The following is a 72,089-nucleotide window of genomic DNA, read 5'->3' as shown; positions in this document are numbered from 1 at the left end:
CCCCCCCCCACCCCAATGTATGATTTGGTACTTTATATTTAGTGTGATTACAATGGGACACTTGCCAATTTAGGGCATAAGAGGCATTTTGATTTTGATGGATACAACAACAAATATGAAGCTATATCAAACTCAGCAAGATAAGACACAAGACCTCTCAAGGATCTAATTACAAGTGCCAATAGGCCAAAATGAGAAAAAAATTTGAAAGTACTATGTTTACTTAGAATTACTCCAAACTGATACTAGATCTAGAAAGTAGACAAAAAATCATGCACTCTCAAAAAAAATAGCACCTAAATATGTGTCCAGATGAGCCTGAACTAAGCCTTTGAAGTTGCAAAAATTAGGATTTGTGATTTACAAAAAATTCAGGAATAGAGATCACAAACATCCTACACCAATGTGTAGATCATGAAATTCTACTCCAAAACAAAACAAAAAAAAAATCTTCAAAAAAGGAGTTTGTATGAAGGAGATATCGTTGTTTGAAAATCACCTCTATAATTATTTTTCCTGAATCATCGTTGTCGCACCTCCAAAAATCAAATGACTCTAGATTTCACCTCAGATGTCCAATTTTGATGAAACAAAAGTCATTTTTTTGACCTTCTGAATATGATGCCAATATCTTATTTGCACCAAAAAGCTCCAATCTTGACCTGCATAAAAAAAAAATCTCTAATGGCTATGCAATGAAACTCTTGTGGCTCTGATACCATGTAAGAATTTGGTATAGCTCTCATACCATGTAATAATTTGCCTTAGGGCAAAATGATGCCTAGATCAAGAAGCTCAAGAATAAAGCACAATATGGACCAAATGATGTATGATCATAATAACAATATGAAAATGAATTGATGTATATGTACACTAGAAGTGCTTGTATATAAAGGCCTCTAGAATGACTAGGAGTTAGAAAAATAATAAGCCTCACAACTAAGTACATGTCCACCAAGGGTGGATGATCCTCCATTGAGCACAGAAGTTTGTGCGATGATGAGAGGATAAGCTTACATAGGTGTTTCATGTAAAAAGATGTTGTAGACACCATGTGCTTAATTAGAGTGCAAACAACTATGTTGTCTACATGAAAACTCATGTATTGTAGACACCATGTGCTAGAATGAGTTGCTAACTCTTGTGTTGTCAACAAGACAACTCATATGAGTACGCATACTCCTAGGTGTCTAACTAATAAATAATAACATGATGCATTTAACCTAAGTATAATTAAGTAAAGTGTAAATAATAATCAATTATTTACACTAACAAACAGTTCCACATTAAAAATTGGATGTATTCCCAAAAACTGTGGCAGATCAAGCTCAAAAGCATTCTCACCAACTTGTTTCTTAATGGTATATTTCCCATACCAAATAGGAAAAATCTTTCGATAAGGTCCTTGGAGGCACTCCTTTTGAAGATGTAGCCATACCTTGTCACCAACCTGGAAATGATGGGGAGTTCTATGTTGATCATGTCTTTCCTTATACTTCTTATTACTCTATTCTAAAATATCATGAACTTCTTGTTGTAACTGTTTGATCTTCTCAATAATTTTGTCTACTTTATCTACCTCCTTTTCAGTATTGAGTAGCTGACTAGATTGCAAGATGGGTGCCAATGGTTGATACCCAAGATAAACCTCAAATGGACTATGTCCTATAGTAGTGTGGAGTGCACATTTGTGGCTATGTTGGACATAAGGCAAGCTCTCATCCCATGTACATGGGTGTTTGGAGTATTACATTCAAAGGATATGGATAATCATTATGTTGACTACCTCTATTTGGCCATCTGTTTGAGGGTGGAATGTTGTAGACTTTGTCAACTTGGTGTCCATTCTAGCCCATAATGAAGACCAAAAATTTCTTAGGAACCTACTATCCCTATTTGAAATATTGCTTTTTGGCAACCCAAAGTGAACCTAAACATGTTCAAAAAATAGCTTAGTGGTCCCCTCTACTGAAATCATTTTTTTACAAGCCACCATAAAAGCCATCTTAGAAAATCTATCTACTACCACATATATACAGTCATTTCCCCTTCTGCTACTTGGGAGCCTAGATATAAAGTCCATTGAAATAGAATGCCATGGTTTCTCAAGAATAGGTAATGGTAAATATAGGCCCAATTTACGATTTTCAAACTTTGAAATTGCACAAGAAACACAAGATTTTATATATGAAATGATATCATGTTTCATTTTTGGCCAATAGAAATACTTTTGAAGAATTGCAATAGTCTTATCAATACCAAAATGTCCTGCCACTCGGCTATAGTGTGATTCCTATATTAGTTTCTTTCTTTCTTCACTAGGGACACATACGTGACCAATATGACAAAATAACCCATCCTATATATAGAAGTTAGGAACATTCTTCCCTTCTAAGATTGCATTTGTAAATGTTACAAAAATTAGGATCCTTACCATATAGTTGAGCCCAAGTTTTTGTTTGATGGCCACATGAATCCAACACCATTGTCAAACCAATGATTGGAGACCTAATCAAACAATCTGCTACTTTATTAGTGCTACCCTTTTTATGATGAATGTTGAGGTGAAATTGTTGCAAATAGGCTAACCATCACTGATGCCAATCATTTTTCAACTTCCCTTGTGTTTGTATGAATTATAGAGGTTTATGATCTGTATGTATCAAAATTTATTTTCCCAAAATATAGTGCTTCCACTATTTGCAACCCTGAAAAATGGCATATAGCTCCTTGTCATAGGTGGGGTACCAGCAAACTATTTCAGAAAATGTCTCACTATGATATGCAACGGGATGCCCGTGTTGCATGAGTACAATGCCAAGAGTATAATATGATGCATCTATTTCTATTTCAAATGACTGTTGCAAATCTGGAGGAAGCAAAACTAGAGCTAAACATAGTTTGAGTTTTAAGTCCCCAAATGCTTTTTGTTTTTCCTCTATCCCTCGCTTTCTCTTTCTCTTTTTATTTTTCTTGATTTTTTTCTTTTTCTTTCACAAATATTGTTTGGTGTTCTTTTATCGATACCGTTTGGTGTTTCATCCAATGCTATCTTATTGGTTGTAAGCTTCTCGTCTCATAGACCCACGTTGTGGTCTCTTGTCAGACATAATAATTTATCTATGTATGTATCTATCTATCTATCTATCCACCAAAATTTTTCTTGTGTTCCACCTTTGAGTGACTGATTAAGAGGTCATGCTAAATGTGAAAAACCAAATACAAATCTATGATAGAAGTTGGCTAGACCCAAGAAACTGTGAAGTTCTGTGAAATTCTGAGGAGGTGGCCAATCTTTGATTATTTGTATCTTCGTAGGGTCCATGTGAACACCCTCACGATCAATGATGTACCCTAAGTACTGGATTCTTTGCATACCAAAAGAGCACTTATCTATGTTGGCATAGAGTTTATGTTTCTGCAAACTCAAGAGTACTAGTTGAACATGTTACAAGTGTTCAGACCAAGTTTTACTAAATATGAGGATATCATCCAAATAAACAACTACAAAAGAATCAATTAAGGGTCTAAGCACATCATTCATCAACCTCATAAATGTGGTCGATGCATTTTTCAGGCCAAAAGGCATAACCAGCCATTCAAACAAACCTTCCTTGGACTTGAATGCAGTCTTCCATACATTTGCTTGGTCAATTGGTACTTGGTGATATCCAGATTTCAAGTCAATTTTTGTAAAGAACTTAGCCCCCTTAAGTTGATACAAAAGGTCATCAATTTGAGGAATTGGATATCTATTTTTCACAGTAATTTTGTTAAGTGCCTTGTAATCAAAAATACAAAGTCTCCATGTCCCATCTTTCTTTCTTGCCAAAACTATAGGACTTCCACAAGGTAAAGAACTTGGCCTGATATGTCCTTTTTCAATCAATTTCTGAATCTGTCTCTTAATTTCATCATTTTCCAAAATTGGTCTCCTATATATTGGTTCATGAGGCAATGGTGTTCCTAAAATTAGATCAATAGAATGCTTGACTTAGCAGTGTGTTGGGACCCCTACTGATGATTTAAACACACTATGGTATTCTTCTATGATTTTATCCATCTCCTTTCTTTGGTCTACTGTGGTGGTCACCTTAGTATGTGTGTTAAGGACAACTGACTTTGTTTTCTCAGAATGAATCATGAGGAGTACAAAAGTTCTAGTTTGAGAAATTAAACATTTACATTTTTTAGCAATAATTAAAGAAGCAACTTGAGTTGGGCATACCTCTGGTATTCGATATCTCTTTTCACCAAACTTGATTGTGACACTGCATGGTCTAGATTCATACACCCCATGTCTTTGATACATGTATGGTTGTCCCAGAAAAATATCACATACACCTAAAGGTGCTATAGCATAGATTATTTCATCCTTGAATGGTTTGATTGAGAATGATAGGTGACACTACTGATTCATCTGAATATATTTTCCTTCACTAACCCATCCCATAGAGTATGGTTGTGAGTGTCTTGTCATTTTTAAACTTAATCTCTTGGCTGTCTCCATGGAAATTAAGATTATTTGGCTCCCACTATCAACAATAAAATGTAGAGGCTTTTCATCAACCCACATCTGTGAATGGAACAATCTCTCTTTATCTTCTCATGGAACTACTTTTGCCATTTCAACAATGGCATACGGGTCTACTTCTATTACTTAATCATTTTCAATAGTTTCCATCAGTGTGGATTCATTCTCAACTTCCTCTCCTCGTATCTCTATCATCAAATTCTTAATTCTTTGACAGTCCTTTGTGTTATGAGTTGGACTCTTATGTATCTCACACCACATGCCCACATCTGTTTGTGTCTTTTTGGTAGTCCACCATGTATTCTTGGGTGGATTTGAGGGAGGGTCCTTCCCCAATGGTTTCCCCCAAATTTATTACTTCCTTCACCCCTTAGCTTATTATTTGAAAAGTAATCCCTTCTTTCTTTCTATTTTAACTCAATTTTTGTAGCATATTTGTAAGTAGTTGCCAATGTTTCAATATTCAAGAATTCCATTTTATTTTGAATGCATCTATGAAGCCCACTACGATATTTCAGAATTTGATGCTTCTATGAATCTTCTATACCAATTTTTGCAGAGAGTGTGTGGAATGTATTGGTGTAATCTTGCACAGATTGGTCCCTCTTTTGTCAAAGCAACTATCATTCTATATATTTCTCTTCATAAACATCTTCAAGAAATTATGCTTCTTTTATGTATTCCAAAAATTCCTCCCAAGTGGGTTTGTTATTAGAGAATATTTCTAACTCTTCTCCTATCTCGCTTTCTTTATTCAATACTCTAGTTTCCCATGCTAGTTTGACATGAATTTCAGCTTTCAAGAGGGCAAATGTTATTTTTTATGCATCAGAAAAATTATTTACAGAGAAATATTGTTCTAACTTGGATAACCAATTATCAACAGCATTAGCATTGACTTTTCCTTCAAAATTTGGGATATCAAAGCTCACCTATACTTTAAAAGGGGTGTTCCCATGAAACGGTGCTACTGAATTCAGCACTTGTTAAGTCTTCAAAATTTTTGAAAACTTACTAATCATATCTTCTCACTGCCTGGCCAAAGCCTCTTCCACCATCTTCTTCACAAAGTCTGCCAAAGTATCTAACATCTTTGGTTTTGTGTGTTGTAGATAAGATAAGATCATATTATTAATGTCCAACAAAAGACCACAATGAGGGTCTATGGGACTGGAAGCTTACATCAAGAAAATAGTAGAGAAAAAGTCCAACACTAACTTATGAGTGCAGCTACCAGAGGCCCTGTGATGAAGCAGAGTGCTACGAGAGGAGTGTCGCTGGTGAAGAGGTCCCTTGCGAGGTCTCACAAATCTGGAATGACCTATATTAGGGAGACTGTATGGACGCTTCACACCCCAAACCGGAGTTAAGGATGAGAGGAAGGTCATAATAAGTTGTGTCTGGGCCTGACTCTTGGGAAATGAAAGCTGCAAAATATGATCACAAAGCTACAAGGACTCATGGAGATAGAGCGCAATGCAACGTTGATCGGTGTACCTAAAAATAATCTAAGAGGGATCTGCAATCTCTAAATAGATAGTAAAATCTCCCTCTAATGTCTTAGTATATGGGGCATCTGAAAAGAAAATGATTCTCATATTTTGCCTCATCTAAGGTACAAAGTGTGCACACCCGATCCTCTCTAACAATATGGTGATCAACCTCGATCTGAAATCTGTGCGAGCCCATCCTGAAGGAGCCAAGGGAGATACGCAGGGAGTGTGTCTAGTATCTATGTATGTACTCAGGGCAAACAATAATACCATCTTGAATATCTAAGAAGTGCTCGGCATAGAAAGCCATCCTTGGACATAGTCCCCCTAGAGGATCCACCCAAGTTCGTATGATATACTACCTGTAGATTTCAATTCTAACATGCCTATTCAACTCCTGCCTAGAGGGTAGTAGATGAGCAGGAGCATCTAATGAGTACAAGTATGTAGGGAGATGTTCGATGTCAATCTCAACTGAACTCAGCAGGATAGTAGCCTAAGCATACCAAGAATAGGCTCTAGTAGTTGGGTCAGAGTCTACAATAGTAACTAAGGAGCAGTAGGCTAAGGGTATTTGTGTTGGCCTTCAACCAAGTCTGAAAAATCACAAAGACGGTGGAGAAACTAGATCAAGTCAAAAATGGCTGCAAGCCTGAATGGGTGAGCTCCAAACTCAGCCAAAATAATATTGTGGGGGGTAGATCTGTGACATCTGATAATCCAACAGAGGAGCAGAGTCTGGGTACGCTCGATCATGGCCCAATCTAAGTCTAAAAGGGAAGGAACCCAAACCACTGCACTAAGGAATCCAAGAGGGATAGCTTAGATGATGTGTCCTAAAAGTGGTGTCTGAAGCATTGTCTCTCGAGCATGGCAAGGGAACCCAACCCTTTACTTATCTAGGGCTGAATGGTTGGTCTCAAGCTAAAATGAGATCTGGAAAACTTAACCCCAAGGTATGTGTAAGATGATGTAATCTCAACTTCCTGACCTTGGAAGTTAAAATGGAGATGTGAGGTCTTCAAACTATTGAAGATCATAACACGAGTCTTCTCAAGGTTCACGACCAGCTATCTCATATCACAAAAAGATGCAAGTCTATCCAAAATCCTTTGAAGCTCTTCAAGAGAAGAGGAAAGAAGAACCACATCATCACTAAAGAGAAGGATGGAGATCAATACCTAGTGTAGATGACAACCATCACTTGGAAGCAAGGAGTCACTGAGAAAAGCCTCCAGCTCATCAATGTAGATCCCAAACAAGGTGGGCGAGAGAGGGCATCCCTGCTTCACCCCAATGGTGCTCTGGATAGGGTCAGACAAGCCCTTTGTGGTCCTAATTCTACCAATCATTGTCTCATATAACCTCATGATAGTCATCAATAAGGTCTCAGAAATAACAATATCTCTCAGTCTCTAAAAAAGGGCCGCTCTAGGGATGGAATCAAAAGCCTTACGAAAATCCACAAAACACGAGTAGACTTTCTTCAAGTGGTGTCGAGCCTCCTCAATAATATCCCTTAGTATAAAGATATGATCCATGGCCTAGTAGTCTACCCTGAATCCTGCTTGACCCTTAGCCCTGCAATTCCTCCTGTCAAGCTCACTAGATACAATAGTATTCAATGTTGTAGCATAAAGTTTGGCATATGTATGCCCAATCATGATGGTCTTATAGTTTCTAGGATCAGAGGTCAGCCCAGACTTATGGATCGGGTGAATAACGTGTCTCGACCAAGATTTCAAAAAATCAAAATGGACCACTCTATTAAAGAGTTTAGAGAGATAAGGGCCTAGGATCGTGGTGCCAAGCTTGAAGATCTCAGCCTGAAAACCCTCCTCGTCATCTATCGTGTTGCATCTCATAAGTCTGATGGCCTTGTAAATGCTGGAGGTAGAGAATAAGTGACAATGGGGGAGTGAGCTGGGAAGGGGAGCAAGCTAACTTGGGATATCATACAACATGGAGACATGAGAGGAAAGGAGGTGAAGGTCAGGGGTGTACTAGGGTTGGCTATGCCAGGGAAACATGATTCGCCAAAACAACTTGGGATACTGAATAAGCATGTCATGAAGGGATCTTCCCTGTGAAGCAATAAATAATTGCTTCTTATGGCGAAGAAAGCATTTGTAGGAGAGTCATAAATTGGTGAAAGCAGGGGAATGAGTATCAAAAGCCAAGCATAAAGAGTGATGGAAGATTGTACATGCCTCATCAAACCATTGGTTCATGGGACAAGTATTCTGTCGAACAGATCTAGGAGTGCTAGAAATAGAGCGATGAGGGATAGAGAGGAAAGCCGACTCCCAAATCACGGTAACTAGTGAGTGAAACATGGTAGACACCTGACTATGATCTGTAAAGCTAGCAAGGCAGAGGAATCTTCTCAAATGGAAAATGAAGAGGTCTTGATCACTATCCTCAAAATAGAAACAGGTAAGGGGGTGGTTCTAGGAAAGATGACTAGAGATGGGTGGTAGAGGGTGGGAAGAAATGCGAGCCAAAAGGCTAAGGAGGGCATGATCTGCCAGGGGAAGACGGGAGACAGTAAAGTTTTCGATGGAGGGTAGGAAAGAGGCAACAGTGAGGATATAATCAACCACACTCACACCCTAACCATGAGGCCAACACGTAAAAATCTTAGAACCTAGGAAGCAAGAGAGGCCATTCAGAATCACCAGATCAGAGGACCCACAGAGCTGGAGAAGGTGGCAACCATAGCAAGTTACAAGTCCACTGTGATCCTTGAACGCACGTTGAAGCCCCATACTAGTAGGATCCCTCTTAGTAGTACAAATCAAGTCATACCCACAATCATACTGGAGAGTTTGGAGATCTTTAGTTCATGCATTAAAGTCTTCTAAGATGATGATGTCACCCATAACACCAAACTTGAAGATGCTCTCGAATAGGTCTATAAAAGGGTTCCTGTCCTCAACACTATGAATGGCATAAGGTGAGGAAGTTGGTAGAAAGTAACAAATGGAAATGAAGATATCTCTCTGACGGTGACTGGTGCCACCAACTCGGATCCACATAAATCTGGCCTGAGAGTCAAAAAAAACCAATGTGGTAGTACTAAACAAATCATCTCTAATCAAACAAGCAACCCCACCTGAACCATGCACCCCACCTGAAGCGCAGACCTCCTCTCTGCAAACTAAAAGCCACTAATATCCTGTGTAACCTAGAAGGGGTCAAACAGGACTCTCATGAGTCTTGGTAACAACCAACAAATCAGCATACCCAACGGTATCATGAAGTAAGCCTAGAAAAGACCACAAGGAGCCATTGTCATTCCAACAGTTGCCAAGCAGAGAGCCAATGGAGTGCTTAGACTTGCCCAACTGTTGGTGCTCAAATTGTCATTTGGCTTGGGTATATCTAGCATCCCAACCCTTGGGAGGTGAGTCACGAATAACTATTTTTAGATTCCTTATTACTGCCCATTTCCCGTTACTCCTTGCTTCTACCACAAGGCTCCTACAGTGCTTTAGTTCAGCTACCTATGATTTTGTGAGGTCCTCATCAAGAAATATCTTTGTGGGAAGAAGGAAGAGCATCTTCTCTACCCTAAGAGCTTGTAGTAGATCAGCCAGTGAGAGAAACCTAATGAAAAGGGTGTCATCATGTCCAAACCATGTTGTCTAATGTAATATTGGAAATACCTAGTTGCTCACTGAGAAATGAGTAGCCTATGGGGAGAGGATCAATGGAGGATGAAGGAAGATCTCTAACCCAAAGGTTGAGTTCCCTGAAGTGCCTAACTTGATCCTTTGTCAACTTCTCTTGGAAAAAAATTTTGACCTCAGGCAAAGGCGTAGTGCTGGAATTTTTGTAAATGGAGGCCCAAGTTTTAATTTGCTACTATGTTTTAGTCAAAAGAGATGTTTTTTTATTAATAAGCTCGGTCTACTTGTTCTTGAGGTTTCCCATATCCCCGAAGTCTTCAAAAATGGAGCTAATATCTTTTATAATGCCTATTGTTTGTGTGGTAAAAGTTTCAGAGAGGTCTTGGATGCATGAAGAATTCACCACAACCTGTTGGTTCAAATCATTCAATGATTGAGATAGGGAGTGAATAGTGTCTTGGAGAATTTGATTCACTGATTCATACTTTTGCAACCATACTAAGAGACCTTGGCAAACTATTGAGAGAGAAAGAGTATTGACTTTCAGAGCTACATTATCCTTCTCCAATAATGTCAAGCGGTCAACTATTTGCTATAGTGTTGCAGGATTGGGTGGGGGCTCCATGATTCAAAACTGTATTACATAGTAAATCAATAAACGAAACTTTAATAAACCAGAGCAGATACAATACCCGATATTCTGTCAAATAGTTCACATACAATCTTGTCTTGCGGTGGGTAATCTACTTCCAAACCACGAATAGCTGGATCACGGCTAAGGCATAGGATGACACTAGATCACTGGATAGTGGTGAAGGAAGATGATCACGGTAGACAACTCAGAGGAAACCTATTGTTGGGACTATGCAAAAGCAGTGAAAGACAAAGGCCCTTAATTGTGTCTCAAGAAATAATCAAGCGTTCAAGTTGAACAATCAAAGATGTTCAAAGAGTGTCGTTGATATGAAACCTCCACTTTTTGGCTCAATCCTTCTAACCTTGGGGCTTAGATCACGTAGGCACACTCCAGCTCTTCCCACCTGTTCAAAATACTTCCCTATCTCCAATATTTGAAACTTAGAGAGGAGATTGCTCCTACTGCCATTGTCAAGCAAGCATAACCAGGCTCATATGACACTGATATATGAATTGAATGGTTGAGAAAGGTAGAAATAAAGGCTCGTCTCACTCTTCAAAATCTTTCATTGCCATCATTTTGAACTTCTAGAAAGGTATGCGTCTGAAAATTATTATTTGGCTTTGAATTTTGATTTAAGTTTGACCTTTTCGAAAGTTTATGGTCAGGGAATTTTAATTTTTGGAATCATAATTGTATCATTCTGGAAGGTATTCTGACGGATTTCTTGTAGCCAATCCTAGTCTTTGAGATGAGGTTCTTGTATTAATTGGCATATAGGAGCATTCCCACTCTGATACCACTGATCATTGATGAAGTGGGCTACAAACACGATATCTAGTGAATTGATTACCTATGGTACCAATGTTCAAATTCTAGAAATTCTTGCAAAACTCGAAAGAGTTGTATGCAAACCAAAAGCCATCTTATTCATTGAGATTGAAAGAATATATACAATGATGGAATATCAATAGCCACCATAAACATGAATTTGAAATGTTTATGTGGCTAAAATTTTAAAAATTAAAAATTAAACCAAACTATTCAAAACTAGGTGTCTAATTACCCCAACTTGTCGAGGTCATAACTTTTGACTCCTAGCTCAAAATTCGTAACCGCTTACGCCTTTGGAAAGAAGAACTAAAAATCTAGTTCAGTCCCTAAAAAAATTAGCCTACGACTACCTAGTTTTAGGGATCAATTACAATTTTGGCTTGAAATTTTGAGCAGAAGACCTCCAAAAAGGCCAAACAAAAAGATATAGAAAACTATAAAAAATATATGAAAAATACTTTCAAAAAAAAATAGATCTTCTATATAATCTGGATCATAAAGTGTCAGAGAAAATAATCTACTAGGACATCAAGCATGCTTCAAAGGAGTCGATTGAGCCTTCTAGGAGCCATAGTTTTTTTATGCGAGCACCTAATTAAGTTCATTTTTAAAATTGGAGCTTAAAGCACTCTACACCAAAAATGATATTTTTTAACTTCCTCAAATTTTACCCACAACTCAAGCATGAGTTTGGGAAGAGGAACAAGACAAAAATATTTTTTTTTTGCAAACAATTGTCCAAGCAAGAATACCACTAGAAGTATCATTACAAGGAAAAGCAAGAGGTTAAATCCCCACACAAGGCTTGATAATAAATAAAGGGGGTAGTAAGACAACAAGGTGAAAGGTGATCATTCGCCTCATGATGTTGGAGCTAAATAGTTGTAGGAAAAACAAGTTGCTTGCATGGAGTAATTGATTCCCCAATTTTATCTACATTGACCAACAAAGTTGTGACACAAACAATAATCCCATCACCATCCTAAGAAGCATTGTCATTATCTTTGGGGAGTCATTAGATGAACTCAAAGCCTAGACTATAAGATCACTATTAGCATTTCTACACCAAGTAGCAACACCATTACAACCCAAGAGAAAAGAATCTATACTTAAAAGAATAGTTAAAAAGCACCAACATCAAAAAGTGAGATACTCATAGTCAAGCAATTGAATGTGCAAGTTATCTGCAATCATTAGGACCATCTATCTATAACGAGGTTGGACATGTCAATAGAATAAAAAGTAGAGTGTATGTAAGGGAAGTGGAGATGTCAACTTGCAAGAAGCAAACAATAGAGTCTAATGGCATCCTAAAAGAAACCTTCAAAAAATAAGCCTACCACTTACTCAACACTATGTTTATGTCATTGGAAGAGGCAAGAGAGATAATCAAAAACCCTTGGTAGAAGGAAAATACATATGACCAATAATTAGATTTTAAAAATAATAAAAGAACAAAAATAAATTAATAAAATTGTGTGAACAAAATAATTACAAAAAGAGGATTGATAGTGAGAGGCACTTAAATAAATTGTCATTCCCTTATAAACATTTACAAATGTCTTTTTTTTTTAAAGAGAACTCAAGGATCTAATTCTACCTACTTACACTTAGGCCACAATTTTCTCTCTCAACCTTCCAAATTCCATCAACCTTTTCATTCAAGAAATTCCCTCTTCAATATAGAAAGAAAGGATGAAAAATACCCAAATTAGTGATAAGTATCCAACTACAATTAGTTGCTCCTTGTAATTATATTATAATACTTATCATAAATTTATCTAAGGTAGGGACAACTAATCACACCTATGCTTATATAGGTTACCTTGAAAAATATAGATCATTTTCAGGATATTTCGTCCAAGTTGTCCCTTTTTGACTCCTTGGTTCGTTCGACAGTCCTCTATGGTTTTGTGCTTTGGGGACCTTCTCTTATTGCTTCTGATTGGGCTTCTATTGAGTGGGTCCAAACACTGTTGTTGCATCGTGCCATTAGGTGTCATAGATTCACCCCTCACAGCATTGTTTTAGCGGAGTTTGGTGCTCATCCTCTCAAACTTGCCATTATTTTTTACTTGATTTGGTTTCTTCATCGGCTTCGTGGTTTTATGGAGACAAGTGTTGACCGACATAGATACTCTTTTTTGGCATATTGTTCTTCGGTGGAGATTATGAGATCTGACACTTCTGCTAGATCAAGATGTTGGTACACTTAAGCCACCTCTTTGTTTGGTTCAACCAGGATTGAGATTGATCGTCTTCCTCCCTATCAGTTTTTGCTGGATGCCCCGGCTCATCTTCTTCCCTCTCGTCAGGAGTTGAATGAGCATGTCAAACAGGATATCTATAGGCAGTATATTACCACTACTTGGTGTCATCCCTTGGGTGGTTTGCGACCTAAGATGGCCTTCTATACTGAGCATTTTCTTGTTATTCAGGATGGTATTGTTGTTCGCCCTACCTATCTTTATCGGCATTGGAATCATGCATTACGGTTCTCTTTGGGCTCTTTTAGGGTTGGTTATCATCATCTCAGGGCTCGGATTGATCACCATATGGATCAGGCTAATCGATTATGCCAGTTATGCACTCTCATGGAGGCTGAGACCGAGACTCACTTCATATTTCGTTGTCCTCATTACTATGAGATCAGAGGGAGATTCTATTGCCTTTTCAGAGACTGTTCTTCTCTCTCGATGTTCTTCAGTTATATTGATCAGCGGTGTTTAGCACTTTACCTTCAGGAGGCCACCCATCTTTGAGAGAATACCCTGTAGTCCTTTCATCAAAGATAGACTTCTGATCAGCTCATTACCACCTTTTTCTCTCCCTTGTCTCCTGCGCGGGGTTTGAAAAGGCCTTCCACTACTTCACATTCCAGATCTATCAGACATTGTACCAATCTCTATAGGCAGCGTCAGTCCTATAGGGGTTCTTCACGGCATCCGAAGACTATGGATTGTCCACGGATGTACCTCTCTATTACGGATTTATTTGTGACAATGAAGGACCCTTAGTCCTTACCTTGTCTTTCTTTCTTCTTGTTGTTTTGTTTCATTTTCAGTCACCATTTGGTGCCTTTGCTTGGCTGGCTCTTCTGTTTGTATGCTTAGTCCCATAAACCGTTTTGGTTTTTCGTGGGCATTAATAATTTTATCTTATCTTATCTTATCTTAGTTACAGAGGATTGCTCAGAGTCACACATTTTTATTTGGATGAAGATCTAACCTTTTCCAAACAAGAAGATCAAAGAACGGAGTGGGAAAAGGTGAAAACAACAAGAAGTCAAGGGAAATGGGCTTTGTTGAAGAATGGGAAAGCCCAAATCAATGAGTGTTTCTCGAAAGAGAAACAAAAATTAGGTACCTCACGAGGTTGCTTAAGTATTATAAGTTGGAATTGCAAAGGTTATCTATGGAGAAGAGGTTCAGGGTGGGGCTCATAGCGAAAGAGGGGGATATTATCATCCTTGTACAACCGTATAAGCACGATGGTTGCAAGATACCGATTTTTTAAGGTTACAAAAAAAATTCAGTTGGGAATCAAGGGAATGAGACAGGTACAGGACATGGTGGGGTTACAGTGTTGATTCGTGAAGGGTGGTATGGCATTCTTAAATTTGAAGAGGACCCAAATAAATAGTATATTTTGCTACAAATATCAGTGAACTAAATATATTTCAGGCTAGTTGCATGCTACTTTGCTCCACAAAACTCTAAGTTCTATAAGAAGAGGAAGCTAAACAATGAAGATCCATATGCATTACTGGAAAAAAGACATTTTAAAGTTTAGCAACACCAGAGACAAAATGTTAGTGGGTTACTTTAATGCTAAGAAAACTAATATTCAAGCTTTGCAGCTGACTGATAGTGAAAAAGAGGCAAATTACCCTATATGGTTGGAAGAAGACAATGATCATCTTTGGAAGAGGACCTCTGATGATGGAGAAGGGGGTGTCTCACACTTTGGATCTAAATTACAGGGGTTGTGTAGTGTGTTTGATATGGTGATTTGCTTGAAGAGTTGGCCAAAATCAAGGGGTATCACGTGTAAAACATATAATGGCCAAAGTGTAGTTGACTATGTAATTTGATCGCAAAATCTTATAGCGAAAATGCTTGAGTTTAACATTGGTGTTTGCCCCATATAAAAATGCCTCTATTTTTTAAGATTGACTTCACCTCAAACAACTCACAATATAAACATGATACCTCATGTGCAAAAGAAAACAACCAACAAAGGGAATATCATTTTAAATCAAGAGAACAAAGTCATTTTCAAGGTGGTGCTTGAGCAGCAACTCTGTGAAAGGAATAATATTTTGGTCAATGATAAGTTTTATAAGAGATGTGAACCAATTCATAGCAATGTGTTGACATCTAGTATACATAAGGCTTTAGATGTGTGTAAAAGGTCAAACAGCAAAAAGAGGACTACTGATACTTCTTCGAGAAATCTATGGTATGATGAGGAGTGGAAGGTAGCAAAAAGATCTATGAAAGGGAAAGAAAGAAACAAAGAGCTCAAGAAGTGGTATACAAAACTAATTCACACAAAAAGGGAATAGTATGTTACAAGAAGAAGGAAAATTTTAATATCCCTTTGAAAACATAACCCCAAGAAGTTTTGGAAAGAATTGCAGCAGGAGAGAAAACAAATAAATAACAACATTACAAATGCTCAATGGTTTGAGTATGCTAAGCTGGTATATGAGCACCAACAAGAGGAGAGCACTCCTTATTTTGTGAATACAACGGAGGAAATCTTCACAGTTGATGATGTCAAAATAGGGATAAAGAATCTAGCAAATGGTAAAGCTAGGAACATTGATGGGTTGCAAGCTGAAATTTTTTATGGGGAGTGGAAATCCTTATGCCTCATATAAAGGATATCTTCAATCATGTTGCTTGTGATGGTTTCCCATTAGATTGAACAACTAGTGTGGTTATCCCCCTCTTTAAAAGTGGAAATATCAATAATTCATCAAACCATCGCAATATGATGTTTAACTCACTTCTGGGCAAACTTTTTGGGAGCATGATAGAATGCAAAGTCAACAAATGGGCAAGAAATGAAGGTAAGAGAGCAAGAGGACAAGCAGGTTGCAGATCCAGACAATTCAACATTGATCATTGCATCACTCTTATGCACATAATAGAGAAATTTTGGGACAATCAAGAGAAGAAGCCTATTGTTGTTTTGTAGACTTCAAGAAAGCCTTTGACACAGTGCCTAGAGACAAGGTATGGAGTAGAATGAAAGATTTAGGTATTTCGGATGTGTAGTGCCTGCCCTCGTTTACATCTTTCTGGACACATTGTTGCTATTATTGTCAGACTATGTTAGACTAGTTTTATGTTGATGGATTAGTAGCATTGTTTCGAGACTATCAGACATTATGTTATGGATTCAATTGATATATGATGAGATTAATTAGACTCTACATTTCATGTATGCATATGATCATTACATTGCTTTCAGTTATTGATGATGATTAGTTAGATGGTTTCTTATCACATGTGTTTTATTATGGATACTTACCCCATACTTGCATGTGTATGGTGTGCGTGTTTGTTCTTATTGTATGGTGTTTTTGATGTGGTTAAGGAAGGGAGTCGTAGTCATCTGCTAGTCGGGATCTACACGATGCACCACTTCTTGCCATTGCCTGTTTAGCTTAGCATTATATATATTGTATGTACATGCATGGTTTCTATGCAGGTTGCAGGTACCGGGTATCAACTTCCCTGAATTGCCAGGATGAGCGTACCCTATTACATTATCTCCATGATAAGAGAAGGGAGATAAATTCTCAAGTCCAAATCCCAAACCCTTAAAACCATTATCCTAGAGAGATTGGACAAGTATCTGGATATTTTAACCACCGAATGTGTCGGATGACATAATTCGTGATTTTTAACCCTTTAGACTGATTATGTGTGCATTGTTCTATGATGGGTTTTCATATTTTTTCTTAGAGGTCTATGGTGAATTTTCTATTAATTAAGTCTTAATAAATAGATTTAATTAATAAATTAATTATTTGGAGAAAATTAATATAATATCATGATCTTTGATATTTTGACTATAATTAATTAAATGAGAATTAATTGAGAAAGGAATTAAATAAAAGTAATTAATTAAAAAATTAATAATAATAAAATAATAATAATAAAGTAATAAATAAATAATAATAAAGTAATAAATAAATAATAATAATAAAATTTATAATAAATTTAAAATAAAAGATATAAAAATCAAAATAAAGTTATAAGCTTGCCTAGGAGTAAACGCACCTCTTGATTGCACATATGTCAACAACACAAGAGTTAGTGCACCAATTAAGCACATGGTATCTACAACCTTATGACTCATCTAGAAGGTTGGAAATAGCTCATGCTTAGTTGTCAACACCTTCTAATTGTTTCTAGAGACATTCTAGGGGCTTCCTGAGAGTCCTTTATATTAAGTTACTCCTAGAGGCTTAGGGAGAGCGTTTGAAGAGCGTTTTTGGAAGAACTCGGGAACGTGGGAGAAGGAAGGAGCTTGCTCTGTAGTTTCTTAGGAGAAGTGAATTAGCATCAGAATCTGGGTAGACTCTTGTGATTTTGCCCATGTTATTTCCGCTTCTTGCACTTCCTGTCTTCTTTGTGTCTTCTGAGTGTTTTCTGAGGATTTTCATATGTTGGTCATTTTATATGAGAAACTTTCATATGCATAGATCCGATGAAATTATGGGGCTAGGTTAAGATTTATATTCAAATCCATTAGAAGAATTATTGGGTAAATTTGGAGAATAAATATTTTATGAAATTTTTTTAAATTGAGAGCCTTTATTTTAAAATTGTATAGACATGTTTATTCAGATCTGCATATATATATATATATATATGTGTGTGTGTGTGTGTGTGTGTGTGTGTGTGTGTGTGTGTGTGTGTGTGTGTGTGTGTGTGCATAATAAGTTGCATGCTAAAGTCGGTACGAAAAGTATACATTTGAAAATTCGAAATCGTAGTGATAACAAACATTTTTTGTAAAACGTTATCAAAATATATATATATATCATATTGCATAGTGATGGGGGGAACGGAACCCGCACCCCGTACTCGCTGTCGTCGTAGGCACCATGGAGATAGAGGGTACGAAGTACCCGCTGCCACCGTAGGCCCTGCGACCGCAAGGTACCGCGTGCCGACGGCGGTGTTTTAAATATATATGGGTTATGTGATATGCGATTTGACAGGGATGAAATCGGATTTCTCCATTTCGAATTTCTTAAACACATTTTAAATTATTTATCATTGAATATTAATAATTTTATATATATATATATATATATATATATATATCAGTCATTAGTAATTGGTAATTATCATAATTGATAAATGATTTGAATTAAATGATCATCCTTTATAATAATGAATTATTTTGTAATATTATAGTCTCACTATATATTGATTTAATTAATTGATTTGGATTATGAAGAAAAGATGTTTATGAAATTTATTGGTAATTCTCATGTCAAAATTTACTATTTAAAATGGATGGGGGACGTTTTCAAATAACAATTATATAAACAAAATATCATTTTAATAATTGGAAGATCGATTTTTAGAGTTATAAAGGGAAACCTTTATTTACCAAACATATACATGGGTTAGGAAAACCTACAAAACATTCCTCCATTCAATATTTAAAAATTGGAAATGAAAACTAAAACCTCCATACTCAATTCAATTATGTAATTTTAGCAAAACCAAAACATGTGCTTGCATTGTGTATTCTCTATGCTATTTGTTTTGGGTTTTGGGTTGACTAGTGTTGACCAGTATAGGATGTCTACCATAGGCTCGGGGGTTATGATTGTGATGTCATGATGATGTCTTATTTCCGATCTTTATAAACCCAACCATGGTTATGTGATGGAACGCTCTACAAAATGTTTGTATTTACTGTTTGTTATTGTGTTCCAGTCTTCTTGTGTGAAGCTGAGATTCTTATGTATGAGACACTTGACCTAATCATTTTTGAGTCATCGATCAATCATCCTTGGATTACTTTCCAGTCACCATGATGGGACTGAAATGTTGATTTATGATGTCACGTTGTGGCATGTTTTGACTCGACCATTTTGGAGTCTTCGATCAGTATGATTTTGAAATATATTTTGGTTTTTGAGAACCAATGGATACTTTTGATTATCAGTGATACCTTCAGTTGCCAATAGAGAACTGTTATGGTCATGATTATCTATGGATGCTTTTCAGTTGCTCATGGAGATTTGATGCTTTTATTATGGATAATTGATGTTCTTATTGTGGATTATCTTTTGGTATTTATTTCCAGTTGCTTGTATAGGACTGAGGTGATTATGAGATTTATGATTCCATGAGCTTAGGGTAGGTTATCTACTTGTAGTGTCAAGAAGTGGCTTGCAATGGGGGCCGGGACCCTAAGAGGCTACCAAGGTAACTCATTGTAAGTTGTGTTAATAAGTGAAAACATTCTCACCTAATACTGACTTAATGAACCTAATAAGATAATTGTTTTGTTCTCGCCCATGCCTCGAGTGCTAGTACAGACTAGGATGGGAGTAGAGAGAACGCTTAGTTGCGACCTTGCATTCCATAGTATGTCTTGTCAATATGAGAGGATACTAGTGGCCGCATAAGGATCAGTAGGGACCCTGGAGTCCTAAGCTAACTGCCATGGTAACTTCTACATGATTTGTGCGATGACACTTTTCTGCTTGCATAGTAGGTTTCCTACTTGTCATTGTGTGCCTCTGGTATTAGATGTTGGATTTGTGATTGGAACCTTTGAGTTAGTATATTTTTAGGTTTCCTGGACTTAGAGAGTATTTTTACTTTGTGGTTTGTTAACCTGTTTGCGACTTGAGATTGTCTCCTCAACACGGTGGGAGTGGACCACTTAGGTTCCACGCGGTCGGGTGGTAGTGTTTTTCCACTCTTATCATTTGAGATCTGTTTGGGACACTGTAGCTGATGCATTCTTGGACTATGATGGTGGATATGTATTCTTTCATTGATGTTTAGCATATGTTAGATGGTGTTATCTTATGCTTATATTTGCATGTCAAATTACTTTCTGTATATGATGCAATATGTATAGGTGTGACATTTTTGCTATGATTATACCGATGATCCCTTCAATGATTTGGAATGTTACGCACGGAAGAATGGCTAGGACCCACGATGGTCTAATGATGCTATTAACGGTTTGGAGGAACCATGCACTTAATTTATTATGTTTGATGATTTATGGTTATCTCTTATGATGATGTATCATGTATGATGTATGATTTCATTTATGTTATTGCGTCATTGATTAGAATTAGGATGATGGTGCTCTTTATTTACACGAATGTATATTCTTTTAAGCCTATCATACCCTGTGACATGTACAGTGGATGATTGAGCATTCGGAAATGTAATTTATGAACATTGGACTTTTCATTATTATTTCATAAGGATGTGATGTTAGATGAATAGATAAATTAAATGTGATTCAACGTTAAGGGATCCATGAAGAATGTAACCAGTTATGTATGCTATGTTTACTTTCACTTGTACTTTAGTTATTGCTTCCGTTACTATGCATAAGTTGTAAATGGTTTTACTTCTATGTCTATTTAAAATAAAAAAAATGCTACCAAACTTAGTGAAACATTAGGTTAATTCTTTGGATCCCTCGACGGGGCGTTACAAGATGAGTATAGAGCAACAGTGGATAGATTATATGACAAAGATAGAGCCAAAATTAGAACTAGTGATGGAATGTCCATATGTTTTGGGAGTGACATTGGCACTAAACAAGGATACCCTTTATCTCCTACCCTGTTTGAGTTGTACATTGATAAACTAGAAGCTTGGTTACATAAAACTGAAGGTGGGGTTGTTCATTTGGCAAAGTATGTGGTGAACTTCTTTTGTACGTCAATTATCTTATTTTGATATCATCCTATTTTGATATCAAAAATGGCTCAAGGGCTAAGAGATCATTTAGGGGCCTTGGAGCAATTTTGCCAAGAAGTTGGGATGCAGGTCAATATTACTAAAACCAAAGTCATGATTTTTTCTTTAAGGAGAAAAGAAAAGCATATTACTCTCTTGTTTGAAGGTGGCCCACTAGAAATTGTTAAAGAATACAAGTACCTTGGGATTGACTTCCATTATAAACTCAGTTGGGAGACTTGTCGAGTGAAAAGGATTCAAGGGGGCTAAAAAAAATAGCTGTAGGGCACCAAAACTATGGGATTGGAAAACCAAAAAGACTTTTTGGTTTGTTTGTCACGCAGGTGGGGGGCACCATGTCAAAATGTGGATGGAGACAAATAGAGAGAATTCAAAAACAATTAATCACAAGTAATCTCAAAGTCAAAATGTTTGTGACTTATGAAATTATTTTGGTTGGGGTAAAGGATTATTCATTAGAGGCTCCAACAATAATTTAGTTATTTAGTTACCTAAAGAAGATTGAAAACATGCAGGATTATCACTGACCAAAAACTGCGAAAGGATTAGCTCTTAATCAAAGGAAGAAAACCTGGATGAAGAAAAACACTAAATGGATGGCTAAATGGAACATCAAGTTACAAGAGTGCCCGAACACAAATGCAAACATCAGAATGTTTGTCAAAGAGAAGTTTCACAGTGTCCTGTGGAATAATAACATTGGTAGAAAAAAGGTTTATTATATTAAAGAATTCAACCCAATTGGGGAACTTGGCAAAAAGGCATATCTTGGAGTTATCATTAAAGGAAAAGCAAGGTTATTAGTGGCACAACTGAGGATGGGGTCTCATCACCTCAAGTGCGAGACATGAAGATGGAAGAGGCCCAAAGAGGCTTGGGAGGAGAGAGCTTACATATTTTGTAGGTCAGGGGCAATTGAAATGGAATAGCATTTTTTCTCCGAGTGCACAAATATGACAACCTCCAAACTCACTATGATGTCATCTTGAAGGCAAACAACATGCATAGCGTATTTGAAATAGACAAGATAAAGCAGATTGTTAAATTTTTTGTTAAGATCAATATCAGAAGATTACAAATGGAAAAGAATTTGAAAATTACCAAGTGTGAATGTCCTCTGGTCCCTTAGACTACTTTGGTCTCCTGGACGTCATTAAAATCATTCATTCATTCATTATCACATCTTACAATATGTTATTTATGACAATTATTATATGTATGTACTTAAAAGCTCATTTTTCAATTCCTATTATCATGCGATGCTTATTATGATGGCTAGTACATGATCTCATGTTTATATCTTACTTGACTCCTATACTTGTCACAACTCAAGGTTTGAACAATTAATGGCCATACTTATTAAATATAATTTATACTTATTAAATATTATTTCATTTAAAAATCCATTTAGCTCGATTTAACTTCAATTCTTTTTCTTTCTAAAGATTCAAAATTTTGTTTATCAATCAATACCAAAGTGTTTTTTTTAAAACACCGAAAAGGTTGTTTTCTTCAGCATGCGAGAACATTCCTCGACTATTGACTCTTTGGGGCAAGCCTATTGGCTAACTGTATAGTCCTCCAGACACGAACATAGTGTCTCTAAGGATACTGATGATATTATACATGAGCATTTAGCATACACACAACATATACCTTAACAAAGTCTTATAGGTGGAGACACTTATTGCTTATTCTGTTTTTTCACTATTAACAAATAAAATAGATTTGCAGACAGCCATAACCAGTCCTTAAAAAACGATTTGCTTCGGACAACATTTTCATAATGTTGTCTATAGGTTACTTCTCATATCTCAATTTCCACTACAAACTAACTTGGTAAATGATATTGAGATCTTGATTCTTTTATGCAATAAATTGGTCAAATATTTTAGGATATTAATCGTTGTCCAAACTATGTAGAAATTATACAAAACCCTGATAGGTAATTAGACACGAAAGCATTGCAACAGGAATAACACCGCCCTAGAAACTATCAATAGTAGAATACCTCTACATTATATTCAAATCTGTAATTGTCAATCATAATTACTTGAAGAACATGCTCTCTTCATGATTGGCATAGACCAAGCAAAATTGAGCTACTTGTGGGTATCTCAATGTAAGCCTTCCCATAAGGCCCAAAACACTGGTTTCCATAGCCAATAATGCTGGTGTTACTCCAATTATTCAATAAGTTACATAAATTAAGTCAGTTCCATCTTTTTTGGTTCTTTATTTTCCAATGTCTCTAGAATAGATATAACGATTTTTGAAGCCCAATAAGTACTTTCAAAAATATGTCCTCACATGTCCAAGAATAAACAGGGAAAGATTAAGTTGAGGCACTGCCAACTTTAGTGACAAAAATAACAGGAAATAATCAGGGTTTTAGAACAGTTTCCACAATGAATTAGAACATTCATCCTCCTCAAACCATATTTATGCAGAATATTGTCTGTTAAGTCATATCGGATATTCTGCACCACAACCATCAGGTTGCTGGAGTTCATGCATAAGGACTATTAGAAGGTATCTTATTTTTTCAAGCATGCTATTACAAAACAGATGCAAGCATGATGACAAATGACAATGCACCCTCTGTTGTGCTCGGAAGTATACTCCAAGATACTAGCACCTTAAAAATGCTTTGTGCTTATCCTTCATCTTCAATCAATAGAAAATCACATGCTAAAAGCAGATGAAATTATGTCTTTCTCGAAGTAAAAATTTTTTGCTATTTTTACAGAATCACTGGATTTTTGTCTTAAACATGCAACTAATATAGATATCTTGGATTCGTTTTGAAAATATCCAAGTAATGCTAACAGATAACAATTCCAAACATTTTGAAATTTTAATATTTATTATTATATATTATTATTTTCAAGTGCAAACGAGTGAAATATTTAAGGAAAATGATACAAGTTTTTTGGTTTACACACTCATGCCATTACACTCCACCCCTTGCGGCCATTATAGAATGCCAGACTTTACATACAGGTTCTGTTAATCTTGTATTTGATTGGGCAAGTGCACTGTTTACTTATGATATAGGGAAGATCATTATGGTTAAAGACTCTAATGCCATTTAAAAGAGAAAATTAGAGCAATAATAAAAAATCAAAACTGAGAAAAATATTTTTTTTGGACATATGACCCCAAGACATTTGGAAAAGCAGCTTAAGGGGCTTTCTAATGAATGGTTCATAAGGCACAACACTTGGTGAAGGTTTTGCAAATGGGGTTGCAAGCTTTGGGTTTAACTTTGGAGGAAACTCCGTAGTTAAGCGCGCTCAGGCTGGAGTAGTACTGGGATGGGTGACCTCTCGGGAAGTCCCGGTGCTTCACCCCTGTGAGCATCACCTAGATCCAATGAGTGCTAAGTGTTCCATTTATTCTCATGAGAGATGGATTCATGTTGAATCACTACTCATGAAACATGAGTCATCGAGTTTGACTAAAAATCACACAGTTAAATCTTGATATTCACATCACAATTTGACTAGCTGTGGAAATCATCTCCTACTTATCAATTGATGAGCTTAAGGGGCTTTCTAATGAATGGTTCATAAGGCACAACACTTGGTGAAGGTTTTGCAAATGGGGTTGCAAGCTTTGGGTTTAACTTTGGAGGAAACTCCGTAGTTAAGCGCGCTCAGGCTGGAGTAGTACTGGGATGGGTGACCTCCCGGGAAGTCCCGGTGCTTCACCCCTGTGAGCATCACCTAGATCCAATGAGTGCTAAGTGTTCCATTTATTCTCATGAGAGATGGATTCATGTTGAATCACTACTCATGAAACATGAGTCATCGAGTTTGACTCAAAATCACACAGTTAAATCTTGATATTCACATCACAAAGCAGCTCTCACTAAAATGGACTAATCAGTCAGCGAACAAGTAAATTCAATCCTAAGGGAGGGGAAAATTAAGTGGAAGAACGAAAATACAGTTTGCAAGATGTATCAATGAAGCTGTCCCCTGCTAGAAAATGGTAGGAAGAAAAAGACCAGTCAGACTAGTTCAGCTTACATAGCTTCAAGCAAATAATACTGAAACTCCTAGAAGTATTATAAAAAGAGTGTGATTTAATCATCCCAGAGATTGAATCATAAGCTTGGACTAAGACTTGAGGTGACAAAAACAAAAAAACATTAATGCTAATTAAGCAAAGAATATATCTCATCAACCAGGAAAAATCAAGATGGCATCTTATCTATCAGGGCAATTCCATCAATGATGATTGATGGCACAAAAAATTGAGCAAAAAGGTGGGGCTGCAACTTTGCCCATAAATTGTGGTAAAACTTCTCTACCTTTACCAAGAAAACATCAAAAAACGGATCTGGCTATATCCTCCCTAATGGCCATTAAAACAGGCTTGCAATGTTACAATTTGCAACATCTTGGCTGCAAATGAAAATCTCATTAGAAAAATATCAATGCAATATACAGACACTTTCACTGCACCTGCCTAATTTACAAGACAAAAGGCCTGTCACTTGCAACAGTGTCACATGATAAATCAGGAAGTTGTCACAAATGTTTGCCACTGTGAACTTCTACTGTTTGAATTACCATTACTTCCGGCATTGCCAGAACTTGTCCCATGTTGCCTCTGAAAAGGTAGAGGGGGGAAATCATCTTCTGTCAAAAGAGAACTTGATGATGCTTCCCTGAGAGTTCAAAATAATATTTTCTTTGGTAAAGAAAATGTAATCATAAATAATAGCAACCAGGAATAAAACCCAAATGACTACCAAAGACGACATGCAATTTTCAAATCTCCTTAAAAATAGTATGATAAAATCAAGCATTATTTAAGGAATCATACCTTCCATGGTTTGAAAGTGCACCTGGTTTCTGTGTTATTCTGTCATTTGATGTGTTGGTAACTTCTGAACCTGAACTAAGCAACTGCCCATTCAGCTGGTCTGAATCCATATCCCTACTCTCGTCTGATTTTACTGCAGGAGAAATCAAACCCAACTGTACAGGTCCTAATGAACCAAACTCTAGTTGTTCTGAAGAAAAAGCTGAACCATTACAATGAGACTGCATTAGGGAAACTGAGGAATTGGAATGTTTGGCTTTTGGGGAGATGGAAATCTTCCCATGGCCTATCATTGTTGATGATGAATATAGATCATGAGAAACTGATTCTGACATTGGATTCAAATTAGAGTTACTTGTTGCATAGGATGAACTCTTCAATAAGTTGGATACATCACCCTCCCTATCTCCATATCTCACACCTACCGAATTGACATCAGAGCTCTTGTTTCCAATCTGCCTGTTGAAAGGTTGGTCAAAGGTTGTTTTGTTTCGTCCATTACCACGGAATCTGTTCATTTGACTACTTGCACGAGGATGGAAATCCTGAGAAGGTGGTCCCTGATACCTTCCTCTGTTTGAAGGCCTCTCTTTGTAAGGACTAATACTCTGTGAATATAAAGCATCAAAGTTAGCTTGCATCACCCAAACTAAAAACAAATTATACAGAACATGAAAAGAAACTGAAGTATACCGTGTTGGGAAAGTATGTTCCTGTCCCACTTCTTGGCTTTTGCAAATCCTCCATGGGGAAATTTCCTGGCAAAATTACCCCATTTGGCCCTCTATAACCAGAAGCATGCAAAAATGGAGAAACAGGGCTAACTCTGTAGCCACCATGAATATAGGGATAAATATTTGCCTTTGCATGGAACGGTCTCACAAAACCATCTGATACATATTGCTCTTTCATATATGGAGACATCATAGGTTGTTGTGCGACAGCATTTTGCATTCCTGACTCCAGACACTGCTTGCCAAAATTTAAGTTATTTAAGTGACTATCAAAATCAGCTGTGAGGTCAGGCTTTAGACACCTTAGAGTGTCAACTTCCACCCTTTGCATATGTGAACCAGAAAAATGACCTTTCTGCCAATCCTTCAAGCTTTCGGGAGGTTTCTCAAACAAATATCCTGACTCCGAACTAGGCTGAGTTCCATTCAATGACTTCTCAGCACTAAATGAAACACTGGCAGATTGAGAGGCAGTACTATTGGATAATCTGGATATGTCAGAGATGTCTGGGCTGAGAGAATATGGTGCAAGCCTTCCTGATGTGGATGGAGACTCCTCTGAACCAATCTTTTGGTAATTTGCTTGCTTGGGATGACTGTAAGCATTGCAAGCGGGCCCACTGCATCCAAAAGAATGTAAAGATGAGGCACAACCTTGTGCATTAATGTTGCTATTACAACTGTCACCGTCCATTGAACATAGAGGTAAATACTCTGGGCATTGACATACTTCATCTTTCTGCTCTGGGTATAAGAAAGGACAACTGGTAAGACTGTCTCTATTAATCATAGTAAGAGGATTGCCAACATCAACGTAATCAAGGTTATCTTGTCCAAACTTGCTGTTACCAATCAAACACTCTTCACTACCCTTGGCTTGTTTGGAACTCTCAGGAACTGTTGCACTAAGAAAGGGGAATTCTCCCTCTTGTATATTACCATTTTCCAAAGGCCCATTGTCAACACAAATGCCACCAATCCTAGGTTCAAAAACTGTAGAGTCATGAACAACCTCGTCCAAATGCAATGAAGATTCCAGCAAAAGAGTATTGAGATTCTGCAAGGGAACCTTCGTAGGTTCTGGATGACCTACAGTCATGGATGGATAAGAAACAGATATTGAAGCAACAGGAGCAGGAAGAACTAATTCTGACTGGGAGGAATGAACAAGAGATTTTGGATTTTGTACGTGTGATGACAAAAAGTCTCTTTGTGAAGTACTTGGCATCATGTTTCTGGGGCTTGTAGCCGTGCATCCTTGTATAGAAGCAGAGTTAATTGATAGTCTTTCTATGCAACTAGCTGATTGGCAATCGTAATGCTCACAAGGGCAGTCCATGCAAGAGTTTAAAGTGCCTTCATGGTTTGCCCTGTTCCTTGCATCTTTGCAGATCAAATGTCCTTGACAATGAGATGCAAATGATTTTGAGTCTTTTGAGAAAGAAACTGTTACAGCTTTGTTTTTCCCATTCTCTGAAGACTCACAACAACAGCAATGTCTTGAAATTCCATCCTCTGAACAAATGCACGGTGATTTTCTTTTAAAACAACCATAATCTAAGTGGTTATGGACAGGATCTTTCACGTCCCCTGACATGCAACTTCCACTGACCGGATTTTCTCTACTAACCAATTCATTATTAATCCTAGGCAAATAATTACACTCACAAGAGGATTGCATGCTTTGTCCTGTTTTATTTCCCACATATTGTCTTGAACCATAGACTACATCAGGAACAAAACCTGTAATTTCAGATAATTCAGTAGAATGCCCATCTCTTTCGAAAGTCTTTATTTGCTGAGTATACACATTATTATCATGTTTCCTGAGTTCAACATCTGGCTTCAAGGATTGCAGAAAACTTGGGTTCTCACCAACCAGTCTGCTTTGTGCAACATTTTCGGTTGAATCTGGGACATCTGGACGCTGTCCCTTGCCATGCCTCTTCAAAGTATTCTGGAAAAACTTGTCCAGCTCTTCAGCAATTTTTTCCTCGGAAGCAAGAAGAACTTTACCCAGCATCCGAGCACCATATCCAAATGCACTACGGATACGGAAGAAATTCCCTATTTTACATAAGCTTATACATCAAATACTAACTCAAACTATATCCATGAAAAAAAGTAAACAATTGCAAGAAATGATCTATATAAATAACAGTTACACAAAACAGTTAAAATGAAGAAAGCATATACAAACAAACCAGTTCAAGGTACACCATTTTTCTTGTCAACAAAGTCTTTGCAAAGATAACAACGTTTCTGAAAACAAGCCAGCTCACAGCATGGCTTGTTTGCATATAGGCAAAGTAATTGTTATCAAGGGCACAGCAAATTCATGCTGTGTGACCTTACTCTATTTTGTTAAAAACAACTGTTTCCCAGCTAAAATGTGAAAGATCATGAGAATTACACTGTAAAGCTCCCAAAAAATTTACTGTATACCTTTGCTCACACTTCGGCCTAGATTGTTACTTTCCCGCAGTGGATCAATAATATTAAGGGACTTTGGTGTCAATGTTCTATTTTGATTATAATGGCTCTTGGGAGGAGCAGAGCACAAATCACTGCATGACTTAAGAAATTCCTCATTGAGCAACACCTCAGCTCCGTCTGTTTCCAGTGGCTCAGCTACAAAAATGAGAAACAGAATTAACATTAAGCTGGATGCTAAAACACATAAAACAAAACACAAGAAAATGAGTCTCTAACAAAAATATTATTTAAGAAATGACCTACCAACAATAACAGGAAGAGCTGAGATGGAAACAGGCCCCTGTAAGCTGACACAATAATTTTCCCAATCGAACTTGCTAAAATAATCCAAGAACCTGTACAAAACCTGCATACTGATTGCTAATTCAGTACATAAAGTAGTAGTCCTTTACACTAGTGTATTTTAGCATGTTTGTCAATTATCTGCACTTTATGTTTCTGTTCCTTGGATTACATATATATGTCAATTAAGCATGCACCAACCTCCAATGGACCATGTAGTGATGCATGGAAATGATTGAAAATATACAAGACCAATGTCTCCAAAGCATATGTAGATATAAGAGCATGGTGTGCCCCTAAGAGCCGGCTTTCGTAATAACACCATGCTTTCACTAGTATGATACTGCGCTTGAATAAATGGTCTTTTCCAATAAGCCGATCAACCTACAAAAGCAGCTCAGTTCTGTCAACTTCTACAACAATGCATATAATTTGAAGAGATAGCAAGATGCATAAAAATGATGTAATGTAACGTTTACCTTCTCAAGGAAGCAAAGAGTAGACAACCCACCAAGCTGATTGAAGGATATATCTACAACAATATTCTCAACAAGGCACTTGACAAGTTTAACCTGTTACCATAAAGTATTCCATAGATCATTCCCATTGCTTGCATTATGATGGTAGCAGTAAAAAAAATGAAAATAGTCATATGGCTATCGCTTGATTAAACAAAATACAGAGGAGAGCTGCAATTGCAATTGCAATTTCCAGCTAAAAATTTCGGTGGAGAATCAATGTCTGAAGCTCCTAATGGAAGAACAAAACTAAGCAAAAGCATTGACTCCCTTAAGCAGGCAACCGGTAATGGTCCTCACAGAGCCTTTAGTCTCAACGCACAAATGCAAGCATTCTTGCTAGTTCAGTACCACTTCTGGCACTTCCTCAAGTGCCATCAATATCAATGTGTTGGGTAAGCCAACAACATAAGGTGCAGACTGGAACTTTGGAGGAGAAAGACAAGATGCTTGCAAAGGACAATGAAAATCCTGCAATCAAGAGTTAAATATGCCTTTCTATAAACATAGAATGAACTCAAGTCCTATGGGCATCTGTCCTCCTCTCAGATATTTGTACATTTGAATATTTTACTGTTTACTTTCATAATTATCAGGAATTTTCTTTTTAAAAAAGCATTATGATCTTGCCTAGCAGCACAACATTAGATGGCAACTACAATCTCCATTTTATTTTCTCACCTATGATCGTCAGCCTGTCGCTATTTACTTGGCCTTTTATATTTACAAATTACATATAGAAATAATGAACAGAGCGAAAGGTTTTTATAAGAGATATATGTTAACAAGCATTAGTGACAGAATCAGAAAGATGGTTGTAGTGACTTCCTGTCACCGTCACCCATTTCTATGACCCCTTCGTGTTTATGCACAGCTGACGGCAAAATGCCAAACTTAGCAATTCATGATGGATTCCCTTCATCCCCAGAATGCAAGTCAATGACCATGGAGGAAGGTCAAACCTAAGGAAATTCGCAATGTTCTCAAAACTGCGCTCTCTGCTAATTTCAGGGTGCACTTTCACATGCACCAAGGATTTCATCCAAACCAAATGCACTCCTTAACCCCCTCCAAACCAGGCTTACCGCAAAGACTGGAGTGCAATTTTATATATGCCAAGGAAAGCGGTAAAAAGTTAAAACAATGAAATTCCGCAACACCTCCGATGTTGTGCTCTCCGAGGAAGTTGAAGCTCAATTTCAACTTGATCAAGGATTTCATCCAAATGAATTAATCCTTTGCCGCCTAAAATATGCGCTTTCCACATTTCTTGGGGATGGGATTCCCAACACATCGTGGATTTTGTCCTTCGCAGAAACAATTCCCTAACCTCGCCGAAACTGCGCCCTCCTCCAATGGTGTTGCACGTTTTCAACCTTGATAGAGATCGAGTCTACCGTGGACATGATTCGTGATTTCGCTAAAACTATGTTCTCCACACTTCATGGGGCGCAAGTCAACTAATGCCAAGGAATGGTCAAACACAAAAATCCATGCTGTCCTCTGAACCATGTATTTCTTTTTTGGAGTGCATTTTGTGTGCGTTGAAGAAAGTGTCCAAAGGAAAAGAATTTGGGACACCTTATGAAATACCTCCCTATTTTGCCCTACACACATTCCAATACATCCTCATGGATTTTCCATGATAATAAAATCATTGACATGAAATATCCCACTACTTCCAACTAGTTGAGTGGCAATGAAAAAATCCAAAATGTTGAAATCCAAGATGAGAAATAAAAATTGAACAATTTGGAAAACTTGAAAAATTACAAAGAATCCAAATGAGAAATTTTTGGAAAAGTTGAAAACTCAGAAAATTTGGAATTTTGGAGATCAAAAATTTTGAAATTTGGAACAAATAAAATCTTGCGAAAAATTTAAGTCCAAATTTTTTGGAAAAATGGCACAATAGTGGAAATCAATTCAAAATCGAAAAAGCAAAAAATTGGAAAATTCCTCAAGGATGAAAAAATTGGAACTTAAAAGCATTTTTTTTCAAAAGGAATTTTTGTGCAAATATTTTTGGATTTACATAAGATAAAATAAATATTATTAATTTTATTGATATTTAATTTAATTATTTTTTAAAAATAATCCAAAAAATAAAGTTTTGGAAGAAATTGGAAAGCAATTTAATTTTTTTTTGCATTAAATAGCGAAAGTTAATTAAATATTGATTTTAATTAATATTTAATTAATTAATTCTCAAAAAATCAAAAAAAATGGATAAATAAGGACTTAGCTTCATCCTGAAGTTAAAAGCATGAAAATGGCAACTTTTGGAAAAACACAAAAAAAAGCAACAAGTGGCACAAAAAATTGGGGAATCTTGGTGGCCAAGTAAAGCAGCTGCCTAATTTTAACCTACAGCTTTAATGGCAGTTTTAAAGGGGGACGACATATATAATCAACCCATTCATTCATTCCTTCTCACCTACAAATTTGAAGAGTGAATTGAGAAAAGGAGCGAAATCTTGAGAGTTTGGAAGGAAGATTTTTGGAGAAATTTCTGAAATCATTGAGGAATTTTCTAGGAATTCGCAATAGAGGATCTCGAGTTTTATCTAAAAGGAACCTTTTCAGCAAGTTGTGGAAAAGTGCATGTTTCTTGAGAAAATCTTGAAAAGTGAATCCCGAGAGGAATATGGAGATCTTCTAAAGATCCAAAATCTTTGTCTTTTGGACAAATTGTATCTACATTTTATGCTTTCTACATATTCTTACGTATGGACATTTTCTATTTTGCAGGAAGGAAGAATGGCAGAACCCAGGGGAATAGGAGAAACACGTAGACAATTGATAAAGAATGAAAGGAGAGGATTTTATCTTGACTCCAAAATCATGTCGAAGTGGGCGGAAATCAGAGATACAAGCCTCAGCGGCCTTGATTTGAAAGAATTCAATCAGAGAACGTTTGGATACAATGACCATCATCCAACGCACCTAGCTACAAGAATTGTGAGTAGTGGAATTGTTGCTGCAGCTGGTTTCCCATCAGGGAGCTGTTGGAAATGGGGCTCATAAGGCCAAGTTCAAGCCCCTTTGCATCATCAGTTGTATTGGTCAAAAAGAAGGATGGGACGTTCCGGATGTGCATTTGATTATAGAGCCCTCAACAAAAAGACGATAAAAAACCGTTACCCAATTCCCAGGATCGATGAGTTGATAGACGAATTGCATGGGGCGGTCTATTTCTCCAAGATTGATCTACGTTCTAGGTATCATCAAATTAGAGTTAGAAATGAAGATGTGCAGAAGACTGGATTTCGATGTCACTATGGGCATTACGAATTCTTAGTAATGCCATTTGGGTTGACCAACGCTCCCGCCACATTTCAGTCTTGCATGAATCAAGTATTCAATCTACAACTAAGGAAGTTTGTGTTGGTTTTCTTTGATGATATTCTAATCTATAGCAAGACTTGAGAGGAGCATTTGAGACACATAGAAGAAGTATCGGATATTCTCGAGAAGAATTCTTTCTATGCCAAGATGTGAAAATGGGCATTTGGGATGACAGAAATCCTACACTTGGGCCACAAGATTAGCGCATAAGGGGTTAGCGTAAATGAAGAAAAGATCAAAGCAATTCAAGAATGGGCTGCACCCAAAAATCTAACACAGTGGAGAGGATTCATGGGCCTATGCAGCTACTACAGAAGGTTTGTAAAGGGTTTCTCTCAATTAGCAGCGCCATTAACCCATCTAATGAAGAAAGGAGCATTTGCTTGGAGTAACGTGGCTCAACAAGCATTTGACAAACTCAAGAAGGTAATGAGTTCATGCCCCGTTTTAGCTATTCCAGACTTTTCATCTCCTTTCATGTTAGAATGCGATGCTTCAGGGGAAGGCATTGGAGCGGTGTTGATGCAAAATAAGCACCCCATTGCTTATGAAAGTAGGAAGCTCACCAATCCAGAAAGGACTCTCTATTTATGATAAGGAGATGTTGGCTATCATGCACGCCTTGCAAAGTTCAGACAATACTTGGTATGTGGGAAATTTGTAGTGAAGACATATGTGGGAAATTTGTAGTGAAGACAGATCATAACAGCCTGAAATATTTCCTAAATCAGCGAGATTTGAACGATCGGCAGCAGAAATGGGTGAGCAAACTCCAAGCTTACGATTTTGATATTGAATATGTTAAAGGCAAAAATAATGTTGTGGCAGACGCTCTTTCTAGAAAACCTCACCTCTGTGCTATGACTGATGTATCCGCTGATTGGAGAATAGGAATTACAGCTGTTATGCTAAAGATTCATTTGCTAATGATGTATGGGAAGGTAAGATTGTTGATGACAGATACAAGGTAGTTGGTGAACTCATCTTCTACAAGGAGCGGATTTACCTGGTACCACAATCCAAATTTAAAAACCGGATAATTAGAGCATGTCATGACACTCCCCTTGCAGGTCATCCTGGATTTTTCAAGACTTACAAGAAGGTGAGAGAGCGTTTTGCATGGAAGGGGCTCAAAAAAGATATTTTGCAGCATGTGAGGGAATGTGCAAAATGTCAGCAAAATAAAACTGAGCACGTCTTTCCAGCAGGGTTATTGCAGCCCCTACCCATTCCAAATCAGAAATGGGAAAGTATTTCCATGGACCTCATCACAGGTCTTCCGAAGGTGCAAGGTAAGGACTGCATTTATGTTGTGGTAGATCGACTTACCAAATATGCACATTTTTATGCCATTCCATCAGACTTCAAGGCTCACCAGGTTGCAGACTTATTTATGAGAGAGGTTTTTTGTCTTCATGGGCTGCCAAAGAATATTGTGAGTGATAGGGATAGCCGGTTCATCAGCATGTTTTGGCAGGAACTCTTCCGGTTGGCCCACACAGAACTAACTCCTAGCACCAGCTACCACCCCCAAACAGATGAGCAAACAGAGATCGTAAACAAATGGCTTGAGGGATACTTGAGGAACTACGTGACAGGGCAACAGATGGCTTGGGTTAAATGGTTACACTTGAGGGAATTTTGCTACAACACCACACATCATATGTCAATCGGAATGAGTCCATTCAAAGCACTCTACGGTTATGAAGCCATCTCCTTCATGAACTTAATTCTTGCCAACAGCCATGTCCCAAGGGCTAAAGATTTGATCCAAGAAAATGTGGATATCATGAACTCCTTGAAAGAGAACTTGCAGCATGCCCAGAATCAACAAAAACTTTATGCAGATCAGCGCAAGACTGAAAGGAGTTTTGAGTTCGATGATATAGTCTATGTAAGGCTACAGCCATACCCTCAGTGATCGCTTAAAGGGAATGGAGCAAAAAAATTAAAGCCTAAATTCTATGGGCCATTCCGAGTCATTGGCAAAATTGGGGAGGTCGCTTATGAACTCGAGTTAGCCCCAGGAAGCAGAATTCATAACATTTTCCATGTGTCATGCCTGAAAAAAGCGACTGGACAGCAGATTATTCCATCCAAGGAGCTGGCACCACTTGACGATGAAGGGAAACTCATCCTTGAACCCGAGACGGTGCTTGATGTTAGGGAGAAGCAACTGAGGAACAAGATCATTCCAGAGTACTTGGTGAAATGGAAGAACCTTCCGACTAAAGACGCTACCTGGGAAGGGGTTGAAATTTTCGAACATCCAAGTATAAGGTTGCTTGAGGACAAGCAACCATCTGAAGGAGGGGACTGTAATATCCCCAATTAAGCTGGGCCAACCCAGCCAGTGTTTATTTTTTTTGGCTTTATTTTTAATGGGTGGCCGACTTGGTTGGCGCCAAACTCTTCATTGATTTTTGAATTTTGTTTTGTGGCCAACTTTGGGAGGCATTTGGTTGGTATTTATGGTTGTTAGTGTTTCCATATTGGAACACATCATATTTGGGATTAGAGGAAACGATCTGTTAGGTCTGGGAGCGTAGCTGCTCAGCCACAGTACTCAGGGTGCATAGTCTCTCCTGGGACGGATTTGTGAATTTCAGTTTATTGTTATAATTTCTGCCCTAGCACATTTCAGTGGTATGAATTTCAGTTGATTGTTATAATTTCTGCCCTAGCACATTTTATTGTAAATAACTTTTGAAATCACTACAAGCAAATTTTATAATATTACAACAATATGGAAGAATTGACTTGAATGATAATGGATATTAGGAGGAAGCTTGATACACAGATTTAAGCATTAAGGTGCATGTACCCAGTAATTTGCCAATTAATACCTTGCTATTTCTGTTCTCACAGTATTGTTTAAACATATTGATTATCGGAAACTAACAGAAAAAGGGCAACAAACAACTCTGAAAAAACTGTAAAAAGAAATATCTTTTTGTCATGCATTACTACGTAATTTGGGATCAATATACTATGCCAGGCTGTTGATGTAACCGTGACCCACTTAGAGGAAGAATATTTGACCTAACAGAGGCCAAAGCATATCCACATATATATATATATATATATATATATATATATATATATATATATATATATATATATATCCTTTGTAAATTTATTGAGAATTAACAACTATCACAACATGTATTGAAAAGCATTAAGTTTGCAAGATTTAGAAACTGACCTCGGCCTTGATATAGTGAACTTCTCTCACCCTGAACTCAGCGGTCTTGCTATACTCTTCCCCCTCAAGGACAGTGCGCACATCATTTGCCCATTTATCTTCAAAATTTAAAAAACTGCTAAAAGTGGTTAAGTCAACATCTCCATCAGGAAGATAGGTTTTCAGTGGCACCGAACCAAATGGGAAGACCTGCAGTAGCTCCCAAAACGATATGACTTTAAAACTCTACATCTAGAATAACCTAGAGTTCTATAAACATAGAAAATCCTTGATCTAAAACTTCCCCTGATGCAATAGCACAATGAAAAATATGTTTCTTAGCCTTTTGGCTAAAGATCAAGTGTAAAAGTGCAACAAAGATTAAGCAGAAACATGGAAAAGTACAAGTCACATTCTTATGATCAGCAGATTATCCATTTATAATCCAAAAGAGTGGCACAATCAAAATATTTAATATATTCACCCACAAATTTAGATTGGGATTTCCATTTTGAAAAAAAATATGGTCAAGCTCCAAGGAATACATTTTATGGGAAAAATCACCCCTCTACTGAAAATATCAACAAGAAACACAGCCGAAATAAAGGTGCTACTTATTCAACGATAAGATTTTCTGAATGGTGATTTGACTTGTAATATGGAGTTATTCTATTACGGAAATTCAATTTACATGTCATCAAATAAAATACCAGGGTCATATCCAAGTTCTAGTCCTATGTTACCAGTTCGAGTTTGGGTTCAAGTTCGGGTTCAAAAAACCGGCTTGCTGGTACGGCAAAATTTTGAAATGGGGTTTGGGTTCGTTGGGGTTCATTAGTACAAAACAATGTATATACATACATATTGATATACATATGTATGCAGCCAAGAAGAATGAATAATGATTAGAATGCCACATAGTATTATAAAAACAACAAAAACACTATAAACTTGTAATCATAACATCATATCTATTAGCAATACAAAATATAATTATTTTGACTTTCAACAATTAGAACTTTATACTATGTTTAAATCATCTAATGTACTGTCTAAATCTTCATCTTCTTCTCATCATCAAAGGCATTAATCAATTCACAAACAGTGCCAATGTCAACAAGATCAGTTGCAATAATGACATTCCTGCTTTCTAAGTTGTCAAATGCTTATTACGTTTTGAATTTTCATTGTACAAAGAGCTTGTTAGTTTGTAATTAACACCCTACTTGAAAAAGTTATATAAGTAGCTTGCAACTCCCTTCACCTATTGAAGATGTTGTTAAATGTTAATAATATAATTTATCACAATACAGAGCTTCCAATTAAGCGGACAGAGGTCATTATCAGAAATTGGATATAAAAATTTCACTGGAAGATATCTTGAGTGCTAGTGTAATTTGAAGTAACAAGTATCTGAACTTAGTAAATTTTGTTTTGTAATACTGAAGATCTTTATCCAAATTCTGTAATAATCATTTTCTGCACTAAATTATAGAATGTTTCTCAGTGGAACTGTACCTGGTTCGCATTTGGTTTGCTTGGTTCTACCCTAGTTCAGGTTCGGCCTGGAGGAACCAGCCTGCCTAGTTTTGAACCCAAGTAGAACCCAAAAGGGAACCGGGACCAGAACCAAGGACTGATTCGAAATTCACCTAGTTCAAAGAGCTAGGGGGAGAACTGGGTAACTAAGAGTTCTACCTTGCCCACATCAATTGGCAATATGCATACCAGAGGTTTTACCTAAGAGCATACTATGGCATTAGAAATTTGAAGGTATACTAATATCTCATTCATATTGATTGCATTGATATTTCAAGAATTTCTCTAGTCTTTGATCCCATAAAGGCACATGATGATCCAGATCCAATCCTGAAGTCATGGTCTTTAAGATGGGCACAAATATGTTATGTATTGGAATTCTCATGTTGCAATTTCAGTTGAAGTTAGCAATCCATTGTTCTACAACAAAAAAGTATCTTAGGTCTTGTGTCTTTGTGCCATGTAATTTTAGTGAGGCATACTTTAGTGTCAAGGTGCTCGTAGTGGCTTTATAGCCCTATGGGTACTGCATATTAGTCTTAAAACAAGAATCTTTTAATATTTCAATGCATATCTCTGAATTATTACATCATTGAAATGATCCCGACTTAAAATGTAATAATTAATGGGTCAAAGGAATGACCTATCATTTATGTGGTCTCATTATTATGCTAGTTACACCTTTCAATAGTATAAGATTTTAATGGAATCATGATGCCATCCACCAAACAGATGCCGATTTAGCTGCCATATCTGAAAACAGATCAGAAGACATACTCCATTTATAGGTTGTAGTGACTAAGCCTTAGCTTGTCTTATGTTATCTTGCATTTTTTTTTAAAAATCAAGCTCTTATTTTCATTTTTCCCTATTGTTGAAACTTGACGCTTTGAGCTAAAACAATGCAAATGCCCGTTCCCACGGTTGGCCAAGAAGTACCAAGGTCACCGGGAGACGGGGAGACTTTGAGGTCTCCGGTACTGGTACTGGTACCGGTACGGCAATTTTTCAAATAGGAGACGGGGGTACTTGGAGACGGCAATTTTTTTTTTTTTTTTTAAATAAATTTTTAATAGTTTAAACTTAAAGAGTCTAATACTAAAAGTAAATACAAAATTTCAAAATTTCAAAATAGTAATACCGTAAGACTAAAAGACTAAAGTAAATAATAAATTAATAATACTAGTGTTGTAACTTGTCACATTAAAAATTAAAATAGATTCATAGAGTCAAACTGTCAAAGATTATAATAATAATAAGCGGTCAGATACAGAAGTACATTACTGAAATAGATTTTAAAACCTGACAAATTGGCATTGCTACAAAAAAATTGTGAAAATTATTGAATTATTCAACATCAATGCATGCATAGAGACACACTTAGGACTTCTATTTTCTAACTAAGAGTTAGGATTGCTTAGTTTAAAAGGGAGTAAATCATTTTGTAATAGTGTTTTTTTTCCAGTTACACAAATTCAACTAACAAAGATTCCTATATTGGTACTAGGATATTGCCAACAGCAGATAAACAGGTACGAATAACAAATACGACTTATACATCAAACTGAAACATGATATCCTCTTGAAAAAATAGAAATATGGGACCAAATACATTCATGTTAACATACATAAAACCTCTAGTCTATCACTGTTATCGCTGAGTCTTTATCAGCAAATAGATGCTTGGTTTTCATGAGGAATAATACTATTATCAAGCTTTTGCATATCAGATTTCTGTAACATACGTAATACTATCTTCTAATGCACTAACAACAGTTTTTGCACCCTAATTCCTCAGCCGCATAAATTTATGTGATTTGGGATCTTTACTGCAATCCTGTACAGCTTCCAATATGTTGTCTTAGACTTGTATCGTGTTCCTGTAGGTCACGTACATCACCAAGCAGTTGTTACGGAATTCATATAGTACCTTAGATTTTTGCATTAAAAACATTTAAATGAGGGCTAAAATATATAAAATTATTTAATATTATATTTTACATTTATATTTTATCAGGAGACTTCGGGGAGACTTCACTTTTTGGATTAGGAGACGGGGAGACTTCAGGAGACTTCGTCATGAAGTCTCCAACCTTTTTTGAGGTCTCCGGAGACGCGAAAAGTCTCCGAGACGCGTCTCGGTCTCCGAGACGCCACTTTTAGGGGGGAGACGGGTCTCCTGGTAACCATGAGAAGTACAAACCCGATTATGCACTCAAAATAGGCGCCTGCCCATTCTATACTACTGGCTATAGTATTAGCCAAGACCTTCATCAGTTTATCACTCGGGTACTACTCTTGAAGTTGAATAGTTCCATCAAAACACTAGTTGGGCAAGATCGCGACATGAGTTAACAAATAAAGCCAAGGAAAGCTTTTGTTACTAGTAAAACTTGTTCTCAGCATTCCAAGACCTCCATTGTCCGTATTGGAAATTAATGATTGATACCCTTAGTATTTGTATTCAGAATTTCAAAGCACCGATCAAGTGTGGACATATTGAATGAAGCTATTAAAATGTCAAATTAGTTAATATGCAGTGTGCCTGTTTTGCACACTTGAGCTTGCAGCACAAAGAATAATGTGCAATTTGTTATATAAATAAAACAATGTTAGGTTTCCTCAATTTCATCATTGCCTAATGATTCAAATTACATAGAGGTATCTAATTGCCGTGGGATATGTTATTATAGATGATTCAATCAAGAAAGAAGCTAAGTTAGTGGGTGCATACTTACGTGTCCCACACTCGTCATAACGAAAGACTCAAGTGCTAAAAGCTAACAAAAAAGAGGTTTATTGACTTGTTTTTCATCCAAAAACCCTGAAATGCCCCTGAGTATCATTTCACCCAATAAAAATATCATTTTGATCTATTCAATCTCTCATTTCACTATAAAATATGGCAGAAGCCCCCGAACACCCACTTTCAGGCCTTGAGGAAACAATTCTATCATTGGGATTTTCACGCATCTAACACCTTGTGCTGCTTATCATTGCTGCCCCTCAAACCCATTAGGGTTCTGATTACAATAAGGGATCAAATTTGATTTTAAAAAGGAGATCCGTGGGTCACAACCAAGAACTTAGACAACTAAAATTATCACTGTTAAATGTCAATTAATAAAGGTAAATATTAAATTTTTAACTATCAATTGCCCTGTGCCATCTAATATTTGATTTATCTTTATCACTACCATTTTGGCATTTGGCATTAATTGAAGATGCAAGAATCATACTAACAAATGTATTTAGTTTTACAATTCTGAATATTTCTTTACTTTTTCGTTTGACATACATATACACACATACCCAAGGGCAAACAAAGTTGCCCACAAATGCCCAGTTCTTGTACCTGTACCAGCAACTTAAGAATGAAGGTTTTGAACGTTATATAGATAGTTAAAATAATTCTTCAAATGTTTTTCTACTTAGGACTTTTACATCACTATTTTTCGGCATTCTATGGGACAGCTCCCAACAAGTCTAAGTGATGTCTTGGGGACTCCAAGCCTTGGAGAGGCCATACACCCTGATGACTTAAGATCAAAGGGAAAATTTCAAATTATTTTTTGTCAGATGGAAATTGCAATAGACATCTGCAGGAAAACTGATATTGTGCACAGGGAAATAATATTTGTCCTCTTCTTATTGCTTCCCAAAAAGTCTTATTTCTTAAAAGCCAGAGCTTTGTGATCAAAGAGAGAATTGTGATGGATGTCTATCCTATGGAAATTGTAATAGACCTACGCAGAAAAACAGATCACATCTATGATGTGGCATGTGTGTTAGATGAATACTTTTTAGAGCACAATAGATGACAAAAATCTCAAAGGCCCACCTTAAAGTAATTTACTTCAATCACCAATTATATTTATGGCAGCTCAGGTTGAGACATGGAAGCCATTTGAGAAATATATAGGGCCAGATAAAAGAAATGCGCTCCTCTAACAAACATTATAACAGATGGAAATATTACCTTCAACTCAATTTCCAATGAGCAAGGGTGACAAAGGTCCTACAAATTTGTTTAACGGTGTTTTAGAAGAAGCTGACCATGAGGAAAACCACTTGCCTCTCCAAAGTAAAAGACAACCTAAGGTGTGTTCAAATTTTAAAGTCAGTCTCCAAAATGAAGCTTCTATCATCAAATGTATTTTTCAACTTACAACTAAGATACTAATCTTGCACATTTGCCTCGGCACACCTCCATCAAGTTCACCCGAGTATGGGTTTGCTTGGGGTATTTGCCCAAATGCGCCCAAGGTATGCCCTTACCCACAAGGAACTCATGGGGAAAGACATCTCTAGGTTAATGAAAACATAAAGCACTTAACATCATTTCCCCCTAGGCAAAGCATATTTTGTTTCTCGTGCCCCTTCTATTGTTGAGTTTTTCTCACCTCTAACACCATGTGTGCTTATCATTGTTGTCGTCATAACCATTACGGTCTCCACTACCAAAACCCCACTAGTTAGTGGGTTCTCTTGTCATATGAAAATTTGAATACACTAGGTAGTTTTGAGATGAGACCATAATCAAGAACTTAGACAACTAAGATTATCACTATCAATGCCAACTCATAATGATAAATATTAAACATCAGTTATGTAACTATCAATTGGCTTTTTAAATTTATCATTATCACCACCATTTCAGGATCATATAACATTGTTGGAATACGACTATACATACTTTCATGGATCAATTTATCTAAAAAACATTTAAGTGCAAGTAAGATTTTGGTGGCCATCACACTCGAAAAGGACTAAACATTAATTGTCACTATATGGATCACATAACTGTGATATTCTTGAGCGCAAACTCCAAGAAATGCTAGAGTTTAGGGAAGGGAAGGTGAATTATTGTTTGTGCAATGTGGACCATGACCTCCAAAATCACAATGCACTTAGAAGTATAAAGTGCCTTTAATTGGGTGAGGTCAATCCAAAATCAAATTCAATAACATGAGAGAGTTATTAAATAGGACAAGGTTAGTGGAAAATGTTTTCCAAGTGAATAAAGAAATTGGTAAGAGAAGCCCCCAGTAGAAGCAATAATTGTTATCATGTTTGATTATTTTAATTCAACTCCTCCCATTAATATCATGATTCATAAAAATTAGAACATTGGACGTACAGAAAGACAAGGAAATATGCAAATTTTTCCAAAGAATAATTCTATTAAATGGCAAATATTCAAACTTAACAATTCATAAAATCTATAAAAAAAATTAATCTTTTGTCAACTCCCAGAATTTAACATCTTTTAACTCCTCATTCTAGGGCTTTTGTTTTCTTTGAAGCTTTGCCAAATTATATATGAACATAGTATTGATAAACACTAGGATGAAATGACCGATAAAAAAACACTAGGATACAATGATCTAACTCTCATAGGATATTCATAAATGTGCTCCTCTAACAAACATTATAACAAGTGGAAATATTGCCTTTAACTCGGTCTCCAATGAGCAAGGGTGAAAAAGGTTCTACATATTTATTTAATGGTGTTCTAGAAGAAGTGGCCATGAGAAAAAACACTTGCCTCTACAAAGTAAAAGACAACTTAACTTGTGTTTGAATTTAAAAGCCAGTCCTTAAAACGAAGCTTCTATCATCACGTGTATTTTTAAACTTACAACTAAGGTACCAAGTTCACCCGAGTATGGGTTCGCTCAGGAGATTTGCTTGGGTGTTACCAAGGTAAGCCCCAAGTACATTGTGGGTATGTGCCCCATGGTGCACCCAGGATATGCCCCAATGCATGCCTAGGGTGCTTGGTAGTACCTTGGGAAAATGGACACACTAAGCGAACCCACAGGGAACTCATGGGGAAAAACACCTTTAGGTAAAGGAAAAGGCAAAAAAGCGCTTAAAAGGCATTGTTTTGTCTTTTTGCCTAAGCGGCGTCAATTCCCCTTAGGCAAAGCACATTTTGTTTCCCCACACCCCTTCTATCGTTGGGTTTTTCTCACCTCTGACACCTTGTGTAGCTTATCATCGATGCCCTTCAAACCCATTAGGGTCTCCACTCCCAAAACCACACTAGTTAATGGGTTCTCTTGTCATAAAAGAAATTTGAATACTATTAGTGTAAATAATTAATTATTATTACACTTTACTTAAGTTTACTTAGGTTAATGCATTATTATATTAGTTGTCATGTAGACACCTAGGAGTATGCATAGTCATATCAGTTGTCTTGTTAACAACACAGGAGTTTGCATATTCATCTGAGTTGTCATGTAGACAACATAGTTGTTTGTACTCCAATTGAGCACATGGTGTCTACAACATCTCTTTACGAGATACACCTGTGTAAGCTTATCCTCTCATCATCGCACAAACTCCTATGCTCAATGGAGGATAATTCACTCTTGGTGGACATGTGCTTAGTTGTGAGGCTTATGACTTTGTTGACTCCTAGTCATTCTAGATGCCTTTTTATACAGGCACTTCTATTGTGTATTCATATGATGTTCATTCTCGTTGTCATTATGATCATACATTATTGGTCCATATGTGCTAAGTGCTTGAGCTGCTTGATCTTGGTGTCATTTTGCCCTAAGGCAAATTCTTACATGGTATCAGAGTTGAGGAAGCTTCATTTCATAGCCATTGGAGACCATTTTTGCTTCACCTCTTCAAGGGCCACGATTCAGATCCGAAGTATCAGCAATTATTGGGAGCGTCTAGAGCCAAAGTGGACCTCACCATTACATCCAAAGCGTCGATTCGAAGAATTTTGACAATAAATTTGCCTACCCTAGTCCATAGTCAAATTTGAGGCAAAAAATTTCTGCAAACCGGAACCCGAAGGCCTAATTTGCGAAATTGGTATGATCTCTTCAAATCTGTGCACTTAATTTTCAAATCTGCATTTTTTATTTGCATCTTTGCAATTTTTTTCGGATTTGCATTATTTTTTTTCCAGAAAAATTTTGGCCTATTAGGCCTGTAGGAGAGCAATTTTTATTGCAGGCAAACCGAGCGATCAAACCCCGGCAGCCCGCGGCCAGAATATTACATTGCAATTGGAATATATCACAAACAGGTGGCACATCACATAACCGGCGTTCACACCACAATATACCGGCGGCTTCAAGCCGATTCGCTCTGTGCGGGCTCCAATTCTTATTCACCTCAGCATTCGCCAGCACAATGAATGTGGGATTAATATCCCACACCACTGCCAACCTCCGCCGACCCATAGCCGGTGCTCCGCTCCTCCGCAACCCGACCTCCGCTGGCATCTCCGCAGCCCAACCTCTCGCCAGTGACCTCTGCAACTCCGGCGACCCTCCCCACGGCACCAACGCCATTTTCCGGCGCCGCCAACTGCACCGCCAGCCAACACCATGTCAACCCCCGACACAATCAGCACTGCCAACTTGGACTTGCCACGCAGCCACCTCTGGCACCACATCAGCGTCTGACAACAGTGACATGTCAGCACCATACAATACGAACCGCCATGTAAGCCAGTCGGGCTATTTTTTACCGACATCATCATTTTACGTACCTAAATTTGATGGTCGTTTGACTGTCACAAGCAAGCCATACTGCACTAATGCGACGGTCATTTGGACATCAAATTTAACCCAACAGTTTCCTAACGTCATCAGGGCAGACCCCTCACAATATGCAATTTTGATTTGATTGTCCAACTTCGAAAGACCATATCTTAGTCATCCAGACCCCAAATTAGGTGCAATTTTTTTTATTTGCACTAGAATTTTTTGAATTTTTTAGTGGCGCTATTTTTTTTCGTTTTGGTACACGAATTTCTCAAAAAAATCAGTTTTTGGCGACTGTACCTATCCAATCTTGCATTTTGCAACTTCAAATGCTTCGTATGAGCTCATCTAGACACATATTCAAGTTCCATTTTTTTGAAAGTGCATAATTTTTTGTCTACTTTCCAGATCTACAATTAGATTATAGCACTGTGTGGACAGAAATACTACTTTCAAAAATACGTACTTTTTTGCATTGTATTGCTTTGATCAAACTTCAAAATTGTTGTATATCTGAGCTACATTGCTAAGTACCAAATTTGAACTCCAAGAGGAGGTTGTAAACAGCAAAATCAGAAGTCCACTTAGGCCCTAAATTGGCAAGTGGCTATTGTAATCTCACTGAATATAAAGTGCCTCACACATTCATTTGGGGGGGGTTTTTGATTGAGTGAAAAAGGGGGGGTGTCTCTTGGTGCTGCGTTCCTTTCTTCTTCTTGTTATCTTTCTTTCCTTGCATTATGGGAAACATTAAGGTTCCAAAATTAACACCACATAATTATGCCACATGATCATTTCAAAAATAGTGTGAATTAATGAATGAAGAAGTTTCTCAATATGTAGATGGATCTCTTCCTAAACCCACAGGTGATCAAGTTACTCAAAGTGAAATCCGTGCTTGGGTATTGGCAGATAGAAAAGCCCTAGGAATCATCAAAATAGGGGTTGATGATAAGATCCTCTATCAAATCATAAAATATGATACATCCAAGGAAACTTGGGATGCTCTTAAAAAGCAATATGGGAAAGTGGTTGAGGAGGATGTCTACAAGATTGAAGATGAACTTATCTCCCTAGATCCTAAGAATTTTGATTCCATCCAGGATTTTATCATTAAGGTGAATGAGTTGAGAACAAAACTTAATGATCATGGTAGTCCCATTAAGGATGAAAGATTGATTTATCTAATTCAGAATAAGCTGCCATCGGACTACTCGACATTTCTCTCTTCTTTTAGCACCTCAAAGGCTACCTTAGGGGCTTCTTATAAGAAACTCACTTTTGATGACTATGCCCAGTTGTTAGAGGATGAACAAGCTAAGTTGATAACAATGGGGATTCTCAAGTCTTCAAAGTCTAAGGCATTGGTGGCTAACAATGAGAGCTCTAAAAATTCAACTAGTGAAAGTTCAAACAAAGGCAAGGGCAAAAAGAAGAAGTGAAAAGATAACAAGAGGACACAGAAAAGTCACCACCTAAATCAAATCAACAAGGAGGCAAGTCTTCTCCTAATACCAACAAAAAGGGGGACAATAATCAGGAAAAGAAGAAGTGTGCCTATTGCAAAAGAATTGGTCATGACAAACATCAGTGTTATCACAAGCAGATTGATGAATTCAAAAACATCATGAAGAAGCACAATGTTCCATTGCCTAATGCTTATAAGGAAAAAGGGACTTCATCTTCTAATTCTAAGAGCAAAGGGCAAGCTTTACTCACTGAAACTGTTAGTCAGGGAGAATGGATTATTGACTCAGGTGCCACACATCACATGGGTGCTTCAAAGAGAGATTTTTCTTCAATGACACCGTCAAAGGTACCTCACATCTTTGTAGGAGATGATACTAAAGTGGAAGTTGAAGGAAAAGGTGAAGTTGAGATGGAAAGTGGAGCTTTCAAGGATGTTCTCTATGTTCCTAATCTTAACTCTAACCTTCTTTCAATCTACCAAATCACTCACTATGGAGGTGGAAACAAGGTTGAATTTCTTCCAGATTCAATTGTTGTGAAAAGCATCAAAGATGATTATATGGTTGCAATAGGTGAAGCTAAACATGATTTAAGGCTTTACACTTTCTCTTCCTTTGTGCCTAAATCTAATGCACAAGCCTTGTTAATGCATTCAAATACAGAAAGCAAACTATGGCATGAGAGATTTGGACATCTCAACTACAAGTATCTTCAACAGCTTAGCAACAAGAACATGGTTCATGGTCTACCTCAAGTCCAGTTCTCGAATGGTGTTTGTTCAAGTTGTACACTTGGGAAGCATCCAGAAAAAATGTTTGACAAGGGGAAGTCTTGGAGAGCACAATGTGTTCTTGAATTAGTTCATAGTGATGTGGCGGGCCCATTTCTAGTGCCACCATTTGGAAAGTCTCACTATGTACTCACCTTCATTGATGACTACTTTCACTATACTTGAGTATTCTTCATGGCTCATAAGAGCGAAGTGTTTGAACGATTTCTCAACTTCAAGGCTCAAGTAGAAAAGCAGTCAGAGAAAGCCATCAAAGTTCTTCGAACAGATAATGGAAGGGAGTATGTGAACTCAAGACTTATAGACTTTTGTACTCAACAAGGAATTGACCTTCAGCATTTAATACCATACACGCCACAGCAGAATAGTGTTGCCGAAAGGAAGAACAAAACCCTCAAGGAGATGACCACTTGCATGCTACTACATAAGTCTCTTTATCAAGTTTTTTGGGCTGAAGCAATGAATTGTGCAAATTACATTCAGAATAGGAGTCCTCATAAAGCTTTAGATGGTGTAACTCCTTTTGAAGCTTAGACTAGAAGGAAACCTTCTATAAAGCACTTTAGAGTATTTGGTTGTCCACCATGGGCATGAATACCTCCACAGAAACGCAAGGCATTGGAACCTCAAAGTAAACCTTGCATCTTTGTTGGTTATGCGACTCTCATAAAGCCTACAAATTGATGGATCTAGAGACGCATGATGTACACTTTGAAGAAAGTTGTCCAAGCTTTACTTCTTCAACTCCTCCTTCCTCCTTCATTGAAGAGTGACAGTGATGACAGTGACTTGGAAGATGTTTGTCCACTACCCAAACAAAGGCAGCAAAAAGCTGAGGTTGAGGAAATTCCTTCTACTTCTACATCTTCTTCCACTAGACCAAAATGGGCTCAGCAGACATTAGATGCAGCAAGACTATTGGTAGGGAATCCTTCAGATACTAGGAGGACAAGATCACAACACAACTCACTCCCTCATGCTTATATTGCAGTTGCTTCCGATCCTCAATCATTCAAAGAAGCTTCAGGAATTCCAGAATGGGATAAAGCAATGGAGGAAGAATATAATTCTCTTATGAGAAACGACACATGGGACTTAGTCTCTCTTCCTAAGGGAAGAAAATTGGTTCGTTGTAAGTGGATCTATCGGACCAAGTTTGCAGCGAATGGAAGTGTGGATAAATATAAGGCAAGACTTGTTGCAAAAGGTTTCTCTCAGGTACCTAGCATTGACTACACTAAGACCTTTGCCCCAATTGCAAAAATGAACTCCATTCGTTTGACACTAGCTATAGCTACAGCTCAGAGATGGGTTGTTCATCAAATGGATGTGAAGAGTGCATTCTTGAATGGTGATCTTCATGAGGAGATTTATATGCAGCAGCCACAGGAGTTCATTCAGGATTCTACTTCGGTTTGCAAGTTGAAAAAGTCTATCTATGGACTAAAACAAGCTCCAAGAGCTTGGTATGCCAAGATGGATTCTTTCTTTCTCTCAACAAGGTTCACTAGATGTCATTCAGATTGGAATGTCTACATTCTTCAGTGGGATGATTCTCACTTGCTACTTGTGCTTTATGTTGATGACTTAATCATTACAAGGAGTATAGCATCCATCATTGATAGTGTCAAGTCTACTTTGCAGGACAGATTTTCCATGACCGACTTGGGTCTACTTCATTATTTCCTTGGTATTGAGATATAACAGTCTTCATCAAGGATCACATTATCACAACCCAAGTATGCTCTTGATCTACTTGTTTGATTTCGCATGAGTGACTGCAAGGCTGCATCTACTCCATTTCTTTCAGGTGTTAAGTTAGAAGCAAAGTGTTCCACTCCACTTGTTAATGCTACTTTGTATAGACAATTGGTTGGAAGTCTCATCTACTTGACACATACACGCCCTGACATATCCTTTGCAGTTGGCATGGTTTCTCGCTTCATGCAAGAGCCACATGAACTTCACTGGAAGGCAGCCAAACGCATCTTACACTATATCCAGGGTACACATACATATCGGATATGTTATGCAGTTGGTACTAGACTACAGTTAGTGGGTTATACAGACTCAGACTATGCAGGGGATCTTGATTCTCACAAATGCAATTTAGGATACATGTTTCATCTTGGTTCCGGCCCCATTTGTTGGCAGAGTAAAAAGCAAAACACTATTGCTCTTTCATCTACTGAGGCTAAGTATCAAGGAGCGATCACTGCGGCTACAAAAGCTATTTGGTTACAGCATATTCTGAAGGAGTTTGGTTTTGACATACCTAGACCCACAGTCATACATTGTGATAATCAAAGTGTCATTGAAATCTCAAAACATCCAGTTCAACATCAGCAAACAAAACACATTATGCACTATATCAAAGAGCTGATTCATGAGCATGTCATTGCATTGCAGTATTGTCCTACAAAACAACAGATTGCAGATATCTTCACCAAGCCCTTCACTGAGGCTAAGTATCTTCATTTGCGAGATCTCTTGGGGGTGCGGGATATTTCACCAGGTGGGGGTCACATGACTCTTCTCTTCTTTATTGTACTTATCTCTCGTTTTGGGGGAGGGTTTTTCCCATGAGGTTTTCCCTCTTTCTCCATTTTCAAAGAGATTGCATTGCATTATATGTAGAGCATTGCATTTGTACATGGGTACCTAAGATGGCCTAGTAGCCGGGACCCATCATGCATTTTTATCATAGCTTTTGTGAGCTTAAGTGCATTCCCCTAAGTTGCACTTAAAGGGGGGTGTTAGTGTAAATAATTAATTATTATTGCACTTTACTTTAGTTTACTTAGGTTAATGCATTATTTTATTAGTTGTCATGTAAACACCTAGGAGTATGCGTAGTCATATGAGTTCTCTTGTTGACAACACAGGAATTTGCATATTCACCTTAGTTGTCATGTAGACAAAACAATTGTTTGTACTCCAATTGAGCACATGGTGTCTACAACATCTCTTTACGAGATACACCTATCTAAGCTTATCATCGCACAAACTCCTGTGCTCAATGGAGGATAATCCACTCTTGGTGGACATGTGCTTAGTTGTGAGGCTTATCACTTTGCTAACTCCTAGTCATTCTAGATGCCTTTACATATAGGCACTTCTAGTGTGTATTCATATGATATTCATTCTCATTATTGTTATTATGATCATACATTATTGGTTCATATTGTGCTAAGTGCTTGAAATTCTTGATCTTGGTGTCATTTTGCCCTAAGGCAAATTCTTACAAATACGATGAGTGATTTTGGGAGTGGAGACCACAATTAAGAACTAGTACGCATATCCTGTACCAGCTACTTGCTTGGGTATGTACCCTGCAGCCGGAAACACCACGTCAGCTTACAAATCTTTCCCCCCCTTGCAAAACGTAAAAAAAACTGCTATGTAGATTAAGACATCTGTTTTTCGTTTCAGTTTTTCATTTGCATATCAGCTTGTTCTTTATCAATTTGTTAATTATCAATTTTGATTCAATATGTGATCAGTTTGATACTTTCATACAATATTGATTAACAGTAAACTACAAGTATTCTTTGATGATCCATTGGATTGCGTTCTAGTTGTCAAAATGGGTGGGGATTTTGTTGAAACAAGGTTTGAGTGCTCAAATCGTTTTGAACCCTACTTAAATTCATCATTTGAGATCAAAAAATTAAAATAACATAATGCTAAGAGTATGTTATCAATTTTCCCATCAAGCTAATAGTAAGGCACTGAAATCAAGTACATAATTAACTTTGGTATTGGCTTGCAAAATTTACTGCCATCCATTATTCAACACAAAAAAATAAATATAACCCAGAATTCTCAACCTCAATGTTGGCATTTTCTATTTAATAGAACAAACATGCCACAAACACCAGAGCTCTGAGAAAGTCTTATCATAATCTTGACCTCTGATTCAGCTTGTTTTGTTTATATCTACAATAATTTATAAACAAAAAAAAATCATAACTTCAAAATTTTCTTAAATTTATTTTTAACTCGAACATCATATCTTCACTAATATGCTACAGACGATACTGTGTCCCACATTACTGAATTGGCTTCGCTAAAAACACAACTAATAAACACCGTGACTAGAGTAAGTCTTAAAAATACTTCATTACTTTAATGATTCATTAGGTTCCATTCTAGTGGAAATAAACAGAAAATTTATTTACAACAGCAAACACTGATGTTCAAATCCAAGTTAAGAGCCTTTCATGTTGATATGGCTTGTAGATGTACCTCGGGGATTGGTTTTCAAACGGAGAGGTGGTATGTCATAGTATTTGGCTTCTCAACTTTAAAAAACAAAAATCCTTCATTAAAAAAAGAATGTATTTAAAATAGTGGATGTCTATTTCTATTAAAAAATAAAAATCATCAACCCCAACGCTGTGCTGATAATCCGGACAAAAGTAACTAATTGATCAAGTTTTAGCTTGCAGTTGCACCCACTGTTGCAATGGTCTTAGGTTTAACATTAAATGCAATGCTTTGGCGGTAGTAAATGATAACATTTAATCTACCTAAATCTATTTCTACAAACACGATGAGGTGAGTTTACAAGCCAACGCTTTCGGTATTAATCAAAAAATCAAAATAAGTAAAACAATTTAGACTCAAAGCAATTCCTTTAACCCCTAGTGAAAGTTCAGACCAAGTACATTTTTTTAATAAGAAATGATCCTAGACCAATTCCTACATACATTTTAAGCCTAAGCCCAATGCTCTGATGGCATTCCAGACGGAATGAACTAAACAACAGAATTCAATCCTAAACCCATCTGCACAATTCAGGCAACAGACAATAAATTTAAAAGATTAATCCTAAACCCATGCCTATAGTTCAAGCTTAAAACTTATTGTTTCAGAATACTAAACGTGTTTCTATAAGCCTAAAACCCAAATACTTAACAAAATTAAACCCTAACACACTTGTACATACAGTTGAGGCCTAAAACCCAATAAAATGGAAAACAAATTTAAGCTTACACCAAATTTTAAAGCTTATACCTATTTTACAAACAATAATTAACTGTACACCCAATAACTATTACCAAATTTGGAACCAAAAACTTATTTTAAATAACTTATACATCAAAACTAAAAACCACTAACCTGGCAACCGACACGCCCCAGAATAAGCCGTTGGACATAGTCAATAACTTCGTTCCTCCTTTGCTCAGATTTTACAGTCGGATGTACGCACAAAATAATCTCAGAAGCCCTTTCTTCCAATAAAGCCCACAATTTTCCGTCAATTGATGAGGGATTAGGGTTAGCTGAACATGAGCTTTCCTTCTCGTCTGTCCCGTTGCCGTTTGGCTGAGGCCAAGCTTGGAGATCGCCCATGCAAACAAGTGCTATTTTATCGCCTGATAAAACAGGATCCCTCTCTACGCAATCAAACGCTCCAAATACCCCTGAATAATAATCTAATGTCCCTCAAATTTAACGGCATTAAGGGTTGAATGTAGAGTAAAGCCGATCTCAGCCAAATTCAGAGGCAGAACCAGAAGTAAATAAAGTACTGTAGAACAGGCTTCTAAAGCCATCAAAATTCACAGTAAAAACTGGTACCGATCAAAAAAATTACGGGGAAAATCGTATGGGAAGAACGGAGAAATACTATTGAGTATTATTTACGCCAAATGCCTTTGCTTTCATGGGTTTGCAGTATTTATTTGACTGATTTACTATGCGCGGGCGCTGTTTTTTCATACTACGGAACGGTATTTAACGCTGTGAAATTCTTGTGACTGTTTCATCTTACCGTTTCAACACTACAAGTGCTTTCACCTCTCTTCGTTTATGGCGGGCCCACCTTCGCCTGTCATTAATGGTTTTCTCCCTCTCCTCTAACGTTTTGGAATATTCTCGCCGGATATCTAGATTCCCGTTTAGGGCATTTCTACTTTAGAAGACCCGTTTAAATCAAATACAAATACTCTCTATTGACTTTCTATAGGTTAATGGCTCTCTTAATTAATGCAGTTGGCTGTTCATAATTAATTTTATTTAAGTTGACATATTTTCATTTCAATCTAGGTCAGTTTTTTATTATTTATTTAATTTTTATTTGTTAAGGTTCTTATTATGTCAAGGGAATGGTGTTCTTTTTATTATTATTGTTGAAAAAGGGATGAGGTAAATTTAATAAATGGATTTTGAGTGTTAGGTATTTGGTTAAGAGGCGTTAAATTACTTCGTAAAAAGATATCTTTTGTTCTTGGTTCTTAAGTTGAAGAGGTGTGCCTCATATAGCTAGTACTTTGATGTTAAATAGAACTACTTTGTAAATGGATGCCCCTTATCTGTAGTTCTTAGATAAAAGAGGTGTGCTCCAAAATAAAATTTGTACTTTTATAGAAGACTCGTTTGAATCAAATACAAATATTCTCCATTGACTTTTTATTGGTTAATGGCTCTTCATTAATGTAGTTGTCAGTTTATAGTCAATTTTATTTAAGTTGACATATTTTCATTTCTATTTAGGTTAGTTTTTTATTATTTATTTTTAGTTTGTTAAGGTTCTTATTATGTTAGGGGAATGGTGTCCTTTTTATTAAAAAAATGATTACGTAAATTTAACAAATGGATTTTGAGTGTTTGGTTAAGAAGTGTTAAACAACTTTGTAAAGGGTATCTTTTATTCTTGGTTCTTAAGCTAAAGAGGTGTGCCCTATATAATCGGTACTTTCATGTTGAATAGAACTACTTTGTAAATGGATGCCCCTTATCTTTAGCTCTTAGTTAAAGAGGTGTGCCCTAAAATAAAACTTGTGTTCTTATGTTGGATGGCTAAACTACATTGTAGATGTAAAATCTGGATTAAAAAATATTATTTATTTTTAAATTGTATTTAAGAGTATATGAAGTTGAATTTAGAAATTTGAGAAAAGTTATCGAATATTTTATTATTTAAACATAATTTTGATGGCTTGTCTATATTATAGCTCAAAAAGATATATTTATTTATTCATTCATTCAAGGTACGTTAAAATTGAATTTAGGAGTTTGTGAAAGTTAAATTATGTTATATTATCAAAAAATCAAAATATTTTTACTAATTATAACAATATCCATCTTTAAAGAAATATATGTGGAGTAGTTAAGAGATATATTTATTGAAATCTATTTTTAATTGTCCAAGAAGTGCAATCTCATGCTTTAGTTAAACCAACTTTGTGGATGTAAAACTTTAGTAAATAAACTATTAGTTCCTCGGCAAGATACTATTGCATCCATTAGATGCAATTATAAAAAAAATTTGCATAAGCAATCAAAGTCAATAATTTTTAAAACATATGTCTATATATTATAGTTGTAAATAGTCTATTTATTTAAATGATTTTTTTTAAAAAAATTACCTATTTTCTAATTAGCTTAGAGCAATAATAATAGTAAGGAGTAAAATTAATTTTCTTCATAAAAAATTAAGATATTTTGTACATTTTACTTTTAATGCATTAATTATAGCTTATGTCGTCTTTTCTAGAACCATGGACATTTAATTCATTTTTAGAACTATTTTAAACATAAAGATCAAATAATAATTATATCAATGACATGACATATTGATTAAGACAAAACTTAATATTTTTCAATATAGTTTTACTTTATTTTTAGTATTTTATATTATTATGTTCAATTTTCTATTTTACATTTTCAATTATTGATTATGAACTTGAATATTTATATAAATATTTAATGACAATAATTTCATATAAATATATTAAATTTTATTTTATTTATAATTATCTATTTATTAAAGTTTATTTCAAAACATTATAAAAACTTTAAGAATTAAGCTTTTACATTCTAAAAAATCAAAGAAATTATAATAAAAATTTAGCAATTTTTACATTTGAAATTATATTTGTAAATTTTGATCAATATAAAATCAACAATTCAAATATTTTGTTATGAATATAGAATGATTATATAAAGAATTCTTCCAAATCACTTATGTCTTTTATATTTATTAATTTGTAATATCTCTACTTAAATATTAAATTTTATAAAAAAAATTAAACCTTATTTCTTCCTCTCTCCCTCTATCTTCATAACTTGTAAATAAATAATCTCTTTATTTTTAATAATTAACTTTAAATGATTTGATAATATAATTATTAACTTTCTAAATTATTTTCTTTTTATAGTTGATATTGTAAGAATGCACAAAATAGAAGGCTTGCATTTTTATATTTTAGCATTTTGTGTACTCATTATTAATGAATAATCTAATTAATCTCACATTGTATTCATAAACAATAAATTTTGTAAATAAGAATGTTGAAGATGACTTTTAATTCACCTACAATTGTTTATGAACTACGTGAATTGTTTATTTTTCTCTATTCTTGCACTATTTTCTTTGAACTTATTTATGTTTTATATTTCTTGTATTATAAGGTGAATTTGGTGCTAATATACCAGGGCACCATCTTATCTAGAGTGAGATTTTCTATGTAATGCAAGTAAGCTAGTTTTACATTGTTCAAACATGGCAAGTCACTCACATCAAGATTCAACATAGACCATCTCATGTTTAATTATCGATGTCATTGACAAAATATTTGAATTAAGATTCTAATTGCAGCAAGACTTCGCATCCAATGCAAGTGAGTTAGTTTTACATCGTTCAAACAATACCAACTCTCTCACATCAAGATTCAACATAGATTGTATCACATAATTATCAATGTCATTTACGAAATGTAGTGTTGTAATGTATGTTGAATTCTAGATAATCAATAGTTTTTGAACACCTAAAATTCTTTTGAAAGTTACCATTTGATATATCTTGAATAAGAACATTGCTAGAAAAATGAGTGAATTTATTTAGTTGTTGTGTAATTATCTATAACAATTATAAAATTCTAAACCTATTTACCACCAAACATCCTTCTACTTATTTACCACCAAACATTAATTCTCATCTCGTTCAACTTATTCCTGGCCCTTTACTTATCCCCTACTATCTTCAATTCTACTTCTATTTTGTTTAAACTAAAAATTCAAATGGCAGGAACTATGACGCTTGCGTCTCTTATTTATTTTTTAAATTATATTTATGAGTATGTTAAAGTTGACTTTAAGGATTTGAGAAAGTAAATTTGTGTGGTATTTGTTAAAAATATAATATTTATATTAAATATAAACTTGTTTAATTTTAGAGAAATACATGTGGGATATGTCAAGATATCTCTTTATTGAAACCTATTTTTTATCGAAATATAATTATGACCTAAAGACATTGGTCATTTGCTTTCAAAGTGTAAAATTGTTACAAAAACAATATAATTATTTCTCTCCTTTCATTCGGGTTAGAATTAGTGCTTTTGTCTTGCTCTTGTGGTGACTAGAGGTGTGGTGGGCAATATTTTGGTTAATGGGAATGTGATGGTCTAGATATTGTTGGGACTTTGGAAATACTTATGGATTTTCATGTCTTACACTCCTTGCCTTGAGCTTGAAGTTGACGTCTACCATGGTTTTTATGAGGGAGGTGGTGACTTTAGTAATATAGAGAGTTAGAGGCTAGTTGGTAAACTACTTGCAACTTGGGTGTGATCGTAATCTTAGTAGGGTGGCATCTAATGGATTGCATTCTTGAAATTGGTGGATTTGGATTAAGCAATAATTATAGTTTCTTTTAGTTTTAGTTTGGTCCTTTCATTTGGACTTTTTATTTTAGTTAGTAAGACAGTGCTCCTATTTTCTCTTGTGGCCAGTTGTTTGGTAATAGCTTTTAAGGGCTTGCTCTATCCTTTTCTTTTCTTTTTCTTTTTTTGAAACAAGGTTTTGGGTTATTTTGGACCCTAAGAAGTAGGAGGTTGTTTCGTTAACTAGGAGGTGATCTTGGTACTTAGGGTTCACTTCTTCTTTCATGGTTTTTATGGAGGTGGAAGCATCTTTTGTGGAGGTGGAGGTTTGCTTCATGAAAGAGAAGGATTGTAACTCTTTATAACTTCCCTTCTATGGATATTTGGATGTTAGTTGGTTTAACATAATGTTCCTTCTGTTGGTGATCTACTCCTTCTATGCTCCTATAGAGGTATGCTCCTTTTCTATTGAGTTGGAAATGAATTTTGTAGTTGGGGGTAGATTTTTTAGATGTAGTGTTGTTGTTTACTACTGGATAGTTATGGACACCTTTGTGTTTTCCTAGGGGAATGCTTGGTGAGCCTTTCAAAATCTTTTTGTTAGATTATCCCACCCTTTAAGTTGTTGTTTTATTGGCAAAATATGTAATGTCCCCTTTCTAGCATTCATAGCATGATGTTGTCGTTAGCCTATTTCCCCATAGTCCCGTAGGCTACCTAGGACATTAAAGGGGCTTAGAGGCCATTTGGCCTAGACAATTTCAGTTGCAGGTCTTTCTGAGGGGTTCTGGGGCAACTTTGGGCATACTTACTATTTATAGTAAGTCATCTTGGACATGGCTGGACATTTAGTCACAGTGGTATGTCGATGGTAATTGTTTAAAATCAACAGGAAAACTTATTTATCATTGATAAGATTTGTTATGCATTGATAAAGCCATTTTATAAAGTTAAATTTAAATATTTAACTTTATTAATGCACAGACTATAGTTTGTGGGAAATATTTAAATTAAAAGAGTTCCCTTTATTTTTATAACACATTGGAGACATAAGGTACATAAAAGGAGTTATGTTTTATCCCACATTGAGAAAACGAAGGATTGAGCTCTTGTGAGAACACTATAAAAGAAATGGAAGAGCTTTTTTTTGTATGCTTGGATGAAGATTAATCTTATGTTGCTGGATATCTGATTATCGGGCTTGGAGGACGGAATCCCTCTTTGCTAGCATTCTCTTCGCTATTGGAAGACACAGTCAGGAGGATCAATGGTGATTTCACTTCAAGAAACACACTGGGTTTCATTTGGGGCGTTCGCATAAAGAAATTTACAAGGGTTTGAGGTGCAGATCTGAAGTTAGTTATTGCTATAGTGCTGCATGAACAGTATTTTGCTACAGTCGGCATGAACATTATTTTGCTACAGTACGGCGTGAACAGTGTTGGTATCAAGTTTACTTGTTTTTTCGGCTGATTAGAAGTTTGGAGGGCTGCCGACTACATTTGCAAAATACTACGGCAACTAATTCCAGGTTTCTTCTGTCAATTTTTGATACTTTGCATAATAATTGTTGAATACGAGTCTGAATAGTTGTTGCAGCCCTTAAGGCAGCTGTAAGTGCACATCTACATTTAAAAATCACCCTTTTATCAGCAGATTGAAAGAGTTTCCAGATTTTTCATATACTATTGAATGTGTGCCAAGTGTTTGTGAAAATGTTATGATGTGTATTATGCATTTTAATGTCACTTCATAGTTGTTCGTAAATCTACTCATTGGAAAGCAATTTATTGAGGAAATCAGCTTTATGAGTTTGCATACAAAGTGTTTGACAATATTCCTTAAGTTAAATTTCTACAAGTCAAAGTTCAAATCAGGGGAGGATATTACAAAATACGAAGGCTTGTTAATTGTATTAATCATTGAAAATAAAGTACATATATGTTCAATGCAGGTACTAGTGGGAAAGAACATAGAAAAGAAAACCTTCAATCTAACCTAGGACTTATTTAGTTTGAAAATACAAAGTAGCAAATACAATTGTTTTCCCACCTTGGGTCAACAGATCAATTAAATTTGTTACATGTCCAGTTGGTATAATATTATAAGTACCTTAACCACCTTGTTTTAGGTGTTACGTATGTCCCATTCAAGATTTTGATGTTTGCGTATAGAAAATACAAGCAAGGCTAATAATGGACTCAGCTTTCATAACTTAAACAACTTTGTAGTCCTAACAATACCCTTATTGTAATTTGCATAGCACACAATTTCATTGCTTGACCTAGAGTTAGCCATCAAAAGATATAATTCCACATCTCATTTTGAAGCTAAACTAGGAGTTAACATTATGTTGGGACGGATAGGGCCTTAGTAAAGGTTTTTAGTTATCTCAACATGTTATATAATAGATTTAAGGTTAAAAACTTAATAATGATAAGAAGATATCTTTTCCAATTAATGCTTCTAGGAAATTAATCATGATAATATGCATATAATTAAACTAAGAAATGGGCCCAAGAAAGCTTTACTATATTCTACTTTCAGTTGACCAATAAATCAATCAGTTATTTGAACAAAAATGCAGAATTGCCTAGTAGCGAAAATCCAAATGTATCAAAACCTCTTAACTTTGCAAAAACATCTTATTAGAGATTCACAATCAGTTTGAGAAGCCTTTACCAAAGGAAAGCTAAAAAAAATTATGAATCTTTAAAAGTACAAATGTTTTAAATCTACCAGATACATCTCATTGAAAAGAGATTATGAATCAAAATATCAAAAGAGTCTTCCCATAACTAGGTGATCATCTTAGAGAAAATAAACTTCTGAGATCCATTTGGATGAAACCAAATGGTTTAGAAATTCATTTCCTTATATAGTAATACAAGAATAATTTACATGATTTCCCATGTCAACAATGCTACTAAAACAATAGAACTATGAAATAGGGTTAAAATTGTCCAGTAGTTTCTATTCATCAAATCCTTCATTTTAAGTTTATCATATACTGACGAGACCCTACTACAATCATCTGATAACAGAATTAAACTTTAGGCTTCATCCATCTTACCAAGGAATCATACCATCCCTAGCTATGAATCTAAAATAATAAGTAACCAAAAAATCACAACTTCATGCTAACTAATTTTTTATTATATAAATTTGAGCATTGTTATAATTGGGGCCATTGTAGCAAAAAGTAGAAGATTTATGTGGTAAAGATGTTCTACTACCACTAAAATCACACACACACACACACACACACACACACACACACATGTCAAAACTTATAACAAGGGTGAGGTTGTTAGATTCATTTCAACCAATCAAAAAAATAGCCTCCCTAAGATCTTCAATTGCTTCAGCCAAAGTCCTATCATAAATAATGTCTTCCTCCATAAAGTAGTTTTCCAACTAGTTGTCCTCCACTGGGACTAGAACTTCAAAGGACATCATTAGGAATCATATATTCCTTTTGGTGACATCCTTGTGATCCTAGAAACATTTTGAATCCTCAGATAATAGAATAGGGTAAGTGGGGACTAGATAGTTCCTCAATTATCCACAACGAGAAGACCACAATTATCCACTCTTAAGATGATAAAATCATTCCTAGTGTTGATTAAGACTATATCCAAATCTCCCAAAATATATTCAATGAATAGTTCCCTATAAAGCCTAGCTATCAAGTCCCTATTATTAAAGATGTGCACGGTTTTAGCTATAAACATTGATGGTATATCTGGATTGGCCCTAAAATAATTTCTACAATTTATTTATTGCCAACCAAAGTTGAGTAAAGTTGCCCACCATATAACCTTATTCTTCACATGGACAATTTGACAAATGTGGTCCAAAGTAATGGGATTATCAAAGGCCATATTCATATTCAAGCTCTAGAGCTTAATGGGGGTCTCCATAGTACAATAACCTTGAAGTGAAGAGTTGTATAACTATAAATAGAAGAAAGAAATCATAAAAGCATCAAGAATTTAAAAAGAGTTGATGTCATGATTGACATTTTTTCAGTAATAATAATCTTGAAGAGAGTGGTATCAAGGGGGAAAAAACATTTGAGCATAAGTGAAGGACACCTTGACTAAAGGAAAGGACATTTTAAAACAAGAAGAAATCTTTCCAAATCTTACAACATAACAATTATTGAGAGGGCTACCTGCGTTATTGAGTAGTTAAAATTTAGGTAAAAAAAAGTTGATTAATGTTGCTTGATATAAGAGAGGGAACTATCATATAAATAACCAATAATGATTAAAATGAAAGAAGTCGAGATTCCATAGGGATAAATTTAAATATTAGATGGATCGATAAATCACAAGAGTTAAAGTATACAAGGACTAGTTATAAGAACCCTAATAAAGGCTTCCCCTTCTCCTCAAACTAATATATTGATTATAAGGTAATGTCTTTAGGGAGAATGGTTATGCCATTTGCCCCTTTGTTAGCTAAATCATTGACTTTACCATTACCTTACCTATGAATATGATTAATAGTTAGAGATTTAAAAGACAATATAATATAAAGCATTTTATTAACAAAGCAATCAGTTTCCAGTTTGATATGGACTAGTTTCTCATAACATTGATGATTATTATAGAATCTACTTCAACCTTTACATTTTCAATACCTAGTTTAGAGAAAATCCATAAGCCTTCATAAAGAGCTCTAAGTTCAACTTCATTGTTAGAGGCCCAACCAATGGGTTTTGCTAATCTTGTAGTTTCTACTCCATCTCAGTTATGGATGTACCATCCAATGCCTACTATGTCTGGATTTCCCCTAGACCATCAAAGTTAAGCTTATACTTGTAATGCCCCACCCAGAGATCCTTGGAAGCAAGGATGAAATACAAGAAAGATAAAAAAAAATTAAACCAAGTGTAAGTGCACATGACAACAACATACACAGATCACAAAGATCACACCAGAAGACTGACAATCATCCAAACACCAACAGATCTCCAAATGCCACTACTAACCAAAACATAAACAAGAAAACATAAGAGATCCACCAAGCTGAAAGACAAAAGCTGAATCCTAAAAATTGGCTAAGTTTGAAATCTTGAAGCCCTGAAATTTGGCTAAGTCTGAATTTCTAAAGCCCTGAAATTTCCCAGAATCTGGAACCTATCTCAAATGAATCGTCGCATATATTAAAATATATCATAAGTATAAGGAATTACCTTATACTTAAGATATATTTTAATATATGCGACGATTCATTTGAGATAGGTTCAAATGAATCGTTGCATATATTAAAATATATCTTAAGTATAAGGAATTAAATTCCTTATACTTAAACGATATATTTCAAACCCCTTAGGAAATCTGTTTTGAACTAGGAAGGTGTAAAAACAAAAAGGGTATCCAAAACCAATTTCTAAACTTTTCTCCGACAAGCCTAGATAGCCCCTATTTTTTGTGCGAAGCCCAAGAATACCAGATTCTCTTGTGAAGAAGTACCACATGCCATGCGAAGAAGTGCATTTCCACGCGAGGAAGTGCATTACCAATAGCATAAACTGATGTTGGTTTTCACACAAAGAAGTGTATTTCTGCATGAAGAAACCCAACATGTCGTGAGAAGATTTGCATCCTTGCACGAGATCCCAAATCAGCACACAAGAACAAAATGCAACAAAAAGCTAAGGAAACTACGAAACAAAGTTCCTCCACACCAAGGAGTACCAAATCCACATTTCGAGGCAATAACACTCGACATAAGTAGAAAGACAAAAAGTTGGAACCTAACCATCTAACCAACATTGAAGGAGATAACAGGAAGAAAACATCACAATGTACTAAAAGCAACATCACAATTAAACATAATTAACATTGCAATGAGCAAAATAACCAACTAACTACGCGGTTCCTCCCAACCATCAATGGCATCATAAGACCATCGTGGGCCCTAGCCATCCCCCATGCATAACATCCCAAGCCACTGACCAAATTGTTGGTACTATCATAATAGGGATGTCACTATTGAAACATGCTACAGTCATAAGCATAATGAAATCTAACGTGCTAGTGGAAAGCATAAGATAATCCTACAAGTAGATAACATCATCTATCATATGCTAATCAACATCATAAGGAAATGCGTCAAAACTAACATCATCTAACATGATATACAAGCATCCCAATGAAAGCATAAATTACAAGAAAGCATACTTCGAAATGCGAAGTACCAAGTGACAACATCCAGCAACAGCCACACTAGAACAATAGACCGTCTCTGTACATCGGTCCTTAGCAGTGGTATAGATAGCTACACCTCCCAACCACGTGGCACCCATAGGTCCACATCGACCGTGCTGATGGAGATAATGATCCAACAACAACCACATGCAAAACAAACATCCATGGCTAACACTCACGCCAGGCAATATGATGACTGAATCCAAGACATAGACAAAGCATAAACTACAGGTCCTTGTCAGACACCTCAATGGGCTACTATGTAGGGGCTGACATCATGGAGAGTCACTTGGCATCGACAAGCCCAAGCTCAGATCATGTGTCCCAAAACTTAAATGGGTGCTCACACGTTGTGTCCTCAAACTTAATCGGGTACTCACACAGTTTATTATCTTAAGTTTTATTACCACCCAATATTTTCTTTAATTATCACTTAAATAAAGCTCCCTCTGCCAACCCATGGTGCCATGATTGTTGGGATGCAAGATAGAAGCCCCCTCCATATGCTACCCTTCCCTACCCATGCTCATCCAACGATGAGTGCCCGTAGGCATGCAAATTCCCAACCCAACTCCAATGATCATAACTTTTGGAAGTACCATGGAAGATCGAGACTCGCAAGTCATTCAAAAATGTACGTACACATACTCATGTGTGGCACACCACCATCACAAAGATCATAACACAAGAACTGGATGAGAACACAAAGCAAAAAGTCCCTCAACCAAAAACAAAATCAAGAGGATGGATGCAACACACATCCCAATGCAACATAAAAGTGCAATAGTGGTCTGATTGACATCCAAACAAATCGTCTAGGTCCATAAATCACATTGTGCTGAGAAAACTTGGGAAAATAGGGTAGCACACAAAACGAGGTAAAAACCCCAAATTTTGGAAAATTTCTAAAATTAAAACCCATTTGGCCTTTGGGTGCAAAAACCCTAAAAATCCAAAAATAAAAGAAATCAAACACCGTATGCAAAAACGGCCAGCATAACGGCTCAAAATCCCAAACCCCCAATTCAAAAATAGGGAAAACGTTCATACCTGACCAACCAGGTAGAACCAACATACAAAAACGGAGGGGAACACTAGTTCTCAACCTCCTAACATACTGCTACAAGAAATGAAAGTTAAAACGGAGCAAAAGCAATAAAACAGAAAGGCCCTACCTGACAGAAAAAGGGTAGAATCTGTAAACAACCTTATAAAATAAATAACCCGCTGAAACTGCTGAAAATGGCGACAAAGCAAGGTCTCCTCAAGCCAGATCCAATGAGACTAACCTCATGAAAATCCCACGTTCAAAGCTCCCAAAATGAACAAAAAATGAATCCTTCAGAAGAGGATTTCCAAAATAGCTCTCAAATTTCTATTTCTAAAAAGTGAGAAGTGAATAATGAATTCACTTTTTGAGTGAATAGTTGATTATGGAAAATAGCCAATTGGAGTAGCTAAACTCTGAATTGACCCAAACGAAAATAGGTTATTATCCGTAATGGAAATTCACCTAAGGCAAAGCTGCCATAAATTAAATCTGAAAAGATTTAAAGCTCGAAAACATAAAAACATAGAAAATCACTTAACACTTTCGCTACAAAGTGAACCTCTAAATGCATAGACACACTCACAGGTCTAATCACATAATGCAAATGAGTTCAGATTTACTAATCACCGAAAAGTTTTAATTTAAAACAACTAAATAAGGATACGTCAACCATACAGGGATGACATTGGTAAAATATGAATGGATGAATCACTAACTCCATGTGCCACTACCGGGGATATAAGTCTTGCACACTAAAACACATGATCAAGTGCAATTACATATAATATAATAGCTAAAGCGATTAAAACATTAATTAATTAATTAATCCATTTACACTACTCACATTTGCAAAAAGCGTAAAGAACATGAATAAAGTAAATAACCATAGCATGGAATCCATCTCATAACATAACCAACAATATGTCCAATAACCATATAACTTGATATCATCATAGATCCACTATCATCTCAAATTAATATTGACATGCAAATATGATAAGCTGAACAACATGGCAGTATAGCATCTATGATACTGAAGCAATGTATAACATCTAACCCTTAGGTCATCTCAAAGTACATATAATAAGAGTATCAAGTATCTCTCGAATCAAAATAAACATGGTACATATTGCAAACACAAGAGGCACTCCAATACTATCCAGTCAATAAGGCTTGCAAAAACATATTTGCCTTGTGATATTGCTATCAGGATTCAACTGTATAGTTTTTGAGTTAAACTCATTAACCTCATTGGAAACTATAATTGTAACAATTGTTATGTTGTCATTAATGTCAAACCTTACTAGTAAGACATCTATTAATAGTGTAGAGTGTCATATTATTTAACTGATTAAGAGGATTTAAAAAGAGAAATATGAACTAGTAAAGTGGTTGAGAAAAGAGGAGTAAGTATGATGGAACTACAAAGAGCACTTGATTAGTTAGTAGTTGACAAGATAATGTGTTGTTGATCATTGTATTAAGTGAGGAAGAAAGATGAGTTGAAATGTAGAAGAGATGATTGATAGACATCAAGCAGTTGAGTAAAATATGATCTTGATCGAGTGACAGGTTACTAGGTCAATGAAGAAGTTTAGCATTATTGGGTAGAAGATTAAGGAACTTGAGTATCATTCAAGAAAAATAGTAATTAGCTGAGTATTGGTAATGGCTAAGCAAAATGAAGGAAAACTAAAGTAATGACCAAGCATAGTATTAGCTAAGTGAGCTAGTGTAAGTTGAGTGAGATATATTAGTAGTGACTGAGCTACCTAGTGATGACTGAGCTTAGGAACATAGTGATGTCTGCATGTTAGCAAATTAATAGTTTTTGAAAGAATCAATATTTGAGGCTAGCATAGTCGAATTTATGGATCGATCAAAATACGTAAAAGATAAGGATTGGTGAGATAGAGTATTTAATGCATAAATTGAGTTAGTTAAGTGATCTAAGTCAAAGATTTGATGAGAAGTTTCCAGAAGTTTTAAGAAAGAAGAAGGACAAAATGATGAGCAAATTCAATAAATCTGATACAAACCCAAAGATCTACAATTATGTTTAAGAAATAAAAGATTGAACTTTTCTATTTAAGGAGATATAAGATATGATTTACAAGGTTGTTGGCTAGTAGACTTGTGAAGAACAAAGTTGCAAATTAAAAGTGATAAGTTGGTGAAATAGGTATTGCTTGAAGAATTGTTGAGAAGATCAAAGAACAGAGATGGAGAATGTGATGAAGTCAAGTCAATTAACTAGGAATGAGCTTAATGGAGATCTGAACATGCAAAGTGAGTTATATTTCATCAAATCAACCTAGTATTTACTTTCTAACCATTGTGGTAGTAAAATCCTTTAATCATGGTTAACCTAATAGTCATATTGTAAATCCTTTAATCAAGGTGGAATTTTGATGGAATGTTCTAAAGACCTCTAACAAGGCCGCTCCTAACAGGGTGATTAAATATTTTAACAAGGTCACACCTAACAATGTATTTTGTAACCTTTAACAGGGCCAAATAGCTCTTAACCAAGCTCACTTCAAAAGAATGAAAAAGTGGTAGGATGTTACTTGGTGGTTTTTCCCAAATTGGGTTTCCACATTAAATCTCGGTGTCATACATGTGCGAATGTTATTTTTCATGTTTCATGTTATTTACTATTATATGTTTTTGCAATTCGACATACACTAAATAGAGAACTAAGTGTTGATATGAATAAGTTGGAATGTTGATGATTTGTTGTTTAGTTGAGTGGATTTATGAGTTTGATTAAGTTGTTTGAAGTTGTTAAAAGTTGAATTTGTACATTTGGACCTGAGGATAACTGATCCCCTCCAGCTCTTGGTTATTCTAATCATTCTAATAATTGGTATCATAGCATTGGTGCTTATAAGGAAAGTTTGAAGGAACGTAAGCTAAAGATCAAGATGTATAAGAAAGAGGTACCCAAAATGAACAAAGAGAACTTCCCAACATGGCAACACTTTATGACATTGCATATATCTAGAGTTGGAGATTCTACACTAGATACTACCTGGACAATGAATACATAGAAGTTCCTAGACCCATGACAATTGAGCAAATAAAAGAGAAGCATAAGCACAATCAAATTATGATAGATTTGACATCTTTCCTAAGTTATGTTGAATTTGATTATGTGAAGGATTGCACTATTGCAAAGAAAATGTGGGATAAGTTGACACAAATTAATGGAGGAGACAAAAATGTGTTAAGAGCTAAAGTTGAAAGTTTGAGAGACAAGTTTGATGACATGATAATGATAGAAGAAAAAATCATTGTTTAGTATTTTGGCTGAATCAAAGAGGCCGTGAATGCAATTAGAGGTGCCAGAGTAGACATATCTATAGAGACTATGATAAGCAAGGTATTAAGAACTTTACTTCCTATATATGTCATTAGAGTATTTGCAATACAAGAACTGAGATGTACACCTAGTAACGATCTGACCCCAGATAGTCTAATTGGTAGACTCAGTGCATTTGAATTATCAAAATATGATAATTATACACCTTCTATTATTGAATGTTCTTTCAAGTCTGAATTAACCTTTAATGGATCTAAAAGAAAAAAAAAGGTTCAAAAAGTAAGCCTGTGGACAATGATAGTGAATCAGATGATGCCCTTAATGATCTAGAAGCATTATTGGAAAAAGGCTACCAAGAGGAAAAGGCAAATACAAAGGCAAACTTCCTATAATACATTTTACATGTAATAAAGCTGGTCATATTGCTGCAAGATGTTTGTAGACACTTAAAATCACCCAAAATACTATATTAATTTATTTAATTTCCCTTGACATTATAATTAATGATATATTAATTAATTATATTTTTCATGTTCCTCTACTTATTTAATTAAATTTATCTAATTAAATAGGTTCATTCCCCTAATGTATTTAAATTTACTTTAAATACTCCCCCCTAATGTCTTAAATTTATTAAATACAAAGTGCTCCATAAATCTCCTTTTAAATAAATTTCAATTTATTTAATTCCCTCCACTTTATTAAATTCTCTAATCCTATGATTTAATTTTAATCTCACCTAAAACCTTTTCTACCACCCATCACACTCATCCTTCTAAGCCTACCCACTTGCTAAATCCACTTTATTAATCCTAAACTCCCTTTTAAACCTCTTTTTAGCCCTTAAATGGTTTCTCATACATGTGTGAGCAATTCAATCCCCAGAAGCCCCTCTTTCCTTAAATTCTCCAAAAGGACTCTTACATCCTTGTCCCTACTCCTTTCCCCAAGGTTTCTCACACTACTACATTTGCGCCCGAATCACGACGGGAGGCTATCACAATTGCAACGACCACCCATCGCCCAAGTGATAGTAACAAAAATTGACCCCCGTTGGACGGGCGTTTGATTTTTACTATTGAAAATTGTGACGACAAGGGCATCTATCACAATGTCAAAGGACAAAGCCATCACAATTTGGAAAAATACAAGTGAAGAATTTATCTTCACGTCGTCGTATGTTCGACAGTTTACCGTCACAACTACGATGACATACATTTTCACACAGTTGTCGGAGTATCGCCTGCATTGTTGCAAGCCCAATGGGCATCTACCTGAAGGTATGTTGTAATGGCGATAGTGTCCAATGGAAACACCATTGGAACGACCATCATTCGTCTGTAGTGTTAGTCACAATTATGACGATAAGGGACGACAATGTTGTTTGAACGATGATTGCCTGTTGGACAAGCTGTTGCAATTGTGATAGATTGCTACATTATCAAGAAAAAGAAAAGATGGTCCTATATGTCTAGTGAATAGTAGAATGAGCTATCTAAAACCTAAGATAACTTTCATATGTCTAGGATAGTATTGTATGCACCCTAAAATGGTTGCCTAGACTATGAGCCCTAATTCTTCAATTTCCTGAATCAATGTATTGTAATATTTTATTAAATCAATTCAAATCATTTTCCTTGATCAAATTGTAATTGATTTAATTATTTCAATATTTCCTAAGGTTTGATCATCTTATTCTAATTTTTATTTAATTAAAAGAAAACTTCTCTTTTAATTAAATAAAATAGCTCCTATTTAATTTTAAAAACTTGCTCCCTTTTAATTAAATAAATCCTCACTTAAATCTCTCTTGACAATGAAAAAAGGAAGTAAATTAAATAAAAATAAATAAATAAATCCTTTTTCTTTGCACTTAAATGCACATATTTTTAAGTGGGATTCCTTAATTTCCTCTTTCCACTTTCTTGTCAAACAATCCTCTTTTCTCATTGGTGGCATTTTGTCTCACATGGATCAAGCCTTATTATCCCATATTGGTTGCGAGAAGCTTCCCACCTCCACAATTGACTATATAAGGAGCCCTCTTCTTCTCATATGGAGATGTTAGTTGCTATAGTATTGTTATGTTATAGGCTTGGAGAGTGATTTTGGAGGAGTTTGAGCCTTAGGGTTTGGACATTGGAGCTTCATTGCAACTTCTCTCCTTTTGTCTTCTTCTCTCATGCAACCATGGCTTCCATCATCATGCTTCATCCTTGCATTTTCATATTGGCTTAGAGTCATTTTAATTTTTTTTTATAGATTAATCTTGCATTGTTATTTCCTTTCATAGATTAGATTTCCTTTCTTGCATTGATTTGCATTGTTATAATTTAGATTAGCTTGCATCTTCATTTGCATGCATATTTGATGATCATGGAAACTAGCACTCTTGCTTTTCCTCTTTGAATCTCTTGTTTTATGGTGTACTCGCATGGGGAAAAACTAGGTCAAATTGAGGGCCTCCATTACAAATATTTGCACTCCATAAATAGAGAGCTATGGATTGCCATTTGAGATCTCATTCTTGAGAAATCTTGGATATAATGATTCATAGAAGTGTGTCAATATTTTAGCACATATTTTTGGCACCCACCATGGGGAAGCCCACATTTACATGCTAGTTTTGGCTAATTTTGGAGCTAACCTCCTTGTGTGAATATTTTTAGAGAAGAAAAACCTAGATCTTAAAGATTTGATCATATCTCCCAAACGACTTGGTGTTTTGGTCTAAAGTTTCAGAGTTTTCTAAGGTAATTCGTATTTTTATAAATTTTTCTTTATTTTTCATGAAAATTTGTTTTTGGACATAACTTAGTGAATTTTTTAGAACAGTATACATTTTTAAAAATGCCTCTGAATTATAAATAGGGTTGTTCCTTTGTGTTTCGAGTTTAGAGCTCATATGAGGGCTCAAACACTCAATTTACAAAAACTAGTCTATTTTGACAAAATGGGTCCTTAGGGCACAAATAAAAATATTTTTTTAAAATTATGATATTTTTGGAAAGGTTTCTATTTTTTAACAAGGGTCTTTTTCTGTATTTAGGATTTTGAGTTTGAATTCATAGCATATAGGTCCAATCTTGTTGACTAGGTCAAAAATCAAAATTAAAAAAAAAAAAGCATTTAATGATTAACTTGCATTTAATTTTTACATGGTTTAATGCATGATGTGAGTTTTCATTTTGGTTATTTGTTGGTTATTACTACTCCTAACAATCAAATTTTGAGATCTAACCCTAGGGTTTGCATAAGACATGTCTATCTTGTATTGGTTTTCTTGTTTGCTTGGAGTGCTTGCTTGGTTCGTTAGATCAATGGAGTGATATGCATACTTTGCTTTGTACTTGAGGTATTATTATACATCTGTATAAAATTTGGACTTTGGAATTAAAATTAAACCTCTCATGTGTTTGGCTTGAGTATTTTACATGCTTTCGTAATTCACATTTCAATTGGTGCTCTAAAATTGGACCTAAATTTGCTTTCCTGCATACATGTTTCACATAGTAATTAGGCCCTATGAACACTATTTGTGGTGATCTTAAGAGAGTGGGCTTCATACGCTTGCCTTATATGTGAAACTCTTCTTGATGATAGATCCCTTGTAGGTAGCGAAGGATTTAATATTATTTCATTGTCTCACTTTGTTTGTCTTTGACATTTGCTAGTACTTTCTCTCTTGAGATTGGTCATGATTGTTGTTGGTTTTCCAAACCTTGGTGAAGTGATTTCAAATTAACATGTCAATGAATCTGTTTACTATGTTTTGGTGAGGTGAACAGGCTAGAGGAGTATGCTTTGTTCCCTTTTGGGCACATCAGAAACTTGGAATCCTTGAATATGAACTAAGTCCTCATGTGGTCCAATTTTGTGAGTTTTCATTAATTAGAGAGGCTTAACTGTAGTGGATGCTCTCTTTATTGGGTAAACCATGTGGACAAAACCTCAAGTGGTAGTAGCCACTTTCATCATGGTAGAAACACTCATTATATAAATGTCTTTATGGAAGAAATCTCCACAAGTGTAGTCT

At 35.9% G+C, this 72,089-nt stretch overlaps 1 protein-coding gene across 3 annotated transcripts; it reads right to left on the bottom strand.

Moving 5' to 3' along the window:
- Positions 1 to 25,262: 25,262 nt before the first annotated feature.
- Positions 25,263 to 53,706, bottom strand: LOC149565778 (uncharacterized). 3 transcript variants are annotated; one of them, XM_089819260.1, is made up of 10 exons: positions 52,967 to 53,706; positions 36,545 to 36,733; positions 29,953 to 30,045; positions 29,675 to 29,857; positions 29,435 to 29,537; positions 29,141 to 29,326; positions 28,571 to 28,762; positions 26,655 to 28,438; positions 25,962 to 26,569; positions 25,263 to 25,803 (listed from the first exon to the last, which is right to left on the bottom strand). In XM_089819260.1, exons 1-10 carry the CDS (start codon positions 53,198 to 53,200, stop codon positions 25,653 to 25,655), a joined length of 3,723 nt encoding a protein of 1,240 aa, XP_089675386.1. In that variant the 5' UTR covers positions 53,201 to 53,706; the 3' UTR covers positions 25,263 to 25,652. The 3 variants fall into 3 exon arrangements, with proteins under 3 accessions (XP_089675386.1, XP_089675385.1, XP_089675387.1); XM_089819259.1 differs by having other exon boundaries at positions 26,655 to 28,762; XM_089819261.1 differs by having other exon boundaries at positions 25,984 to 26,569; positions 26,655 to 28,762.
- Positions 53,707 to 72,089: the final 18,383 nt, after the last annotated feature.

This window comes from Cupressus sempervirens, chromosome 3, assembly GCF_028749045.1.
Source record: "Cupressus sempervirens isolate cs-2001-9-10 chromosome 3, ASM2874904v1, whole genome shotgun sequence".
Classification (NCBI taxonomy): domain Eukaryota; kingdom Viridiplantae; phylum Streptophyta; class Pinopsida; order Cupressales; family Cupressaceae; genus Cupressus; species Cupressus sempervirens.
This window is presented reverse-complemented; position numbering and strand designations above follow the sequence as displayed.

Excerpts from the sequence above, each read along its gene's own strand:
- LOC149565778 (XM_089819259.1), bottom strand. The coding sequence starts at position 53,200 with ATGGGCGATCTCCAAGCTTGGCCTCAGCCAAACGGCAACGGGACAGAC. Across the intron at positions 30,046-36,544 it reads TTCACTATATCAAGGCCGAG|GTTAAACTTGTCAAGTGCCT; the intron begins GTCAGTTTCTAA and ends TTATGGTAACAG. Across the intron at positions 25,804-25,961 it reads GCACTTTCAAACCATGGAAG|GGAAGCATCATCAAGTTCTC; the intron begins GTATGATTCCTT and ends TTGAACTCTCAG.